The sequence below is a fragment of the Venustampulla echinocandica genome, assembly GCF_003357145.1.
Source record: "Venustampulla echinocandica strain BP 5553 chromosome Unknown scaffold_18, whole genome shotgun sequence".
Classification (NCBI taxonomy): Eukaryota; Fungi; Ascomycota; class Leotiomycetes; order Helotiales; family Pleuroascaceae; genus Venustampulla; species Venustampulla echinocandica.
The window spans coordinates 29,405-99,012 of NW_022474223.1; the positions used below are offsets into that span (position 1 = coordinate 29,405).

General features: G+C 47.5%; 16 protein-coding genes across 16 annotated transcripts in view; 8 read left to right on the forward strand and 8 right to left on the reverse strand.

Moving 5' to 3' along the window:
* Window positions 1–7,478: 7,478 nt before the first annotated feature.
* BP5553_10686 (uncharacterized protein) lies at window positions 7,479–10,538 on the forward strand (the record flags this gene model as incomplete). Its single annotated transcript, XM_032019309.1, has 3 exons — window positions 7,479–7,648; window positions 8,253–8,794; window positions 8,839–10,538. The coding sequence occupies 3 exons, from the start codon at window positions 7,479–7,481 to the stop codon at window positions 10,536–10,538; spliced, it is 2,412 nt and encodes an 803-aa protein (XP_031864521.1).
* A 749-nt stretch (window positions 10,539–11,287) lies between these two features.
* BP5553_10687 (uncharacterized protein) lies at window positions 11,288–11,620 on the reverse strand (the record flags this gene model as incomplete). Its single annotated transcript, XM_032019310.1, has 1 exon — window positions 11,288–11,620. The coding sequence occupies one exon, from the start codon at window positions 11,618–11,620 to the stop codon at window positions 11,288–11,290; it is 333 nt and encodes a 110-aa protein (XP_031864522.1).
* Window positions 11,621–12,726: 1,106 nt separating this feature from the next.
* Window positions 12,727–14,682, reverse strand: BP5553_10688 (Uncharacterized protein; the record flags this gene model as incomplete). Its single annotated transcript, XM_032019311.1, has 5 exons — window positions 12,727–13,308; window positions 13,359–13,656; window positions 13,738–14,095; window positions 14,151–14,332; window positions 14,396–14,682. The coding sequence occupies 5 exons, from the start codon at window positions 14,680–14,682 to the stop codon at window positions 12,727–12,729; spliced, it is 1,707 nt and encodes a 568-aa protein (XP_031864523.1).
* An 830-nt stretch (window positions 14,683–15,512) lies between these two features.
* On the forward strand, window positions 15,513–17,181 carry BP5553_10689 (Uncharacterized protein; the record flags this gene model as incomplete). The annotated part of the gene is made up of 2 exons (XM_032019312.1): window positions 15,513–16,064; window positions 16,120–17,181. 2 exons carry the CDS (start codon window positions 15,513–15,515, stop codon window positions 17,179–17,181), a joined length of 1,614 nt encoding a protein of 537 aa, XP_031864524.1.
* Window positions 17,182–17,927: 746 nt separating this feature from the next.
* On the forward strand, window positions 17,928–20,182 carry BP5553_10690 (Uncharacterized protein; the record flags this gene model as incomplete). The annotated part of the gene is made up of 2 exons (XM_032019313.1): window positions 17,928–18,451; window positions 18,526–20,182. 2 exons carry the CDS (start codon window positions 17,928–17,930, stop codon window positions 20,180–20,182), a joined length of 2,181 nt encoding a protein of 726 aa, XP_031864525.1.
* Window positions 20,183–20,579: 397 nt separating this feature from the next.
* On the reverse strand, window positions 20,580–22,547 carry BP5553_10691 (Uncharacterized protein; the record flags this gene model as incomplete). The annotated part of the gene is made up of 3 exons (XM_032019314.1): window positions 20,580–21,075; window positions 21,137–22,231; window positions 22,288–22,547. 3 exons carry the CDS (start codon window positions 22,545–22,547, stop codon window positions 20,580–20,582), a joined length of 1,851 nt encoding a protein of 616 aa, XP_031864526.1.
* A 950-nt stretch (window positions 22,548–23,497) lies between these two features.
* On the forward strand, window positions 23,498–25,402 carry BP5553_10692 (uncharacterized protein; the record flags this gene model as incomplete). The annotated part of the gene is made up of 1 exon (XM_032019315.1): window positions 23,498–25,402. The coding sequence occupies one exon, from the start codon at window positions 23,498–23,500 to the stop codon at window positions 25,400–25,402; it is 1,905 nt and encodes a 634-aa protein (XP_031864527.1).
* A 1,201-nt stretch (window positions 25,403–26,603) lies between these two features.
* Window positions 26,604–29,053, reverse strand: BP5553_10693 (Uncharacterized protein; the record flags this gene model as incomplete). The annotated part of the gene is made up of 5 exons (XM_032019316.1): window positions 26,604–26,874; window positions 26,927–27,585; window positions 27,635–27,856; window positions 27,906–28,549; window positions 28,597–29,053. The coding sequence occupies 5 exons, from the start codon at window positions 29,051–29,053 to the stop codon at window positions 26,604–26,606; spliced, it is 2,253 nt and encodes a 750-aa protein (XP_031864528.1).
* Window positions 29,054–29,940: 887 nt separating this feature from the next.
* Window positions 29,941–31,503, forward strand: BP5553_10694 (putative CDS1-CDP-diacylglycerol synthase; the record flags this gene model as incomplete). Its single annotated transcript, XM_032019317.1, has 5 exons — window positions 29,941–30,096; window positions 30,160–30,526; window positions 30,579–30,925; window positions 30,972–31,418; window positions 31,465–31,503. The coding sequence occupies 5 exons, from the start codon at window positions 29,941–29,943 to the stop codon at window positions 31,501–31,503; spliced, it is 1,356 nt and encodes a 451-aa protein (XP_031864529.1).
* A 614-nt stretch (window positions 31,504–32,117) lies between these two features.
* Window positions 32,118–34,758, forward strand: BP5553_10695 (uncharacterized protein; the record flags this gene model as incomplete). The annotated part of the gene is made up of 5 exons (XM_032019318.1): window positions 32,118–32,664; window positions 32,804–33,575; window positions 33,625–33,818; window positions 33,891–34,246; window positions 34,342–34,758. The coding sequence occupies 5 exons, from the start codon at window positions 32,118–32,120 to the stop codon at window positions 34,756–34,758; spliced, it is 2,286 nt and encodes a 761-aa protein (XP_031864530.1).
* A 467-nt stretch (window positions 34,759–35,225) lies between these two features.
* On the reverse strand, window positions 35,226–37,115 carry BP5553_10696 (Cytochrome P450; the record flags this gene model as incomplete). The annotated part of the gene is made up of 3 exons (XM_032019319.1): window positions 35,226–35,996; window positions 36,072–36,834; window positions 36,901–37,115. The coding sequence occupies 3 exons, from the start codon at window positions 37,113–37,115 to the stop codon at window positions 35,226–35,228; spliced, it is 1,749 nt and encodes a 582-aa protein (XP_031864531.1).
* A 9,299-nt stretch (window positions 37,116–46,414) lies between these two features.
* Window positions 46,415–47,172, forward strand: BP5553_10697 (uncharacterized protein; the record flags this gene model as incomplete). Its single annotated transcript, XM_032019320.1, has 2 exons — window positions 46,415–46,459; window positions 46,513–47,172. The coding sequence occupies 2 exons, from the start codon at window positions 46,415–46,417 to the stop codon at window positions 47,170–47,172; spliced, it is 705 nt and encodes a 234-aa protein (XP_031864532.1).
* Window positions 47,173–52,231: 5,059 nt separating this feature from the next.
* Window positions 52,232–52,939, reverse strand: BP5553_10698 (uncharacterized protein; the record flags this gene model as incomplete). The annotated part of the gene is made up of 1 exon (XM_032019321.1): window positions 52,232–52,939. One exon carries the CDS (start codon window positions 52,937–52,939, stop codon window positions 52,232–52,234), a length of 708 nt encoding a protein of 235 aa, XP_031864533.1.
* Window positions 52,940–53,412: 473 nt separating this feature from the next.
* BP5553_10699 (Cyclin) lies at window positions 53,413–54,874 on the reverse strand (the record flags this gene model as incomplete). Its single annotated transcript, XM_032019322.1, has 6 exons — window positions 53,413–53,513; window positions 53,566–53,853; window positions 53,909–54,292; window positions 54,342–54,463; window positions 54,514–54,716; window positions 54,830–54,874. The coding sequence occupies 6 exons, from the start codon at window positions 54,872–54,874 to the stop codon at window positions 53,413–53,415; spliced, it is 1,143 nt and encodes a 380-aa protein (XP_031864534.1).
* Window positions 54,875–61,786: 6,912 nt separating this feature from the next.
* On the forward strand, window positions 61,787–64,192 carry BP5553_10700 (Zn2 DNA-binding protein; the record flags this gene model as incomplete). Its single annotated transcript, XM_032019323.1, has 3 exons — window positions 61,787–61,932; window positions 62,027–63,149; window positions 63,200–64,192. The coding sequence occupies 3 exons, from the start codon at window positions 61,787–61,789 to the stop codon at window positions 64,190–64,192; spliced, it is 2,262 nt and encodes a 753-aa protein (XP_031864535.1).
* Window positions 64,193–68,872: 4,680 nt separating this feature from the next.
* The window catches only part of BP5553_10701 (NEDD8-activating enzyme E1 regulatory subunit), a gene marked incomplete at both ends in the record, with an annotated part of 1,925 nt that continues 1,189 nt past the window's right edge, over window positions 68,873–69,608 (reverse strand). The window contains 3 exons of the mRNA XM_032019324.1: window positions 68,873–68,988; window positions 69,029–69,343; window positions 69,397–69,608. The exon at window positions 69,397–69,608 is cut by the window's right edge and continues 719 nt beyond it. Coding sequence (XP_031864536.1) covers window positions 68,873–68,988; window positions 69,029–69,343; window positions 69,397–69,608 — 643 coding nt within the window. The remainder of the gene's footprint in view (window positions 68,989–69,028; window positions 69,344–69,396) is intronic.

The following is a 69,608-nucleotide window of genomic DNA, read 5'->3' on the forward strand; positions in this document are numbered from 1 at the left end:
TTGTACTAAGTTGATTAGTCTAGAAATCTCCTAGTACTCTTTGTATTCGATCTGATAGTCGAAGTACTATAAACGTAATAGTTCTATCTCATTAGCTGAGAGTTTGCTAGATGAGTCAACTTCAGAGTTGATACTTTTGAAAGTAAACTTAGTTAGCTTTTGACGTTTTTCAAGAGTAGTTTGTTACGAACGCCAACTTTATAGCTTGAAACTCGGGTAATATACTATATTACTACAGAGAACTATGAAGGTATATGACGAAGTCACGTGACAGTAGAAATCATATAACGAGATCACGTGAAGAGGATCTAGAGAGATCCAGATCTGTTCAGACCTTGGATCTGAATAGATCTAGATCTAGCTAGATCTAGGAACAGGAAAGTTCTATATAAGTAATGTAATTTCCTTACTAGATAAGAGCTTCGTACTCAACTTGATTCTTGAATATCAATTATAACATTTTACTTTGATTACACTTGATTCCCTCTGTAATTCACTCACTTTAATATTACTTACAGATTATTAAAAGAGATCACTATATTACTTCGCTACGTAAACGAAACAGAATACTTCCAATATAACTCCTTGCCGGAGGAACTATTAGAACTATTACACTTTGAGCACTTCTTTGCCGAAGTAAACAAATCACTATAGCTCCAACTACTTTACTAACTGCGAAGCTACTTGCTGCGAAGTAGCCAGCTGTCGCCAACCCGAGTACTAGTCAGGTAAACCTCACACCGTCGACTAGTAGACTCTAGGAGGACATCGAAATGTCCGACTTACTTTATAAATTCAAAGTCGAAGCTAATAAATCAATTCGTATTACTTTCCCTGACAAATATAATAGTAACCGAAAAGACTTCGAGACTTTCATCTTTCAAATAGAAATCTACTTCAATTTCAACTACGAGAAGTTCGAAGTTAACTACAATTAACAAAGTTTTTAGATAACTTTTTACTTACAAAGACTAGCTTTGGAATAAGTCCAACTATTTCTTGAAAACTTCTTCAGAAATAAATCGGAAGACAGAAAGATAACAGTTACTAAAACTATCTTCAAATCATAGAACAGGATGAAAAAAGAAATACGACGAATATTTGGAGATATCGATACTACTCAAGTAGTAGTACGAAAGATGTTGGATCTTCGCCAAACTAGGACAGCTTTTGTTTATATAACAGAGTTCTAGAGATATAGTACTAAGACAGGATAAGATAGCTTTACTTTGATAGAATTGTTCTATCGAAGATTGAAAGAATATATCTGTAAAGAAATAGTACGACAAAACATAGTCTACAACGACATTATTAGTATAATTGAAAGTATTATCTAGTTAGATAATCGCCTATAAGAATTCAAGAAGAGCTACACTCTACAAGAAAGCTAAAAAGGAAACTACTAGTCCGGACAAAAATACTAGTAGAAGAAAACTAGAACAATTAGTATAATTCAACATAGAGGAAAGAAATTCGTCTCGAACGAGGAACGAGATAAATGTCGGGAGAAAAGTTTATACTTTGAGTATAGACTTCTAGGATATCAAGCTTCCTCTTACTATAAAAGAAAGCTTCAAAAGAATAAATAAGCTTAGAAAGGAAAGTCTCGACAAGTCAATACTACTAGCTACTGACAAGTGAATATAACTGGACGAAGGAATTTAACCGAAGAAGACTTTGAGTCTATAAATATTCACAGCCAACTTAGAGCTATAGAAGCTCAGTAAGCTAGTAACTTCCTACTATACTAGACAGTAGAAAACTTAGTACTACGAGTAAAAACTACTAGTCTAGAGGATTTAACTTTACCCGACTCTCAAGAAGAACCCGAGGAACTTAGCAGATAGATAACACTTGACGTGAACGCGGAAATGGGAATAATACTACAAGAAGAAGAAGAGTAGTTACTGTTGGAGATCACTGAACATAGTAATATATAAGGAAAGGAAAACAGTAGTGAAGTTTTCATATTCTCAAGAATAACTATAAACGACAAACTAATGAAATATTACATCTACTTAGTCATTTATATCGATATAGAGAAAGTCGCTTTCAAAGAAACTAGGACAGAAAGAGTTACTATCGAAAGTATTAACCCGAGAGACGAACTACCCGACTTAGTAGATCTCTTGGAACCCGGAGATATATAGGAAATCCTGATAGCCAGACTTCATAAGAGAATTTGGAGGAAAGTAGTGTTTATACTAGAAGGACGTTACTAATACGTTTAGTAAGAACTCTACTAACACACAACTAATACATTCAAGCTCAATATACTATATCGACTACTCGCGTAGGAGAACAACTACCGAATATAGAACGACTAGTTCAGGAATACCGAAGTATATGAACTAATAAAGAACTCCCCCGAGTTGAACGTAGCCGGAAGATAGGGATATATGAACGTCGAAGTAACGTTTAGAGGAAAGAAACTCAGAGTAATGATTGACTCTAGAGCTAACAGTAACTATATTTCTCTTGCGACTATCGCTAAACTCAATATTCCAATTATAAGAATACTACTTTATGAATTAACAGTAGTAGACAGCTTGTAAATAGATTATAACAACAGAGTAATCAGCTAAAGAACTGTCTTTTCAAGATTGACAACGAAGGACGGACATATAGCAGATATATAGTTTTATATTATACTAATCGGAAGATACTAAGCTATTTTAAGAATACTTTGGATCTGAGAGTACAATTCTGAGATCGACTAAGTCACAGAGACTATCACATTTAGTCGATACTATTATGAGAGTTCACAATAACTAGAAAGCCAGAAAGAAGTTAACGTTACTTCTTCTAATATACTAAGACGCTTAGCCGAAAGTCTTCTACAGGATACTAGTAAAAGTAGTAAGAAGATCCCCGTATAGTATAAAGAATTTGAGAAATTGTTCGAGAACCCGGAAGATATACGTACTCTACTCGAACATCAACTATAGAACTACGAAATCAATCTGAAAGAAGAGTAATAGTTGCTTTCTGAGAGATTACGACGATATCGCTACGACACTACTAAGATGTTAGAGGAATATGTTATAGTAGCACTAAAGAAAAGATAGATTCGACTATCTAAGTCACTAGTAGTATCGAATATATTGATCGCTAGTAAACTAGGGGATCCGAAGAGGAGACTTTGTAGCGATTTTCGAAAGCTAAATGACGTTATAATATAAGACTAATACTTATTGCCCAACGCCTAGTATCTGCGGGATAGACTAGCTAAAGTAAAGATATTTACAAAGATTGATCAACAGAACGCTTTTAACCTGATCAGAATCAAAGAGAGACACAAGTAGAAAACAGCTTTCCTCGTACTTTCAGGACTATACGAATATACAGTTATGTTGTTTAAGTTGACTAATACGCTAACAATATATTAACACTAGAACGACAATATTCTACGAGAATACTTGGATAAGTTTGTTATCTATTACTTGGACGATATCTTAATCTATTCCGAGAATATCTAGGAATATGAGAAACATGTCCGATTAGTACTAGAAGCTCTTGCAAGAGTTGACTTTAGACTAAAACTGGAAAAATGCGAATTCGGAGTTACAGAAACTTTGTTTTTAGGATACGTGATCTGACTAAGAGAAATGAATATTAATCTAGGGAAAGTCCAACGAATTAAGGATTAGCTTGAACTTCAGAACGTTAAAGACATCCAATTATTCTTAGGATTTAGGAACTTCTCAAGATAATTTATCAGAGATTACTCAAATATCTCTGTACTATTTATACGTTTTACGAAGAAAGACGTACTATTCATTATAGGAAACGAAGAGAGAGCGGCTATATAGGAACTTAAAGATGAGTACACCAAAGAACTTGTCATATCGAGCTTTCACGAGGATCGGCCAAGTATTGTCGAAACTGACATTTCAGATACAGCTGTAGACGTTGTACACTTTCAGCTAGACGAGAACGGAAAACTACACTCTGTAACTTACTATTCTGAGAAATACTCGTTAGCTGAGTAGAACTACGATATTTACAAGAAAGAACTTATAACTATAGTCAAAGCTTTGAAGTACTAGAAGATATACTTCTAAAGTATAAAGTTTCCGATCACTATACGAACCGACTACGCGAATCTCAGAACTTTTATAACTACTAAAGTCCTAGATAATCGACGAATAGTACGATAAGTAGAAGAATTCTCTCAGTTTGATTTGAAGATCAAATATGTCAAAGGGATTGACAACTCCAGGGCCGACGTACTAAGCAGGTAGTTTAAGTACGAAGGAGACAAAGTCTACAAGAAAGTAGCGATCTTTCGAGAAGATAAAGACAGGAACCTCGTTCCTAATACGAAGGAGATCGCCGCCTTTAACAGAACTAAAAGACTATAGGACGATGAGATCATCTAAGCCCAAGGGAAAAGTTTGGAACGCGTAGACTACACTAATAGGAAGCTGTGAGTCCTAGATGCGTTCGCAAAGGAATTTATCTTCAAATACTATATAGTACTAGTTCATGGACATTAAAGAATCAGCAGGACTTTTTGGCGAATCAGACAACACTATCATATTAACAAGATTAACACCTTAGTCAAGTAAGTAGTAGAAGAGTGTAATATTTATATTCGCAACAAGAGTATACAATATATACTATACAGAAAGATAGGAACTACTTCTATTCCGGAACAATTATAGAAATCGATCTAATAGAACTTTATTGTTAAACTCCCGCTTTCCAAAGATCTAATAATAGGAGTGATTTACAACTCAATCCTAGTTATTATTGAACAATTTACGAAGTATATAATCGTTATTCTATATCTGGAATCTAGTACAACTGAAGAACTTGTATTCGCTTTCTTGCGAGAAGTTGTAGCAAGATATAAGATACTAGAAGAAATTATATCCGATTAGGATAAACTCTTTATATCTAAGTTTTAGATTACTTTAACTGTTTATTTAAGAGTTAAAAGAAAACTATCGACTACTTTCTATATACAAATAAACAGTAGAACAGAAAGAATGAATCAGACAATCGAAGTATACTTACACTATTATATCAACTATAAATAGGACAATTAAGTATTGTTACTCCTACTTGCTGCATTTGTATATAATAGTACAATCACAGACACAACGAAAGTATCGCTATTCTTTGCTAATTACAGTTATAACGTCAGTGTCTATTACAAGGCCTAGATATCAGACATCGATAACTAGTTAGTACAAGTCCAGACAAACGAAATCAAAGACCTACATAAAAAACTAAGTAGCGAACTTCAGTTTATTATAGAAAAAAGCGCTTTATACTACAATTCGAAATATAGTCAAGAACTAACACTACAGAAGAAGGACAGAGTTTACTTATTCAGAAAAAATATTAAAACTAAACGACTAAGCGATAAACTAGACTACAAGAAATTAAGATTATTCAAAATTAAGAAGTTCAAAGGACGTCTGAATTATAAACTTACTTTACTAAAGACAATGAACATCTTTCCGGTTTTCTATATTTCTCTCTTTGAACTAGTACTACTAAACGTACTACTAACGCTAATAACCGAAATAGAACTAATCAACTCAAACGCCGAATACGAAGTCGAACAGATATTAGACTATAGACGAGTCAAAAGCACAGTCAAATATTTAATCAAATAGTTAGACTACTTATATTCGGAAAACATATAGGAACCTAGGACTCATCTCAACTACTACTAGATATTTGAGAAGTTCTACTACTAAAATCAAAAGTTGCCTAGATCAGGTCATTAGGACTTAGCAGAGGACTAAAGTCGAAAGAAAAGTCGCTGCTAAAACTACTAGTTGTAGCAGCTAGCTGTCTCGATTCTACTTCACGACAAGCTTCCGTTTCCTTTTCTTCCTTTTCTCTTTCCTTTACTTCATCTAGCTCGTCTAAATCACGGAGCCCCTAAACGACTATATTAGAAATCCGACACTTGAGAAGCTCTTGCTACTTCTTCAGACACTCGGCACAAGCAAAGCCTTCTATCGCTGCTGCCAGAGCTGCTTCACGTTCAAAGTGAAACTTCTCCTAAATATGCTGAAAGGACTCGAAGCTGTTGATTGCGACACTTTTGACGTCGTATTTCGAACTTCGACGAACACATTCACTACACTTCTTCGACTTTTCATTCAGGACCACGCAGGTCCGACCATACTTTTCACAACTTGAGCAGAGTATTATTTCGTCACTTTTAGAATTTATAAAATCAGTAAACAGTCTATAGTTCTTAAACTTGTCGTAATTTGAAGTTATATTGAAAAAAGAAGAAAGTTATACTTGACGTCCGATATTTTCGATATAACTTTTAAACTAAGAGACTACGCTAAGTTATATAGAGGATAGTGTTACAAACGCCAACTTTATAGCTTGAAGCTCGGGTAATATACTACATTACTACAGAGAATTATAAAAGTATATAACGAGGTCACGTGACAGCAGAAAATCATGTGACGAGATTACGTGAAAAGGATCTGGGGGGATCTAGATCCGTTCAGACTTTGGATCTGAATAGATCTAGATCTAGCTAGATCTAGGAGTAGGAAAGTTCTATATAAATAATGTAATTTCCTTACTAGATAGGAGCTTCGTGTTCAACTTGATTCTTGAATATCAATTATAACATTTTACTTTGATTACATTTGATTCCCTCCGTGATTCACTCACCCTGATATTACTTACAGATCATTAAAAGAGATCACTATATTACTTCGCTACGTAAACGAAATAGAACACCTCCAATACGACTCCCCGCCAGAGGAACTATTGGAACTGTTATATAGTTTCCGAATTAGGATTAATATATTCCTAGGCGTACTGGTCTTCTCCTGAAACTATTGATCTAACTGTCTCAAGCTAAGGTTCCTAGTCTCTGGGCCTATCAAGAACTAGGGGTAGTCTAGATATAGTTGGAGTTGAATACTCTGTCGATATATTAGTAGATATGAAAAGTATAAAGTAGTAAGAAGTGTAGATTGCAAGGGATTTGAAAGTATTGAAGAATTGGTAGTAGAATTAATAGGATTCTAAATAAATATGAAGAATACTCAAACAATTTGTTTACTACGTGATACTTTAGTAGCCCGGGCTCATAACTGTTGATTAATAGGACCCAAATTGGTATACTTAATACAAGTAATTGATTAGTCAGAATAGGTTATAGAATAGGATAATTGAATTGATTCCAAAGTTTAATACTATAGGGTGAAAGCTTCACATATATAGGCAAATGAATGTATAGAGTCAAGTGATCAATCAGGTAACTCAAGGAAATAATACCGATAGTATCCGAATAACTTCCCAGGGCCTCCATCATCATGTGCTATACTAATTAGTATGGGATACGATGATATCCGTGTATTCGGCTCATCGCGAGTATACATATCTCATTTCTCCTTTGTAGTGGAGAAGTGCCAAGTGGGGTGCCTAAGTGGCTTGACCAGCCGGCCAGGGGAACTCCCATAACTCCCATATTCTAACAGCTAATGATCACCCAAGACTTATTCGATATCGATCGCAATCTTACATCGGAAACGTTGGAAAAGAGGTTGCAAAAAGCATGGGACGAATGCGGTACTGTTAAACCCACACGCGCTCCCACCAAGGTCTTTCGAAGACCGCAGTCATCGCTTTCCAGTGGGCATCTCTCTGCTCGGTCAGTAGTCTTAGGACAAACGATATCGGGATCTCCAGGACCTCGCCGGCCGGAACTGCCAAGGTGGCGGACTAGATCCATAGCAAGTTCACTATCGTTGTCTTCTCCCCCTGGCTAGATGTGGACACCTGTGGCCTTCCTGTAGATCTGGGTCATTAGATTCACCTGCTGGTTACGCTCAGAGACTCTGCATCGTTCCGCAGGAACGCAACCACCAAGTCACTACTCGAGTACTCCCGGCAGATCCTCGGGCCCGCTAAGACCTTCGTCGAGGTTCGACTATTAATAAAGTACGTGCTATAGACGTGTGTTTTATTACCATAGTAGAAGCTAAAGTAGTTCGACTGCTGATATTAGAATTCGTTATACTATAAATTTTATCATATGGAGTATTTATACTTTAAGCCCGAGTACTCTTAGTTATAATATTATTAAGGCTACTTCGGTCTAAAGTACGAATAAGGGCCGATGAAAGCCGAAGCCGTGTCTTAAATACTCGGCTGTAGCTGGCCTTCTAACGTATTAGAATTTAAATAATCCTGTTGCCTAGAGCACCGATAGCCTTATTTTAAGCAGAAAAACTTCTAAGCTTCTTAACCCTCAGACTTAACCGTGTATTCAAGTTGCGACCTTTTATTCAAGAAACAACTATTTCGCAGCCAGGTAACCGAATCATGTCTCTTGACGTTTACTCTTTAGCAGAGAATGGTACTATAGTCCGTATGTCTCGTAAACCTTCAGGCACAATGGTTCCAACTCGGCAATCTCGAATTGCATCATGCAACACTTGCTTCGACCTTAACCCAGACTGCATACCGCCAGAAATGGACGAGTTTTCTGATAACGATGTACGAAGAATCAATGGACAGCGACGAATCTGGACCTCGGCAGACTCCTTACAGTTTTCTGCGACAAACGGATGTCCCTCTTGCTCGATATTACTAGAGGGCATTTCAAGAAGCTGCTCCGAATTGGTGTATGAAAGCCGTCTTATATGGCAAAGTCCGGCTGCTTCGGATAGTATCGGCCTACAATTTCATCCTGGTCTTGGGTTGGAGGTCTTGGTGGAGGGTGATGTACCACAAGACGAGGACTCTTGGGTTTCCTCAGAAGGACATGTTTCCTTCGAGTTTTATACAAACTCGAGTTCGTAGATCTATCATCTTATTGGTCAAGGCTAAAATCGATAGATAACGAGCCAGCTTGGCCAGCATTTGGACGTTTAAGAGATATCCCTAAGACACTCGACCTTGAAATTTGCCTCAATATCTTGAGGCCATGGTTAAGAGACTGTTCCATAAACCACCGGGACTGTTTACCTGCCAATCTGTCTCAAATGCCTTCACGGATCCTAGATGTCAGTGGATCTAGAAATGAATGTATTGCTCTCGTGGAATCTACAACATTGCAATACGAGAATTACATTGCACTAAGTCATTGTTGGGGCAAAACCCAAATGATAATGACCGTTAAGTCAAATTTCGAGGATCATCTCGGCGGAATTCAATTCGACCAACTCCCAAAAACCTTTCAAGAAGCTGTAATGATAACACGCCAGCTTGAAATAAGGTACCTTTGGATTGATTCACTGTGTATCATTCAAGATGACCCAGTAGACTGGGAGACGGAAGCCTCTCAGATGGCCATGGTATACACTTCATCATATCTTACGCTTGCTATCCTCCACTCACCCAACAATCATGGTGGTTGCTTCTCTGATAGACACACCAGCAATGTTGGTGATTTGCCTTTGTGCATTCCCACGGGATCTATAGCTATACCATATCGTGTTAAAGATCTCACAACTACGGTCATGACTCGTCTCATGCCCAGAGATGCGCATGCTCATTTCCTAGGAGACCAGATTGATGACACACCACTAGGAATTCGCGCCTGGGCATTACAAGAACGCCTTCTTTCACCGCGAACTTTATACTTCCACCCCGGGGAGCTGGTCTGGGAATGCAAGACGAGTCTTGCATGCGAATGCCAAAAACTTGAAATTCTTAGGCCAGATGGATGTAACGAATTTGAGAATTTGTTTGAAAATGATCGCTTGAAGTCCGGCATAAATTTTCCCCAGGATATTACCATGGGCGAAGCAGGAATCAACTGGTTTCGAATTATTACGGTCTATTCAAGATTAAAGCTCACAAAGCAAAGCGACATACTCCCTGCTTTATCAGGATTGGCAGGCCATTTTTCTAATGTCATGAAATGTGACTATCTAGCTGGCATATGGAGTGCTGATCTTGAAAGATCACTATCATGGAAGAGAATCCCTCAATATCCACATGGAGGTCCCGCCGCTAGGCAACAGAGAAATAACGCCCCATCTTGGTCCTGGAGTGCCATAGCATTGGGCCTTCTATCGGATGATTCGTCGATATCTTATGAAATACCACTGAATAGAGGATTCAACCAAGATGCGCACTTAAATTGTCTATCATATACCACTACCATCTCTGGTATAAATCCCTATGGTGCATGTACAGAAGGAAAGTTACGCCTTTCCGGGTCTATGATCGCAACAGAATTCTTTGAAGTTTTCGACATTATCGGAAAGCGGCCGAGACAACTTGTCTACTTCCACGGCTTCGCATCTGCCATCTCACCAGATATACGCCTAACTGAGCCTGGCCCGTATCAAACCCTTGATGGCGATGTGTTGCACTGTCTACTTATTGGGAGTACCAGCTTCCCTATATATCGGAAAATCCATAATATAGGTACATTTCCAGGTAATTGTGACGATATAGCACAGATTGCACTGGTTCTAAGAGCAGAAGACGCCCAGGCTGGAGTGTATACACGGGTTGGTTTGCTAGAAGTTAGAAGCAGCCAGAAGTGGTTTGAAGGCGCAGAAGTGGTCACACTTGAAATTATTTGACTGATATACTGCTACTATCATCAATATAAAAACACTATCAAAGAGAGCTAACTGACTCTTTGTTTTCTATCCGTTTGGCTGCCACTAGGATTACGCCTCGCCGGCCAATTATCAAGCCATTTTAATTTCTAAATAAAGCGCGAAACAATTACGACAATGCCAAATCCTCTCATTGAAAAACAACTAAGCTTCTAAATTGAAAATATTAGCAATCTGTTTGGAATTTTATAAAGGCTTAGCAAATTCATATAAGGCAGGGAGGAAGTTTTGATGTTCCTTGCATTACCCCTGATGGCAGCCGAACGGATAATACGGAATATTACAACCGCAGAGCTAGAGGCGTTGAACTTCAGTTGAGTTGTGCTAAAAGAATAAGATCTCAGACATACGCCATATATTAATTGGAATTTGTCTCGGGTTTTGAGTGGAAAAAGAATAGGCAAGGTGACGTGAGGGCGGAAGATAGTTAATTCAATTAGGGTAAAACGAAACCTCTCAGAAAACAGAGGTCAAGCCCTCAAGTTTCCGAGTTGTTTTATTCGGTATCAATCGACTTATCAACAAATTGCATCAATCCACCAGAAGGTCGGGCGAAGCTCTCCGTCAGCTTGGGAGATATTTTGAAGGGTTCATGTGTGTCTTAAGGCGGCCCAGATATTTTGAATTTTGAGTTACTGGAAACTGATGGCCATCGATTATAATGGAGCGACTGTTATCAGGATTGCCCCATGTTTAAGAGGTGTCTTGAACTATGTAATCGCTACAGACGATCGGCTTGCGGGATCCTTCAAAGAGTTGCTGTTAAGACTTGCACGTAGTAGCTCACAATTGATCGGATCTTGATCATCCGAGCTGCTGTACACGACGAGGATCCTGATTTCGGTGACAGCCGAGTCTAGTGGTCGGTATTCGTAGCGGCCCGCCCTGGCCTCAAACGAGGGCCTCTTAAACGCTGGTATAGCGATTTCTTCGTTAGCTGAAGGCGATGGGGGGCGTCTGAGGGTTTTGCTGAGAATATCCTCGATTTTGCTGACACTTTTCTCGAGGCCATCTATGCGCTGTTCTAGAGGTTCTAGATACATACCGCTGTAGTCGGTCGGCAAAGTTTGCCATTCTAATCCCTAGAATCTTGATACGGATTGAGAATAGAGTATGAAGTTTACATTCGAGACATTAACGGCCCATGCGAATTACGTTAGAAAATAGCGGAGGATAAATACGAATATATGCGAGTCGTTAGAGTACTCAGGCAGTTATATAATAGGTCTGTAGCCAGGTGCTTTGGGGGTGACCCACCTGGTGTGATTATATCCCCACACGCGTAATAGACTGTATTAATTCATTCATCCAAGGGCGTTTACAACCAATTATATTGTCCACTAGTCCTAAGTTATCATCACTACCAGACCTAATTCATCATCTAATTGTTATCGTCGGGTACATCTCGCTTCACAATGTCAAGCCCTTTTACACACCATTTGAGGCAAGGTCCACAACATTAAGAATAGTAGTCCCATTATACTTGCCCACTTCTACGCGGCGGTATTTTTCCTCTCTCATCGTTTTATCTCCGTTCGGAGGTTAGTAAGGGTAGGAAAAATTGGGCAGGAGAAACCGTGGAATTAATGCTAATACTACGCCATCACATAAATATTTTGTTTTCTAAACTAACTTACTTCTTCCTAAATATAATAGGGTGAGGAAGTGTGAAAACTTAACTTATCCTCGTGCTCACAACTAAGGTACGTATGTATACCTGGCAGCCTTCTCGGCCTTAGCCGGCTTGAGTCACCACCGGGTCAAGGCAGTCTCAACATGCGCAATGGACTAATAAAGACAGACACCGCAGCCATGATGTTGCTAAGATGCATTGTTATAAGTTGCAGTGCAGCTATTCAGTGATGATTGTTGGCTGCTTCCTTAATATAGTAACATGGGATATAATTACCCTCTAAGTCGCTGACATCTGCGGGACACAAGTAAAGATGGGGCGTCGGATACTGTAAGATACTTTTCGAATATATCTCAGGCTTTTATTTGTCTACGGCTTAGTAGACGTCTAGTTAAACTCGGCTGGAATATATTGACCCAGACTAGGAAGTATAACCATCATAGGTGTGCTAGACAAGCTGATTATTTATTGATTTATTAAAAATACGCTATATATAGATAGATAACTTTAGGAAAGTTAGACAGACGCATATTTCACGGATAAGCCTGTCTCCTCCAGGCCACTTTCCTTCTCCGTCGGCGTCGCCAGCCCATCGTTGTAAACCTCCACGCCGTTCACAATGGTGACCTCATCGCGGATAGTGGTCTCGATTAGGGTCTCGGTTGCAGGCCAGAAACGGCTGAGTACACAGTAGATGACAAACGCGCTGGTGAATCCCCACAAGATGTTTACATCGTAGACGTACTGGATGCCGCCGACTGGGAGGCTTGGATTCACGGCGTGCACCATGCCCGGAAGATTGGGTGAGATAGAAATGATGAGGGCGGCAGCGGCGCGCCAGTTGACTCCCCCGTGGTACCGGTAACGGCCTCGGCGGCGGTACAGGGACGGGATGTCGATGTTGCGCTTCTTAACCACCCAGTAGTCGGCACCCATGATGGCGGCGATGGGAGCCAGAAAGATGGCAAGCGCCGACATGAATGTCAGGAGGGAAGCGGCCGACGAGATGATCTTCCAGGGAACCATGACCCAGCCTCCGATAAGGGTGGTAATGATGGCACCGCGGCGGATACTGATATATTTAGGGAAGAGGGTTGCCTATGCATGATTAGCTGAGATAGGTATTGGATAGGAGGCGGTGCACTCACCATGTCGTTCGAGCAGGAAATGACATTTGCGGAAACGTTGGTTCCAATCTGTGCTACGACCCAGCAGAGGCCAACGAAGAACGCCCCACAACGACCACTAGGACCGTCCCAATGAGAGGCAAGTTCAACGGGATCCCATATATAGGTACCATACAGAATCTTCCCCGCGCTAGCCGCAATGATGCCGAAGATGCCGATCAAAGATGCAATGAAAGGCATGAAGAGCGCTTGCCAGTAGACCCCACGAGATTTCTTTAGGTAGCGGGTGAAGTCGGGAATGTTGGTCCCCATCGTCATCCTATTTACAAGAACGGTTATTAGCTTAGGTGCTCAGCCAAGAGGTCTGTGGAGGTGAATGTGTAGGGAGGCTTATACGCACCATGAACCGGTTATGCTCGACATGGACGATAGGATCAACCAGTTTCTTGTCGACCCTGAGACGGTGGCCTCCTGATCCCAGATGTCACCCGCACCTCCCGCTTGGATGCATAGGGCGATGACGACTGCGACCGAAGTCACTACCACGACCACCGCCTTAAACACGAAGAACCAGCGGAGCTTGTGGGGCGGGATAAGGAGGAAGGGGAACTGAAGACTCCAGAAGAGAACGTGAGAGCACATCTGGTGCGTTGTGATACCGACCGATTCAGGGATCGTGTTAGCGATATTGAGGTACGAGGGCCAGATAGAACGGATGATCTGCGTCATCGCAGTCGACCCAGTGTAGGTCTGGATGGCTTGATGGGGGTGTAAGCGGGGGGGATCAATAGTACGAGGCCAGACTTGACATACCATGCCAGAATAGTGCCGTAATCATCCTGATCACGACTGCCACCCGCGAGAGGTAGAAGCCAAACGAAGCACGTGAAGCCACAGCGAAGTTGACGTGGAGATGGGCGCCCAGGGCTCCGTTGAGCACCAGGGGGATGATGACCATGGTGTATCCGAGGATGAGACAGTAAAGCGCCTCCCTCCTGTATACAGGGCGTAAGCATGGGAAACCGGATCAAGGAGAAGCATGATTTAGCTGTACTGACCATGTGAGCCCGACGGCGATAATCGAGGCGGCGCCCATCCAACCCTGGGCATTGAGGCCGTCGCTGAACCAGAAACCCAGGATAGTCCATGTGGACCAAGTGCGGCGGTCCAGAGGGGTCACATCGGAGTCGGCGTTGGACCAGCTGCCCTCATCGGCGAATGTCGAGGGCTGTTTGGGGAGCACCCAGCCCGAGAGCGACTTCTTCTGCATGGCATGCTCATTGATGCGTTCCGTCCGCCGGCGCAGGAACGAGGTGGCGTTGGACGTTGCGGTTGCAAAGGCCATGGTGTGCGGGTGAGGGCGACGGTCTCAACCGAGGAAGATGATATTGAAATAGATATTGAGATGCCGGAAACGAGGATCGTACGGAGGTATAAATATGGTAGCCATGATGGATAGCTATCAACGACAATGTACTGCGATGCGTGGTGAGATCCAAGATCTAGGGAAAGTACCCCGATAAGATACGAAGCGAATGATACTGTATACACATGACAAGTGGGGGCTGTTGGAGAGATACGATAGGGGCTGAGATACTGTATTAGCGGTGGAGAGGTTGTGGGAGATAGGGGTAGCGAGACTGCGAAGTAGATGCTTCACGTAAAGGGACGGCGTATACAGTACGTACTGTAGAACGATTAGGGGACCTTTCGGTAGTATCCGGGTCGGGTAAACCTCGGTAGCAACTATCGCTCGCTAAGCTAAAATGGCTAGTGGCTTTGCGATTATCGCACCCCGTAGTTTTACTTCTTCTCATTACATCCCTCTTTTTCCCGAGCTACAGTATCCTCTTATCTCGCCTTCAGGTCTGGCAGGTTCGCCGATGGGCCTTCGGCGCGGCGACGCCGCCGGCTGGGCTAAGAAGCTGGGGTACAGTACAGTACAGTATTACCTTATCAGATATACACATCGAGTGCTACCAAGGTCCCTGCATATACTTCGTACTAACAAGGCTATAGACTGTACAAACAAGTGCCGTATTTTTGTATTAGATAAAGGCCGAGTTGATATAACAATATGCCAAATTATTTCTCTCTTCATTAAGATTCCTCCCTCTCAACTCTGATCTGATCTCTACGACGCGGCCTCTAAGACGCGGCCTCTTCCATCTCAGCATGACGACTCCGGACTGGCAAGCCCAGGCACAGATTTGCAGAGACATCCTCGATCAATCCATCCAGAAGCAATGGCTCCTCCCCGCCGACCGCCTGCCCCCGCCGGAGCGCACCAACGTGCTCGGCGTCCCCCAGGAGTCAGGCACGCTGACCGCGAGAGAGCTCGAGATCACCGAGACCGATGCGACGGGCCTGGTGGCTTCCATGGCAGCGGGGACCTGGACCGCCGAGGAGGTCGCGGTGGCATTCTTAAAGAGGGCGACTCTCGGGCATCAGCTGCTCAACTTTGCCACCGAGTTCATGGCCGAAGAAGCCCTCGCCCAGGCCCGCGCGCTCGATGACCACTTCCGGAGCACGGGCACGCTGGTCGGTCCCTTGCACGGCGTCCCCATTTCCGCTAAGGAGATGGTGTCGTTTGAGGGCCGCATCGTGCACACGAGCTACGTCTCCCGGGTGTCGAATGTGGCATCGCAGGACGCCTTGATTGTCCGGGTGTTGCGGAAGGCGGGGGCGGTATTTCACGTGCGGACGAATTTGCCGCAGACATGTATGGTATGTGTGATTTCCCGATCATGATCTCGAGATATGCTAACCTAACCGTCTCAAGCATCTGGATTGTGACAACAACATCACGGGCCGCACACTCAACCCTCACAATATCCGCCTCTCCCCTGGCGGATCCTCGGGAGGGGAGGCCGCTGCGGTTGGCTTCCGTGGCGCCGCCATCGGGATCGCAAGTGACATTGGCGGCTCTATCCGCCTCCCGGCCGCCTTCTGCGGCAGCTACGGCATACGGCCCACGACCCTCCGGACCCCGTGGAGCGGGATCGCGCTCGCGGGCGAAGGACAGGAGGCTATCCGCTGCACCCTGGGCCCGATCACCAATTCCCTGCGCGACCTGGATCTGTTTATGAAGGCCGTCACGGACGGGAAGCCGTGGGAGGAGGAGACGGCCCTGGTGCCACTGCCATGGCACGAGGAGCCCCGGCCGTCACCGGGGGATTTCACCGTCGGCGTGCTCTGGGATGACGGCATCGTTCATCCACACCCGCCGATGCAGCGCGCGATGAGGAGCGCCGTGGAGAAGCTCAGGGCGGCCGGGATCCGGACGGTGGACTGGGAGCCGTACAAGCATCAGCATGGCATGCGCATCATCAACGACCTGTTCTACCCGGACGGCGCCGCGACCCAAATCGCGGCTCTCGAGGAGTCGGGGGAGCCCTGGCTCCCCCTCACCAAGGAGGCCTTCACCCTCGCGCGCAACATGACCATCCCCGAGACGTGGGCAGTGAACCTCGAACGCGAGGCGTACCGCACCGAGCACCGGATGCTGATGAAGGAGCGCGGCATCGACGTGATCCTCTGCCCCGCGTACGTAGGCGTCGCCGCGGAGCCGCACGAGGCCCGGTACTCGGCCTACACGGCCATCTGGAACATCCTGGACATGCCGGGCGTCGTGTTCCCAACCGGTCTCCGCGTCGATCAGGAGCTGGATGCGGTTGAGGCCGGGTACCAGCCGCGCGGCGCGCAGGACGAGGCCGAGTACAAGTCGTATTCGCCGGAGAAATTCGTGGATGCTCCGATTGCTCTCCAGCTGGTAGGCAATCGATTCTGTGACGAAGCAACCGTTGCTGCGGCCAAGGTACTGGAGGATATTATCTGCGTGTGAGTATATAATCATATTAAAGGCGCCGAGGAGTCGGGAATCCAGAATTGGGCTGGTTGTTTTATAGACGGATCTATCCATATGAGGTGGTTGACGGCGAGTAGGTGCATATATAGTTATATAGTTATTTATGAGTAAATGACTAGGATAGTGTTTATTATATTTAATCCAATATTTCGGATTTATCTCCAGCTCAAGAAATTCTTCTCGACAGTTGCTACGAACTCGGATTTTGAATCTAGCCTACCTTATTCCCCTGAATTTGGGTAGGATCACGTGCTACTGCTTATCCCCACGTCTGGCAGCCTAGTGTATGTACGTACTAGTAGGAATTGCAAGGATAACACTCTTATGTAAACGTCTTACCGTAATCTTGCACGGTTAATTGATAAGGTGCCTTACCTAAGGTAAGTTACTAGCCCAAGATAAGTAGACCCGTAGGTAAATAGGCGCCGGAATGCATCTGGATAAGCTAAGCTTATCGCCGTATCTTTCCATGTCCTCAGCGCGCCGACGCGCCGCGGGGTCGCTGGTGCTGATCGAAGATTATTTCTTGAATAATATATCTACAATAAACGCGGGAGGTATCGGAGAAGGAGGCTGGCTATTATTCATGGCGATGATGGGGTTGCTGCTCTCGTTTCGTTGAGGCTCATAAGAATCTTTTCTGTTCCTTCTTTCTTTCTTTCTTCTTTCCTTTCTTATTCCATTTCATCTCATCCTACGAAACAATACAACACAACACAAACATGGCCCCAATAACCAACATGTCCCTGCCAAATGCCCGGCCCTATGCCTTCAACTTCCCCCCCGAAACCACGGCATTTCTCATCATCGACATGCAACGGGACTTTGTCGACCCGGGCGGGTTTGGTTCGGTCCAGTGCGGGAACCCCGACATCTTCTCGTCCGTCCGCAGCATTGTCCCGACCGTGCAGCGAGTCCTGGAGGTGTCCCGCGAGATGGGGATGCATGTTATTCATACGAGGGAGGGCCATCGACCGGACCTCTCCGACCTGCCCGCGGCAAAGCGGCTGCGGCAGATCAGTGCGCCGAGTGGCCACCATACGATGGGCATCGGCGATCAGGGCCCCATGGGAAGACTGCTGGTGAGAGGAGAGTTCGGCCACGATATCATTGACGAGCTCAGGCCGGTCCCGGGAGAGCCGATCGTCGACAAGCCGGGCAAGGGGAGCTACTGGGGGACCGGACTGCATAGGATATTACTCGCTCGAGGCATTACGCATCTGATTTTCGCGGGTGTGACAACAGAGTCAGTATATACTATATTCCTTGTTAGACAGGCGGCTGTTGCGTGGTGCATGGCATGGCTAACGGAGAAAAAAGGTGCTGTGTCACTACGACTTTGCGAGAATGCAATGATCGAGGGTACGAATGCTGCATTCTATCGGACTGCACTGGCGGCTTCGATCAGCAGCAGGTTACCACGTCGCTGGATATGATATGCAGCCAGGATGGCCTGTTTGGCTATATCGGGCACAGCTCCGACTTCTTTGCGCAGGCAGACAGGCTCGCAGGGACGGCTGTGGCTGCTCCGCCGGCGGCTTCAAAGGACCATGATACGAGTACGCTGCCATCAATTGCCGCGCTCCAACGGCAGTACAAGAGCAGCCTTGCAGATCCCCAGGTGATTGTCAACGCTGTCTTTGATCGTATAGAGAAGTACGAAGCCATCGACCCGGCTGTCTGGATCTCCAAACAGTCCCGGGACGACGTGCTTGCTGCAGCCGGAGCACTCTCTGCTAAGTACGCGGGGAAGCCGCTCCCTCCACTCTTTGGAGTGCCGTTCGCCGTCAAGGATAGCATCGACGTGGGAGGCTGCGTCACCACGCTGGCCTGCGAGAGCTTTGCGTACACGGCGGATTCTACTGCCCCGGCCGTTCAACACCTGCTTGACGCCGGTGCTTTGTACATTGGCAAGGTCAACCTGGACCAGCTGGCCACGGGTCTCACGGGATGCCGTTCACCCTATGGCACCCCGCACAGCTTCTACAGCCAAGATCACATATCGGGCGGCTCATCATCTGGATCAGCCGTCGCCGTTGTAGCGGGCCTGGTCTCGTTCGCCGTCTCGACCGATACCGCGGGCAGCACCCGCATCCCCGCCGCTTTCAACGGCATCGTTGGCTTCAAACCCACCAAGGGAACCATCTCGGCCCGGGGATTGGTACCTGCGTGCAAGAGCCTCGATTGTGTTACAGTCATTGCGCCCTCCCTGGCAGATGCTCGCGCCGCCTGGTACATCATGGATCAGCACGATTCCCTAGATCCATATGCCAAACTACCGAGCAGCCTCGCGACCTGGAAGACGGATTTCCGTGGGCCGAGGGAAGGGGGCTTCACATTCGGCGTGCCTCCGGCTTCCCTGCTGGAGGAGACCTGCTCCGAAGCATACCAAGAACTGTTCCAGGCTTCGATACAGACGCTGGTATCATGCGGTGGCCGGCTGGTCGAGATCGATTACTCCCCGTTCGCCAAGGCCTGCGACCTCCTCTACAACGCGTCCCTGGTTCACGAGCGCCTGGCTTCCATCGGCCACGAATTCATCGTGAAAAACGTCGACTCCTTCCACCCGGTTACCAAATCCATCTATCGGTCAACACTCGATTCGGATCTAAAAGCCTGGCAGGTGTTCCGGGATCAGGCGTTGCAAACACAGTATATCGCGCAGGCACGCAAGGTTTTCAACACCCTCGAAGGCGGGGTCGACGTCTTGGTCGTGCCGAGCGCGCCGTGCCATCCCACCATCGCGGAGATCCGAGCAGACCCCATCGGTCTGAATTCCAAGCTGGGCGTGTTCGCACACGCGGGCAACGTGCTGGATCTGTGTGGCGTCAGTGTCAACGCTGGATGGGTCGAGGGCGGAGCAGCAGAGGAGGGCAAGAAGTTACCCTTTGGAGTCACGTTTCTGGGCGGGAGCGGGTACGATGGCAAGATCCTCGATCTCGCTGCGGTCTTGGAAGATGCTATCAAGAAAGAATGAAGGGCGCTGATATGATCCATCCCCCGGTTTCTGAAATATTTAACGCGGTAGGCACATGCTATTTAGGACAGATTAGAACTTTAATTATTTCGACCAGAGGTCAAAAAGTTTACAAATCGCACCGTTAATGAACGGCATAGCGTCCCTTAGCTTCCATCAATCAACCATCTAAGATAATACTCAAACCAGTTTTAAGAACTCGGATAGGGTGGGCATCATTAGTACCACAAATCGTTATCGTTTCTGAGTCTGTAGCCTAGGATCTCGGGTTGTGTCTCGGTGCTACTAACACCTAAGTAAGTAGGGGGGGAGGCGCTGCTCTCTGAATGTCGGCCTGTGGTGTATTGCGTGCGGAGTGTCAAATGAAAACTGCCCATGGCGAGTTTGAAGTCTCTAGCTAAACTTCTTCGGCCGGTCTAGCTACTTTGGCCTCTAAAAGTAACATATTGGCATCGAGTAAAGCCATCGCGGGCTTCATATATCGCGCCCCATTTTCGGTGTTGATCTTCAGTATCCACCTATATTCCCTCAGCTTCGTCCGGTAAAAGTCTGCCTCCCCAGGGCTTGTAGCCGTGGATAGCAGGAGGGTACCAAAGACGGCGATAAGAGCAAAGTTTTGAGGTGATGCAAAGTACCAGAAGCTTGACAGGTGTTGTGGCTTGAGGGATTGGAGGAAGTCCATGGCAAACATGAAACGCTCGTGGGCGACGGAGCGGCATATCTGGAAGAGTTGTGGGTTTGTAGAAGGGCCGAGCGCAAGAATAATGCGGCGGTGAAGGGTGATCTCGGTGGCTACATAGGCTAGCCTTAAATATCCAACCGAGTTGAGCTTCATTACCTCTGTAGCTTCCATAGATAGGCAATCAGGGAGGTTGGAGAACCACTCCTTCAGCCTGACAGTAAATGTCAGTCACGGGCGCGCTATAGTAACATATAAGAATCAAGACCGCTCACCTTAGCTGTACCGGCTTTACCTTCTCCAGGAGAATCGAAAGACCGCTCGACCCGGCAGCAGCAATCTCCCGAGTCGCCTGGAGTGTAAATACGGATTCGAGGAGATCAGCTAGTATTACCGACAAAGTAACCATGTAGGTGAACAGGATTCGACCCCTTTCAACCTCCGAGCTCCCTTCCTGGCTGTCCTCATGAGACGCGTTCTCGGGAAAATCTGCCATCGTCACCGGCTGGAGTGCCCAGTTTGCCGAGTGGACCAGGGGTACTCGGCCGCTCCCGAGGCTGCTCCATTTGTCCTGCATGAACAGGGCCCAGCCCAGCCTTTTCCGCAATCCCTTTTCCCATTCGGGAATGTTCCAATCCGAGGCATCCAAGTGCAGACCTAATCCGTGCCCAACACTGACGAGCTGCGCAGTCAGCTCTGCCGAGTCCGTATCGGTATGCTGCAGCAACAAAAGGCCGGCTTGAACTGTCGAAACCTTCGGTCGATGCATGGCATCCTGGAGGGCCTTTCGGGTGATCCTTTCGAGCCTTATCATATCTGGTTTGGCTGACTTACTAAGCTCCTCGTCGTACGACCAGTAATGAAGTGCGAGAAGATACACACTCGCCAGGAGCGGCGGGGCGAATTCTCGATATGAGCGGTTGTATTTCTCGAGGTAGACCTCCTTGTGGAGTACTGGAAAGCTCGGAAACACGATGCGGAAATACATGGCCACCAATGCATGGCCGTGGGGTTTTACAATTGCCTCAATAGCATCCACGTCTTCGAGTTCATCAGCGTAGCCTTGTGTCCCGTTATCTGGGAGCAGCAAGAATGCGTTGGCCGAGCTGACTCTTCGTAGGGTACGTCCATCAGTCAGGTGCACCACATGATTCTTACCAATCTCGAGCGGGCCTAGGAGGGATGGTTCGATTCCTCTTGTTGCCCCGACGTATTGACTGTGGTACTTATTCTGCAAACCTAGTGTCCTTTTCAGAAGACTCGGTCCTTCCATGTCGTCATATTCTTCCACTCCAGTCCCACTGGTGGTCTGAATGATGCGAGTTTGCGTCTCTGGAGACCTCTCAACTCGTCCAGAGGAAACGGAGCGCCTAGGTCCGCTGTCAGCTGCGAGCACGTGGTTGGAGGGTGGGGTGTCAAGGCAAACCGTCTAGAGGAGGTATCGTCTCCATGTTGGGTGAGTTTGCGTTTTCGCGAATGGGGATCCTCTAGAAAGGTGCATTCCTGGCTGTGAAACCTGCACAAGACACAGATGGTGGAGTCATCTTCCAGCACACATCGGCTCTTTCGCTTCCTCTGCGCCAAATCAGCGCTGCTGTACCGTAGTCTCGGGTTGGGCCTGGGGTAACTTACACATGCATCACAGGGCCTACTCTTTCGTCTAGCTGGCGGGTGGAGCGATGCCATTATTCTCATGCATCGTGGAGAGATAGGCAGGTGGTCGTTATAAAGTTACCGCTATTATCGATAGAGACTATCGTCGTTCTTGCCTCACCGCCTTTATAAAGAGTGGCGGCGGCAGAAGAAGCTCAATCGAGCATAAGAGGTATTACTAAGACGTATTACTAATGCTAGATCCATGCCTCCTGAACTAGAACCCTGTTAGCCACGTGGGAAAATTGCTTAGCTAATGTGTCCAGGATAGGGGCGTCAATCGCAAGTGGTGGAACGATACGCAGCAATATAATCGATAGGGTTAAACACCAAGGAATCGATGTGTGTGTGTATTGAACTCAGTGAGCCTCCCACTAATATATACAGCAAAAGGGGGCTGTCCTGCCACGTACAATCACATTGCATAACCCTAAGCAATTTGACAAAGGAGTTAACCGAGCCCGACGAGAGAGGGACCATCTTGTATCGTTACTACATGTATTGTATGTACAGTAAGTATTGTATAGAAATCCACTATATGTGAACTCGGATTAGGCTCAAGCATGAATCAATCATTCCTCGGTGCTTAATCGGCTAACGTACTTCTCTAATACTATATTGTACTTGCAACTAATAACCTAAGATAACCCTGATGATAGCCGGCGGCACCAATGCCGACGGCGCCCTGGCCGCCGGCCATATCTGTTCGATTACATTCACAACATTCCTAGGTAGTTTTTCCTGCCACCAACGTTAATACAGCCTAGTGTGGATATGTGACTTATTCGACTACAGTAATAAATTCTTGATCAACTGCCCACAACATTAAAAATATATTTCTGGGCCTTCTACATAGGACGAGCGATTCTAAAACCAAAATACTGCCATGACATTAATACAGTGCGGTAAGCCCTCTTGCTATAATCTCTTTATACATTGCGACACGACGTCCTCTCTCTTCCTGCTGCTGATATTGTTTATTCATGACCACAGAATATGCCCCGGCGAGTCACCCGCTTACAATACTCGACTGGAAGCTCGCCCAGAAAACCGGCGATCCCCTTTCCCGGCTGCTGAGTGTCCACGAGTCTCTAGACCCAGCAGATCCAGCATGGATATCGCTGTCTTCGGCCGACCATATCCGCCAGCAATGGCATCGAGTCCTGCAGTTACAAGCTAAAGGTCACGCCCTCCCTCTATTTGGAGTTCCATTTGCGGTCAAGGACAACATCGATGCTACCGGGCTGGCCACTACCGCCGCGTGTCCAGATTTCTCGTATAGCCCCGCGGAGGATGCCTCTGTCGTCCGGATAATCAAGGCAGCGGGAGCCGTCCTTATGGGAAAAACCAATCTCGATGCCTTCGCCACAGGGCTGGTTGGGGTTCGATCTCCCTATGGTGCCGTTCCAAACACCTTCAACGACAAATACGTTTCTGGCGGCTCAAGCTCTGGCTCAGCATCAGTGGTCGCACGCGGACTCGTGCCATTCTCTCTTGGTACCGATACTGCCGGGTCAGGGAGGGTGCCTGCGGGTTTCAACAATATCGTGGGCTTGAAACCTACCCGTGGTGCACTTAGTACGACAGGTGTTGTGCCTGCTTGCCGAACCCTTGACTGTGTATCCATTTTTGCATTGGTGGTGGAAGATGCGAAGTTGGTCTTTGATATAGCAGCCAAGTATGATCCAGACGATAGCTTTTCGAGGCCGGTTATCAGAAACCCACCAATGTCAATTCCCAGCCGTCCAAGGATTGCAATCTGTGACAGCCCGCCTTGGTTCGGTGGAGATAGACAACACCACGATTCCTATCACCAGGCTCTCGAGGGAGCAACTGCCCTGGGCTGGGATATCCAACCCAATGACTTTTCCCTTCTCTTCAAACTGTCGAGCTTTCTCTACGAAGGTCCATGGGTTGCGGAGCGCCTTGCTGCCATCAAAACCTTCATCCAAAGGCCCGATGCCGGAATCGACCCGACCGTCCGTGGTATAATCAAAGATGCCTCCAAATTCAGCGCGGTTGACTTTTTTACTGCTGAATATTCCCGGAGAGATCTAGCCCTTGCAGTGGAGAACCAGTTCCAACATTATGACGCCATCTTAGTGCCGACAACACCGACATTTCCCACGATTGAACAGGTTCACCAGGAGCCGCTTCTAGAAAATTCAAGGTTGGGAACCTTCACCAATTTTGTAAACCTCCTTGACTGGTCCGCAATCTCCGTTCCAGCGGGTTTGAGGTCAGACGGCCTGCCATTTGGACTTACGATTATCTCGACTCGATGGCAAGAGGAAAAGCTGTGCCAACTCGGCGCTCAGTTTTCTGCTTCAATGCCACGAAAACTCGGGGCCACAAACTGCAAATCCCAAGATTTGCCCATGTCCAGCCTCGTGGAAACTGAAACCTCACCTAGCACCTCGCAACTAGTAATTGTTGGTGCTCACTTGTCTGGATTTCCTCTGAACTACCAGCTAAAGGATTCCGGTGCAACGTTCAATCGCACAGCCAAAACTTCCCCCTTGTATCGTCTTTATGAACTTTCCAGCCCTGCGCATGCTATCAGGAAACCGGGCCTGAAGAGAATCGCCGGCGGGTCGACGATGCTCGGCTCTTCTATCGACGTGGAGATTTGGGACATACCCAGCGAAACCCTTGGGAAATTCATGGCCTTTATTCCACCACCTCTGGCCATAGGATCTGTGGAGATGTCCGATGGTAGTTGGGTAAAAGGGTTTGTTTGCGAACCATGGGGACTAGATGATGCAATGGATATCACAGCATCAGGTGGTTGGAGAGCGCACATGGCTACTGAGGCTGGTAAGAAGAATAAGATATCCCCGCAAAAGACAAACGGACATCAGTTACACGAGATCCTTGTTGAAGCATAGTACAGAATAGATAAAATAGCTATCTATAAGGAAAGAGAGAGATTCCTGAGGAAGCCTCTGATTTAAGTTAATTATTGTTATTACGCAAGCGCTTAATTACAGCGCTTGGCTCTAGGCTATGCTCATATGACCGGTCATCCGAGCTTCGATTATAGCGAATTATTAGAAGGATTTGGTGCTAAACTGTTTCTGCCTATATTGTTACTCGTAGGCATGACGGTCATTACCTAGATATGATTACGGCATCGCCCTCCCATACTACTTTCTATACAATCTAGATAGCCTACGTATAGGGTACTATCATTATTTAATCCTATTCTATTCGGTCGCAAAGTGAAGCTATTAGTAGTCGCCCATCGCCCTTTCCAGCCTAGCTATCTCGCTCAGCGGCGTGGGTACTCAAAGTAGGATAGGGGCTACGCCTTCTACCCAGCCCTTCTCTCCAGGCCTTCAGGCCCTTACTTACTGTAGGGGGTTCATTCAGGTCTCCCTTCAGGCCTCCCTTCAGGTCTTAGTAGTCCTGAAACTAACTACAGCATATTACTATAGGGCCTGCTATAGGCCTCGGTACACGGTAACTTAGGCCTCGGTACACGGTAGCTTAGGCCTCGGGACACGGTGGCTTAGGCCTGGGGAGCTGCAGCTGCCTGACTCGGCGGTACGGTCACCCGGCGCTCGCCCTACAGAGTACTCTGTAGGCCTTTCTACCTTGTAGCTTAGGCCAAACACCTACTATAGCGCACCCCTATAAAGTACCTTTATAAGATCTCCTTTTAAAGCTATATATCCCTATAGCGGGATATATATACTAATAAAGAGTATATAGAGTATATAGAGTAACGGTGCGAAAACGACTCGAGTAACCACCAGCGAATATCTGCTGTTTGGTTTTTTTTCTCTTTAGACATATATTCTAGACATATTATGAAGTAGTCTGGTGCGGTGCCTTCTGCTTTGTCTTGTCATCTAGATGTGGGGCAAGGATTCACTAAGAGGAATAGAGCTCTCACCCACTCGTTATGTCTTATCATCAAGAAAATGCGGGATTAGAATCGAAAGATTCAAATTATCATACTATGCCTATACTGATAACAAAAAACCGTACCGCCACACATGCAATGCTTCCGAATCCAAACTCCGGCAATGCCCAATTTAACGCCACCCCGAGCACCCCATATATCCACAGTGCATCATATATATTTTAAGAAGTTGAGAATGCCGAATGTATGGCATCTCCTTCCTCAGGCGTAACGACGCGCTCAAGCATCTCTAACGCATAAGCCGCGACATCTGGATCAATCCCCGATTCCAGCAACAGGTCATCCTCCGTGAAATTCAACCGGGAAAGAGATAGGAGGTATTTCTGCGAACCACCGCGGATTACGGCGAGTTTCTTTTGTATGTCGATATCGTCGCCGAATCTTGTGACGATGTGATATAATAATCGTGTTGCTAGACTGATAATTCGGGCACTGGTGGGCTGTTAGTGTTTGATATGGCGGATGAGGACATGATGGGAAATACCTTTCCTCGTGACGAGCTTTGTAGTCGTACAAATCATCCAGCTCGTCGCTGATGAGGCTAACAAGCCTACCTATCGTAAGGGGATGCATTGCCATGGCCCGACTTGCGAAAGATGATCGAGTCATACTGGTCATGAGCTGTAAAACATTAAGGCGAAGTTTGGATAGGGCACCCAGTTCCATTTTCTCCGAACTTCCCGGCAAGGGTGGAATTTCGAAGAGGGTATATGTGAGCCTTTCCAAAATATTGTCGACGACTTGTAGTTCCGGTATGCCCTCGACCGTGATGGCACCAAAACTGTCTCTGAACACACTAGTCGAAAGTAGGGGTAGCATCATCTCAAAATCCGGAGTCGGGTGGTTAGGACTAAGCATAACGAGAACAAAATCGTAACGCATGAACTTCCAGAATCGGGTGATATGTTCTTGCTCGGGCATGCATCCAAGCGCCACAAGGTGAAGCAGAGCTAGGCACGATGATACGTTCACGCTTTTATCGTAGGCCTCTGTCGAATGTCCCTTGAAGCGCGGTATAACCACAAGATCTGCAGTAAGCTGGGCGAGCGGAACAATTGAATCCGTAATATGAGGAGCAACCGAAGTGGTCTTCAGCTCCAAGGCGAAAGTCAACAGATCGATAAGGAGGTAGATTGGTGCGAGCTGGGTCCATTGTCAGAATATCTGGATTAAAGCAGAGGGGGGACTTTACATATTTCTCCTTCATGCAACTTGACCACATTGATATCAAAAGTTCGCAAAAGTCGATCGGAAGAGCTTTCTGAGACTTCTTGAGCCCCAGTACGGGTATCTTTCCCAACAAGACGGACTGAAAGGATTCCTTTGGAGTGGACGGCAGCGCATATTTATCCAGCTCTTGCACCGTTCGAAGATGGTCGGGATTGAGTCGGTGGTCTAGCATAGTTCCAAGGAACTAGTATATCAGTTGCCGGTTTGGAAATACTCGGAGTCTTTAATCTTACATCAAATCGATCATCCTGCCTACTCAAGCTATCTATGATCGATTCATCAAACACTAAGTTCTTGGCCTCAGGCTTTTCCGTAGGTTCGTCATCCACCTGCACTTCCAATGCAGCAATTGGGCTTTCGACAGTCTTCCGTCTCCGCTTACTGCCTACCCGAGATGGAGAGCCCGCTACCTTCTTTTGGAATTTTGAAGGGGAGAGTTTGGACGGAGAGAGGAACTCAATTTCATCGTCATCAAACCCATCCCTGTGCGGAAGCGCCTTCTTCTTCTTCGGGGTGGTCAGAAGAGCTCCTTTTGTCTCCGCTTCCTTAATTTTACTCATCCTTCGGACTTTTTCGGTCTCCTCTGCCAAATCCCGCCTAATGAATTCTCGTTCAGTTGCAGCATTCTTCTCCGCTATTCGGGCAGCCTCGAGAGCCTTTTCTTGTTTCGCTAATTTGTCCTCGTTGAGTTTTCGAAGAGCAGCCATCTCACGCTCATATTGCTTCGCGGCCTTCTCTTGCTTGCTCCGAACAATGGCAATCTCGCCCGCCTTTGCATTGAGGCCCGATTTTAAAGCATCTCGTTCTTTTAGCAGCTTCAATATGTTAGTATATTTCGTGTGTGGTAGTTGCAGGGTCTTGCCTCCTGGATCTGGATCTGCAATGCCTCAACGCCACTATCCGACTCGAGTGAGGGCTGGCTACCCTGTTCGACGACCATTGACTCATTCTGTGGGATAGAAATCCGCGAGGTGGTCGGATTTGGCAGATTGAAGAGCGGTGGGGGGCCGACATTATTTCTTTGTGGGTACGTTATGGTAGAATGAGGGTTGCTGATCGTTCCATATCGTTGCTGGGGCAAGGCTTGCCTCTGGGCTAACTGGCCTGGGATATTTCGTTGCAGAGCTGGGATAATAGCTCTGGCTGGGGTGCTTCTTGACTCGTCAATAACCACGGCATCGTCAAGGTCCTCGTCATCAATATCATCGCCGTAGTCTGAAGAAGGAGGCACCCTTATGGCCGCGGGCTTCGAGATGCCGGCTTGGGTCTGCGCCTGGGTGAACTGAATTGCATTGGTCTCCAACTCGTCGAGATAGTGGTTTGGCAGATTGTCCAACTCATCATCGGAGAAGAAATCGTCGCCACCATTGTGAGCCGGCATCATGTAAAGCCGGCATTGGATAGGTGAGCAGACAGAGTTCGCATTATTGAAATTATTATTGTTGTTGTGTACTGAGCACTTGGGAGACGCGATTCTGCCGCTGCCCACCGCCTAACGATGAGTCGTTGCTGGTATTTCTCCAGCGACCAAAAACATTAATTACCGTTATGATTATAATAATAACAGCGGCGTACTTTTTAGGCACGGAGAAAGCGCCACTTAGAGATAGTGCGAGCTTTATAAAGTTTATCTAGCTCAAGTAGGTAGGTAGGGAAATTCCTGCTCTGTTTGCAGCCCTTACCAGCAGTCCAGGAGACTTTCACAAGCCAACGAAGAAATTGGCAGGGCCTGGCATACATACGCTTGCAGAGAAACGAGGCCCCTAGGCACGTATAGCTAACTGCATTGCACCTAGGCGGCTATAGGCTATATGTAGCTTACCTTACCTATACCTACCTGATATCACGCAGTACTCCGTCCAGCGCATTATTAACTGGGACTCGAACACCGGCAAGGCTACTCCTATACGTCAGCGGAAACACCAGCGCCAGCCAAGACTTATCAAGCTTTGCGCCGCACAAATTGGGCCTCAACCACGTCCGCAAGACTCAACCGCTTCTCTTCCCCTTCAGTCACCCCCATTCTCTTGCCTTCGTCCTCAAAGTGCGCATATTCACCGTCCGTCGCGTCTCTTCTATCTATCCTGATGCCGGCGCGCTGAGGGGTACTCGTATATACGCATACGCAGTACTCGTACTGTAAGCAGCCTGGGCTCTTTCCCCGTTTCCAAAAGCCTCCAAGTACAAGTGATCGGCACCAACACTGGACACGAAGGGATTCCCACGCTTTTGTCCCGGTCGCATACAGAGAACTGGAAAACCGTTGCAATGGCGAAACCCCGGCGCGGAGTCAAATTCAATCACCGGAATGGTTCAAGTACGAGCCTAGACGGCGGCCGGCGGAGCAGCTTCTCAGACATCAGTGAAGCCGCATCAGAACCAGGCTCTCCGCGGCTAGGAAAGCAGAATGGCTCTGCGGCAGAAGTACGTCCGAAAACCAAGGTTCATATTTCGAGTTCAGGAGTTTTGCTAACTTGTTGCGCCCAGGCTCGAAATCAACCCTCCGAGTACGAGAAGAAGAAGCAGACCTTCATGACACGAATGCTATGGACCTTTGTTATGATCGGCGGTTTTTTCGCGGCCATGTTTATGGGACACATCTACATCATCATTATCGTTACCGCCATACAGATCATATCCTTCAAGGAGGTGATTGCGATAGCCAATGTGCCCAGTCGTGCCCGAAGATTACGGTTTACCAAGTCCCTGAATTGGTACTTTTTGGCAACAACCATGTACTTCCTCTACGGCGAGAGCGTCATTTATTATTTCAAGCACATTGTGTTGGTTGACAAGGTGCTTTCGCCATTTGCGACCCACCACCGGTTTCTCAGCTTTATGCTGTATGTCATTGGTAAGGCCGCGTTGTCCATTACGGAACATATCAGAGTGCTAACTAGTGACAGGCTTTGTGTTCTTCGTTGCATCCTTACAAGCAGGGCATTACCGTTTCCAATTTACGCAATTCGCATGGACCCACATGGCCCTATACCTCATTGTTGTCCAGGCCCATTTTATTATGAACAATGTGTTTGAGGGCATGATCTGGTTCTTCCTCCCAGTCTGCCTCGTTGTCTCCAACGACATATTCGCCTACATTGTTGGTATAACGTTCGGGAAAACACAACTAATAAAGCTGTCCCCGAAAAAGACCGTGGAAGGGTTCTTTGGTGCATGGATTTTTACGCTTATATTCGGGTTCGGCTTGACCAATATTCTGATGCGGTACAAGTACTTCATTTGCCCCGTCAATGTAAGCAGCTTCTTCCCTCATTAACAACTCGTGCTGATTTTGTCAGGATCTTGGTGCGAATATCTTCACTGGTCTAGAGTGTACACCGAACCCCGTTTTCGTGCCCCACACGTATCAGCTACCGATATGGTTCCCATTTATCAAATCATTCGAAATGGCGCCCATGCAATTCCATATTTTCATGTTCGCTACCTTCGCCTCCCTCATCGCGCCATTTGGCGGCTTCTTTGCCTCTGGCCTCAAGCGAACTTTCAAGATCAAGGATTTCGGAGACTCCATTCCCGGCCATGGTGGCATCACCGACCGCATGGATTGCCAGTTCATTATGGGCCTCTTCGCATATATGTACTATCATAGCTTCATTGCCATGCATAAAGTCTCTCTTGGAGGCGTCATCGAGACGGCTATCACGGGACTTACCCCAGAAGAGCAAATGGAATTAGTCAAGGGCATCAGCAAACATCTTGTCAACCAAGGTGCAATTGCCGAAAAGGTATGTTATAAAATGATACTTTGCAGCGTCATGCTAACTATTACAGGTGCTGAGTTGTCTGGATGTTGCCGTTCGAAGGAGATGAGAAAAAGCGCGCTCTTCAAGAGTTTTATGAGTGAAATGATCTTTCAAAAGTGAATAGCTTCTCGTGTATAATACCGCACTGTTCTCCGTTCATATCTACGGCTGCACTTGGATTATCCTTCATGTATTGAGGGTTTGGTGAATAGATTGGAGACGGATTCGGACTTACTAAGGGGTTCTCATAGCAGTAGCACCTTAGGATTGTTAATATGCAAGGCTAATCTGGGGGGAAGGGGGGAATAAAACAAAAATAACATAAAAAGCAATCAACCCCATGCTCGTTCAACGTGAAGAACCACGTGCATATTGATTGAATCGGGAACGGCGAGTGCCGTTCCGACATCTTGAACCAAATGAAGAAGCTGGGTTATAATTATCGAGCTCCAACAGATGTAAACATCAACTCGAAACACAAAAGTCCGATCACTAGAATGGATGCGTTCGCATCTGAGCTTACCTTTTGAAAGCTGTTTTCACTTCAAGATCTCTTTTTTCTAACGGAACAAATTTCCTTATCCCAACTCCGGTACTCCTCATTTCATTCCAGTCGCAGCAGCATATCTCTTCCTCCCAAACAATCAATTTGATTTTCAGCTCCAGTTATATTCCCAAACCATGTCCAAAACACAAATCCTCCTATCCTCGAACTGGGAATGCAAGCTCTCAAACCCCGACCGCTGCAAATCCATTCCCGCGGACTCGTCTCTAACCAGCTGGTCACCAGCCTATCACTTCCCCTCAGTAATCCATCTCGAACTCCTCACCACCAGCAAAATTCCGGATCCCAACATCGGCGAAAATGAACGGCTCGTGCAATGGGTGGGGGAATGTGATTGGGAATATCGATGTCGATTCCCCACTCCCGGAATGAAATATTCGAGGGAGGAATCAAAGGTTATGGAAATGGTATTTGAAGGCCTCGATACCTTTGCCACGGTGATGTTGAATGGAACCGTTATTTTGAAGAATGAGGATATGTTTTTACCCCAGCGGGTGGACGTTAAGCATATTTTGAATCCCGCTAGGGAAACTCTCCAGAATGAAATGACAATATTGTTTGAGAGCGCGTTGAAGAAAGGGACAGAATTGGAAATCAAGCATGGAGTTAAAGAGAGTTTGATGAGGGATCCGAGGAGGATGTATGTCCGGAAGGCTCAGGTAGGTAATTCCTCACGTACCGGTTTGAAGCCGATGCTAACTGGAGTGCAAGTATCACTGGGGTTGAGATTGGGGGCCTAATATGGTTACATGTGGCCCTTATCTTCCAATATTTTTGGAACATTATAATGTCCGCATTGAAGATCTCCACGTCACCACAACACTGGCTGAAGATCATGCCTCAGCTGAGATTTGCGTTGTGACAAACCTATCTACATCTTTGCAATCAGGAATGAGACTTGAGGTCGGAATTGTTGATACCGTGGGAAAGATTGTTGCCAAACATCAACTAGAAATGAGACATTCATCAACTTCAGAATGCAAAATCTCAATTCAAAATCCAAACCCAGGGTGGCCCAACGGCCTCGGCCTTCAAAGCCTATATACAGCGAATGTCACCCTCCTCAACACCACCAACTCTCAAACACTAGACAATAAATCCACCAAATTCGGAATCCGCACCATAGCTCTAATCCAGCGCCCCCTAGCCTCTGCTCCAGGTACAACATTTCTATTCTCCATCAACAACCACTCCACCTTCATCCAAGGCGCAAACTGGGTGCCCGCCGACAATTTTCTCCCCCGACTAACACGCTCCCGCTACTTCTCCATCCTCCGCATGGCAAAACGGGCAAATCTCAACATGATCCGCGTCTGGGGCGGCGGCATCTACGAATCGGAAGACTTCTTCGATGCTTGTGATGAACTTGGCTTGCTGGTCTGGCATGATTATGCTTTCGCCTGCGGAGATTTCCCCGTGCACGAGGGGTTCCTGGAGAATGTGCGGAAGGAGGTTAGGGCCCAGACGGTGAGGGTGAGGAATAGAGCAAGCTTGGCCGTGATTTGTGGGGGGAATGAAGATTTTATGTTGGCGGATGAGGATGGGGAGGCTTTGCCGGGGTTGTGGATGAAAAAGTTGGTTTTAGTTCGGTCAAACGAAGAGGGCGGTGCTAATGCACGATAGGAAACACTACGATCATACTGATACTGTAGGACCATTTGAGGATACTGATTTTCCTCAAAGGAAGATATATCTTGATATCATCCCAAAGATGGTCGAAGAACTTTGTCCTGATATTCAATATTGGCCGAACTCACCCTGGGGCGGCAAAGAAAAGGCAAATGATCCAACAGTGGGAGATATCCATCAATGGGACGGTAAGGGCACCCTTCTTCTTCCTCAATATTTCATCCTCTCCTTTGGTTCTTTCTAATCCCATATGCCCATAGTATGGCATGGCAAATCACGATCCTACCAAGATTACGCCTCCCTCTCAGGGCGCTTGGTCTCCGAGTTTGGCATGCATGGCTTTCCCGATATGCGAACCATCAACCACTTCGCTCCAGACCAACGCGACCGCCATCCACAGTCCAAAGTCATAGATTGCCATAATAAAGGCCACGGCTCGGAAACGCGCATTGTAAGGTACCTAGCGGAGAATTTCAGGTATAGCATGGACTTAGAGGTTTTTGCATATGTGAGTCAGCTGATGCAAAGTGAAGCACTTGGGTATGCATTGAGTGGCTGGAAGAGGTTGTTTGGAGGTAAAGGGATGGAGGAGTGCGCAGGATTGATTATCTGGCAGGTAGGTTCATCCATTTCTCCCTTTTAAACCTGCATCTTAGATCCAAAAATAGAACATGGACGAAAGAAAGAGACTAATCGAACCCGCCAAAATAGCTGAATGATGTATACCCGTGCACCTCATGGTCCATCATCGACTACTTCCTCCGTCCCAAGCCCTCCTTCTATACGATCCGCCGCTGCTTTCTTCCTTACAGCATTGGTATCCAACGGTCTCCCCCCTCACGTTGGGTGGACGATGATAGGCCACGCGATACGTACATCCCTAGTTTTGACATCTTTGCGCACAATTCTACGGTGAAGGAAGTGAAATTTGTGTTGAGGATTAGAGCGTATGACATGTTCACACGCGAATATTTAGACTATCCTCAGGAGAATCAAGAGGTGCTGTTAGGAGCGAACCGCAATACAGAGCTAGGGCGAATCGAGAATCCTGGCAGCGTGACAGAAGATAGTCTCATTGTTCTGTGTGCTAGTTTGCTTGATCCCCATTACGGGGCAGGTGGAGGCTAGGATCGTGAATTGGCCGGAACCATTTCGATATTTGACTTGGAGAAAGGATACGAGAGTTGATATTGAAGTACAGGAACTACGCGATGGTGCGTCTGAGTGGGATACATTTGTCAAGCTGGGAGCGAATTATCCAGTGGAGGGGGTAGTGTTATATATCGCGTATGACGATGGGGAGGATGCGGTTTGGGAGGATAACTGTTTGGATCTGATGCCCGGGGAGGAGATGTTTGTCAGGGCTAGGGGATTGGAGGGGCGGGAGGTGAAAAGTAGGTGGTTGGGGCATTGGGAGGTAAGGTCTTGATGATGATCGAGATAACCCTTGAGGCGGGAATACAACTCGTAAGGTATGAATATATAACTCTAGAGATGGTGTCATTATCAGGGTCTCATCCAAGTACAATTATATACGGCGCAAAATACTATTAATCCCTCCTCTCCAACCCTTCAATTTCCAATGGTAGGAGAGTTCATCGTTCCCTCCTTCTCATCCTAACCATCAAGCCCCTATCGGGGAACAAGCCGCCCTGCTTCGAAAGATCCGGCTCAGGCACACCCCTCTTTGCAAGTTCCTTCTCATCAACCTCAATTTCCAACTTCAACATCAGTGCTGCCAATCCCCCCATAATCTCGTTCGTAGCAAAATGCCTTCCGGGGCAAAGCGTGGTGCCGCCACCAAATGGCCTTAGAGCCAACATCCGTTTCTGCATATCCTTAGATTTCGGCCCTGAAACAGGCTCCACGGCTTTATTCTTGGATAGACGAGTGGGCCTTGGAGTGGGGTGTGTGATTACGTCGGCGGCATAATTAGTTTCCGCTTCGGCGTTCTCTTCTACACGGAGAGCTTCGCTTTTATCATCACCTCCGTCGTCTAGAAATCGCTCGGCCCAGAATTTCGAGGGGTGAGATTCGGGTTTTCCTTCGACGAGCCAGGCTTCTTCGTCCGTTTGGAGCGTGCGTGAATGGACGATTGCCATATTACCTTTTTTGAGAAGGTATGGCCCGAGCTGGACATCTTCCCGGACAACACGTGGAGAGGGAGATGCGGTTGCCCAGCGGAGTGCTTCGAGATATACTGATTTGAATCGTGGTGATGTGGTAACCTTTCTAATATCGAGATTCCCTAGAGTTGGATCTTTAACGCAGGATGACACTTCGGTGACTAGGGTCTTAAGAAGAGTTGGCGAGAGAACAGCTTGTATCATGACTTGCATTACGATGGGGATGGCGTTTGCGTTTAGCTGGGATCTTGTCAGTATACATACATCATCTCATCTGGTGGAGAAGGGAAGTGACGAAATGGAGGGAAGTCTTACTCCCCAAATAAAAACAACATGGTTCCCAGCGCGGAGCTTGGTCTCAAGCCCATCCCTCCTCAGCAGTTCATTTCGCAAGCGCACAAATCGCAGTCCCCAATAAGGATCCCAATCAGGATCTCCCTCAATCTTTCCGTCCTTCTCGGCTTGCAACGCGTCAGCCTCCCACTTCTCACTCAGCTCCTGGCCCCTGTCTAACAAAGCATACGCCTTTGGAATCACAAATCTCGGCATCTGAGTAAAGAGAGACTGGAAATGCTTGTCGAATTCCCAGAGCCATGTATCGATATCAGGCCAAATTTCGTAAATATGGGTTCCAAACAGGGCAGTGATAGATGCATGTGACCAGACTTGTTTGATATACTCACACAAGTCCAGAGTCTGCCACTCAAAGCTAGATTCTTGATCGGCCGGGAATTTCTTATCAATATCATCATTAAGGATATCCATGAACATCGTAGTTAGCTTGTCTAGCGAATCTCCACTGAGATATTGGGGTGTCATTTTGTGCAGGTCATGAATCACACGTCTCCCGTCATCTTTGGCGTTAGTCTTTTTAGACACAACTTGAGCGCCCATTTCCAGGATTTCCATATCGTTCTTTGAAGCTCCCAGAATACCCGAGGTTTGTAGGAAGAATGGATCAAAGATGAACGTTTGCGAGCGCCGGTAAATTTGACTGGCGAGCTTGCTGTCGAAGATTAAGTATAGATGCTGGCCGGCTATTTGGACAGTGGCTGCTGGGCTTGAGGGGTGTATTGTCCTTGGTTTCAATCAGCATTTTATTGTATAATTTGATAGTTACTAAGAAAAAGCATAGGTAGCTCACCTGACCCATTCCGTGAAGCCATTGATATCTTTCATAAACGATAACCCGTGACCTAACCAAGGAATTCTATATGGCACAAGTGGAGGCTCGCCATCTGCGATCCTCCACCGGTAATCTACCCACCACCAAGTAGCAAATAATGGAATCGCGAGTAACAGGGCCCATGGCACCAGTCCTTCGACCGAAGAGAGAGACTGCAGATTCATGAAACCCATGACCGAAAGCGTCACGGGACTTGTATAGTATATGACTGAGCCAACTCCGAACCCAAGTAGATGATTGATGCAAACCAGATCAGTAACGCTATTCTGGATGTTCCTTGAACTAGCTCGAGCAGCGTTAGATCAATCAAGAGCGCGTGAGGCTGCCCAGCAGCTGTGGCCAACTCCGTCAAGGGCTGGGTAAATCGCTTATATTGTAAAACCAATACCAACAAGGTGATCTGAAAATAATGGGTGCCTGTTTGTATGTTAGACCAAATGCCATAAATTAATATTAACTGCTTGATGAAGCCAGCAATTTTTAGTTGGAGGACAGAGAGAACCTTGATGTGAAACTCGTAGTGTCCGAGGGTGCCTGGTTACCTAATGTACAGGGGCAGGACTAATGGCGCAACGCTCGGGACGGAACAACTGAGTTCCGAGTCCAGGGGGCCACCAGCCACAAATATGGGGGTTGACAGAGATCAAAACAAACAAACTAATCTTAGAGTAGATATAGTAGAGGGACAACTTGCAAACTTCATAATAAACCTTGCGAAGGAGAAGGATACCTCTGTGCAAGAATCCGAGAGATGCTATATAGTGTCATTTGCAAGACTGCTGTCATTCCAAGAAGTGTTTTGAATTGCGATATTGTTGTTATTGTTAATTTGATTGTTGGCAGGCAGTCCCGCCATTCTTTCTTCTCGATGTTTCAGATGAAGTTGAAGAGATCGACGTACTATGAAAGCGTTGGTCAGTCGGGAGCTGGGCAATTGAAGTCTATCTCAACGTTGCCACGCCAGTCATCTGCAGCTAGCTTGAGTAGTCCATCAAGAATAGCTGTTGATTAATGGGACCCAAATTGGTACACTTAATACAGGTAATTGATTGGTCAGAATGGGTCATGGAATGGGGTAATTGAATTGATTAAAAATCCTAATACTATGGGGTGAAAGCCTCACATATATAGGCAAATGAATGTATGGGGTCAGGTGATCAATCAGGTGACTCAAGGAAATAATACCGATGGTATCCGAATGGCTTCCCAGGGCCTCCGTCATCATGTGCCATACTAATTAGTATGGGATGCGATGATATCCGTGTATTCGGCTCATCGCGAGTACACATATCTCATTTCTCCTTTGTGGTGGAGAAATGCCAAGTGGGGTGCCTAAGTGGCTTGACCAGCCGGCCAGGGGAACTCCCATAACTCCCATATTCTAACAATAGCGCATGTGGGAACGTAGGACGAGAAATCACTGTAGGCCAGTTCGTCGAGGTCGGGCACCTCCTGATCGTGTATTTGACCATGGAGTTTTAACATGAAACGTATCTTGGCCCAGTGCCCACTCACGATGTGTTCCCAAGCCCGGGTGGAAATCGTAATTGGAGATGGTTCCTTGGTCCCCCAAAACCAACCCCTTGGATTGAGCTTCTCGACATGTTGTTACCGGAACATATCTTTGGCTTTTCAGTATCTATGTAGTGTGTCTTGCTCAGCGTTGAGTTTGAGTGGTGCTGAAGTTGGAAATCGAACTCGAAGCTCAATATTCTCTGGTTAAAAATACAATAATCCGATGCCTCATTCTCTCGCTGGAAGGAGAGGACGAGGGTGGGAACCGAGTACATATAAGCAACCCAATACACCGAAAGCATGGGCAAGGGCTTCGAAGCTAATATAATAGTCATGACTCACGACCCAGCCTATAGACATGCTGGCAGTGAGTAAAGGACATGACGTGCATGGCAGCTGCAACGCATGGGTAAACTCGACGACCTTAATAATGAAGTAGGCAATCCCGATCCGTTAACCACCACATATATGGTTCGTATTAGATATAAATATATAGAGAATTAGTTGATCGGTTGTAATAATAAGAAAGGCAGAGAGATATTGACCATCGCGAAGCGAGGCCATAAGCTAGAGGGGAAGTGCGGTGTTTTAGATAGTGGTCCTGCGATACGATATGGACTTTTTGGTTGGTTGACAATCCTCAGGGTTGGCGGACGGTAAACCTCATTCAATCTCCCTTTCCACTATATGTGCAAGACAGCCTTCGACTATGATCTAATTCCATAAGGTCCAGGCTTGAATTAGTCGTTGCTGGCGTGACTTCCCCTCACATTCATCGTTCGTATGAGTACCCCGATCAAAACCTGCCAACAATGTTACATGCATGCAACAGATTTTATGCTGCCAGGCAGGATCGGCCCAACTCAACCGTAGTTCTCTTCCGATGTGGTAAGGATGATAAACCTTGATGACTTTCATCGAATTTGGGGCGAATCAAACTCAAGAGTACGGTGTGGACACTACACGGTACCTTAGCGGGTATGTATAGCAGCATATAGGTCCCGATAACCTAGCTAGAAGAAAATTCCGTCACATATAGATTCCTTCTTGAAGATTCCATCAACTATGACACCGCAGCGCAGCGAACGACACCGCCATCGTTCATATGAAGTATTTCGTATCAGATGAGTTATTCATTAATATTCAATTTATAAATGCAGAATGAGATGCTTCGCTTGAGCAGTTTGTAGAGACTTTTGGAGGATGGAAGCTCGTAATGGCAGAATCATATTCGAAACAAGAAAGAAAGAAGTCCACCTCAGGCAGGTAGAACGCGAGGCAAACTATAACTGACGTTTGCCTCTATCCGGGATAAGGGGATGCGCAGAAATCCAAACCACTCGGTTGATCACCATTCCCTGAGCACCCGCATACATTCTGAGCGAGTGCGGGCTGAAATAAGCTCAAAATGCAAATTTGGAGCTGGTTGCCTAGTAGTAAGCCCATCAATCTTATTCCCAGACCTCTGTTCCCCATCACTACTTGGTGTTTGGCGGGCTTCATTCTTCAAGGGAATAAAAGCGCTTTTGATAGGCCCTTCTGGCAAATATATAATCAAAAGAAATTTCAAATATTCGAAGAAAAGTATAAATCTTACCATCAAGCTACCTATGTTCCCAGCTATGGAGCCCAAACCCTTGACTTCATGATCATTCCAAATATGCCTATTCAAATTGTCTTTCTCTTGGACACCATTTGGCAATAGCGCATATATGTGATCCGAAAATGAACCGATTAATATGGTAGCCCTCAGTGTTAGGCATCGTATGTTGTTGCATAGTCGTAGGAGTAAAGATATTATACACCGGGGTATTTAGGTAGCGGTTTGATTCCATTAGGGGGTTGCAAGAGTTTGTATTGTAGTCGGTTTTGTGGTTTTCGAAAGAAGAGCTTGAAATGCTAGGAGTTTGTAAAGGGGGGTTGGAATTTTAGGTCCTACTCTTTATTGACTTACAATATGCTGTATCCTACTTATTCGTTAATGTTGTCCGTCCATAAGAAAGTATGATGGGATCGTTTGCATCTTGCGTGTCCGCCATTGAAGCCGCCAGCTTCCATGACGTACTTGGGGCGATACTCACCGCTACTATTTAGATATCGTTCGGCCGCCTTTTGCTGATGAAATCAATAATTCCCCTGGTCGTATTCGGGTGTGAAGGGGGGGAAGAACTCTCCCGGATGATGACCATGCCTACTACATCGCTTCATTCCACCTGGTGCATACTCAGAGCTTGGTGAGGATAGTAGTTCGGATGTGTGGGATAAGTCCAGTCGACGCTTCGTCTCCGAAGATGTCAGAGCTAGTGGCACCTTGAGACGGGCGTCTTAGTGTGATGCAGCAGTGTCACTAGACCCCTCGGATATCGCGCGTTGCGGGAATTTTCAAATATGAAAAGTGTACTTGTGGGTAAATTACGAGCTACCCTAACTGCCGACACAACAAGGCAGTGTCATGCTCTTTGTTGCCTTGTTTCGCCTTACGCAATACAGGCCCAATGGTTGCCTCGGGACCTGGGTAAATACGGAGTTAACCGCTCTAGCACAAGATGCTCAGCTATCTTGATCCTCGTAGATAACTAGAAAATTTGTAGCCAATAGTGTGAGATCTAAACCATGAATCGATAGAATCCTGCATTTGAATGCAATACATAAACAAGTCCACAGCTGAAAGGGCCGTTAGAATTAATATAGGGGAACCTTGTCCAGCGTATATTTCTGCCTGGATGATAAGAAAGCCTGGTATGCCAAGAAAAAAAGAAAACTTAGGGGAGAGCATATTCGCCCCCGTAGGGCTAGCACGATGCTTCCATGGGGCACAACTTGGCAAAGGGGCTGATCCGGGCCACGTGGAAGTGGAGATTGAAATGTTGTGCAGCGCTGACCACCCGTTCGGGTTTCTGTCCCGTCCTCGGGGATACCTCCTGTCACAGACCTTCCCTTCCCTTATGTGGAAGGTGAAATCTCCATCGCACAAGAGTGCTGCAATACCCTGGCGGTCCAACTTCGACAAACTTGTCCCCTGATCCTTTCCAATAAATCTTGTAGTTGCCTAACTGCTAACAGCATAGAATAACAAGGGGATTTGGCTACCAGACCGCATCTAGCCAAGTGCCAAAGAGGCAGATGCAAGAGTACCAGCCATTGAACCTCAGATAAAGCGCTACAAGGAGGAACCGGAGACGCACGCGAAATTAGCATATCGACCGAGAATGGTGTCAACGCTTTCCGGCGATCTTTCTTAATTGTTGATTCAAACCCCTAGCAGAAGCATAGAACTCCGGACGTGCAGTCGCGGCGGCCTGCTGTGACAGTCTGTCGGTAGGTAAGCCCACCCGGTAACACGACTGAGCAATCTTGACAGCAGGGCTGAGAAGAGAGGGAATCTGCAAGGAAGTACGGGGCACAAGGCGAGGATTGTTTGTTTCAAGCTACAGTGGAGTTCTTGCCATTCAATTCAATCTGATAGTCCCGGTGTAGCTAGCCCGGGGTTTGTGGTCGCTCCAGGTGTCTCCACAAGATACTCTCTTGAAATGGCATGTGTGTTAACTCACCGTCTTGCCTAGGGCGATGAATATCCCTGCGGGGCTGGCGGGGGTTTCAGAATGGCTTTATTCTTCCTGAAACTTGGACAAATCGAGAACAGCCTTTGACCGACAGATTTGTGAATCTCGTCCCGCGGCAAACTGGTCATCATCTATTGCGAGGGGATTGGGCGGAATTGTGCCCAAACGAACGTCGTGCATCCCATTATCAATATTTCAGTGGTATTGGAAGAAAGTATCTGAAACAGCATGGGCGATGTCTGCCGTTCTGGAATGCCGTGCAACGTAGTATTGGGGGCCTCGGCGGCCACTTGATGTGGCCTTTTCAACAGAACGAAGAAATTTTCTCCAGTTGCTCTAGCCTTCTTTAGCAGTGAGTAGCAAGGCTTCGCGATGGAGCCATTATTATGCGGATAAACCGGCGAAGGCAGATTGAAAAGTCCACTGTGTTCAAGGCTGGCTTCGCGTTGCGTGGACGTAGTAGACACCTTGAGAGACAGAAGACCCCTTCGGGAAATAATATGCAAAATTCCGGGGATGTATACCCATTTCTGGAGCACGTCTAAACTCTAATATACTGAGTCGCACGAACGGATTTAGGCCAAAATCGGCAATATGTAAGAGTTGGCGGCTCCGCAATAACGTGATGCTTCCAAGTCGGCACATCAACAGATCCGCAAACTAAAAGCAGCAGTCTAGGCGAAATAGCCTATCCGCCCAAAATTGAGTGCACAATATCGGGCACCTGGGTGGGCATCTGCGAAATGTTCTATCAACCTCAAGCTGACTCCTACGCAAAGTGGTAGTAGCCGCTAAACACGGAGTGTCATGTTCGATGTGTTGGCATGGCCCGCAGATATGGCCGCCTGAGCAGCCATCAGATTGGGATTTTATTCCACAAAGACGAGGGGCTTTATCAAGCCTGTTCCATCCAAGACGAGCAGATGACGTGAGATCCCAATGTACCAAAATGCCGTGTCACAACCGAAGCCTGAGTAAACGCACTTGATTTCACTGTGGTGCGGCGAGCACTTACAGCGTTCTAGAAGCATCCCAGAGGACAAGAAGACGCGGACTTCGTACAGCAGAAGGAGCTTGAAACATCAATTTTGATTGAGCTCATTTCCGGCCAGCGGCGAGCATTGGTGATCATAACTGATGATGTGGACCAGGAGGCTCATGTAACCCTAGTTGGGCACTTTCGATGGCGTCCATTATCACGGCCGAGCTGGAGGTATACACCCCTAATCGACGACTTTTTCAAGTAACAGAACAGGACACAGAGGCTATCTTCATTAGACCATTGCTGTTCCTGGGGCAGCTGAAATGACATGTGCGCATGATCTGAAGCTACTCTCAAACGAGATTTCATCGACACCACTTCCAATGGTGCCTGGGAATGCTCTTCCGAATCATGGCCCCTCGCCTGCTGAATACACGGGGCTAACGTTCCTTACACCCATGTTGTTGCTTAACAGACTGATGAAAGTTCAAAATGACTCTTGAGATTAACACGAAGTCCTGATCCTCCGTGGAGCAGAATGATATGGCCTGAATTGCCCAATAGCCCCTGCAGAATGATGAAATTATCAATCCATGACGCCGCCAGACACGCATATTGATGGCCAGCTTTGAGTCCATTGGTACCTTACATGAAGATACCTTGTTGCAGAGACTTCTTGCCGAGAACAAATTTGTCGATTATATGACAATCGCGACCAGCTTCCCCGTCCCAACGCCTTTGACAGCGCATCTTCCCAGGATAGTTCCGCCTGGTGAGGAGCCAAGCGCTGCAGGCTTCTCTTAGTGGAAAGAGCGTGTCAATTCCGGATCCCGGAATCCAACTGTTGGAAACAGCTACAACACGGATTCTAAGACAGCACTGGTCGTATGTGATAGATCAGATTTGGGAGAAGGTTCTTTCCACAAGCATGGATGCCGCGAATACTCGGGTAGAGATTAAATGCGGCAGAAATGAATTGATTTTCTTCATCGGGCCACCCCAAGGTGACAGCCGGTATCGTGCCCTCAAACGGCTTTGAGCAGATACTTACGGGCGCCTATGTGAAAAACGCGTCTTGAAACTTCTTACATGTCGTTCAGGCGACAGGCGCTGTTCGGGGGTTGATCATCGATACAGCTGCAAATTTCAAGGGGGGGGGGACTAGTTCTCTCTGGGATATTAGGGGGAGGCGTGTTCTCCTTAGGATCTCGAAGTGTACTAGGCCGCCTCATGCGTTGCCCAGGGCCCATAGCCCCCAGGTAGCCAATATCATATTTCAGACTCCGTTCGAGAACCCAAGATGTTTCTATTTCTAATGGAGCAGATGCTGCATGGATGGACGGCTGATGCCCCGATCACTGAATCCGAACTTAGCACCGCAACCCAATAACCCGTCCGTTCGCACGTGGTACAGGTCCGGTGTATAGATCTCAGGGAGAGCCACATTGCAGAGCCTGTCGGCGTGCTACCAGTGAGCTGCAAGCCCAGATGCAGGAGCAGGGTACGGCATCATCTGCTGTCGTGCGCCTTGGATCTCGGTTTCCGCGCCCTATACTTCGTATTGAAGGGGGATTCTAATGGCCAAGGCGTATTGGCGAGCGCGAGCGCGAGCGCGAGGAAGGGTGAGGCAGAGTTGTGTTGTTATTATTATGTGTTGTTTTAGAGGTAAAGCTAGACGAAGAGTTGGGGGCCGATGAGACCCAAGGCAACCTATTCGTATAGTTCAGGCGCAGCAGCATAGTAGGCGGTGCCTACGCCCTACATAGGTACGTATAGCGCAGTAACAATAACAATATCGAGGCAGAGTTGACTGAAATGCTTTGCAAGGCGCAGAGCCAATTGTAAGGGAACAGATGCCATAGCTGAGATAATGAGATGAGGATTTCGGCGACGATCCATGATTGCGCAATTTTGCATTGTCCGCTAGCGACCCCTGGGGTCCTCGTACGTACGCTATACCGCATATTGATTACGAACTATATCCTCCCGTCACCATCAACGTCAATGTCAACGTCGACGTCGCCCTCCTCCTCGCCCACCAGTTCCACGGCTCACCTCGGCCGCCATCCATGGCCTGCTGCATTCACAAAGCCCCGGTACAGAATCCCGCAGATCTTGCCTGGCCGCGCGTGGAAGGCGCCAGAACATCCGGGTCTGCAAGCGGACGTCATTGTCATTCAGCTAGCACCAGTTGATGTACTGCCCAAAGGGTGCGTAGCACAAGTACGAGTCTAATATCCGGGCTCCAAATACAAACTGGCCCGCAAAAGCGCCTCCCAAATGCGGCTCGTTTTGAACCGTTTCACATTTAAGCCTAGAGCCCAGTGACCTGGTTTAGCATCACCGTCGCTGCACATCGCCTGGGCATGCTGATCGAGTCTCGGCCGGGCGTTGCGCCATGGGGTGAGTCGTTTGCCGCCCAGTTTCGACGCCGTATGTCGCCGGCAGGTCTTGAAGCATTGACCTTGACATTGATTGCTCTTGTCTCCCGCGTGGAAGCTCGGTGGAATTTGCTCTATTGGGGGCTGAACTCCTTTACTCTGCATACCGACAAGCACGTAGTCGGATTGTCCTTTTCATTTGGAATTTTTTGTTTGTCGAGGGGTTTCCGCTCTCTGAAACGTCCCAGAAACCATGGCCAAAGTGGGTCGAGTAGAACAAGAGATGTCAGGTTGTGTGACTGCGGGAGTGCGGAGATGCCCCTATCTTAAGACGAACCCCCAAGATTCTAGTGGCATCGCGGACGAGGAGGGGCTAGGGGCAATGCTATCAGTAACAGCGCTCCGACAGGTGGTAGCAGCTTTTTAATAGCAAGTACAGTGGCTCCGCCCAGTACCTAGCGGACTAGGTCCCTTGTTTCAACTGCCCAGAACAACGCAATGTTTAATTTTTGATGGCACGGGAACACAAGAACGGAATTGTGATTTACAACTAGTCTGGTTGCCTTGTTAGCCTTATCGGTGGAAGATTGGGCGTACTTCATCCCCAGTGGGCGATACCGTATAAAAGCCTCCTTTGACCGCTACTATGAGCTGGTCATAGAATCGGTCCTCATCTCCAGCACTTGCCGCCCCAGGACTTCTTCATTGGCGTTGAATATATATCTACGATAGCCCAGCGCCATTTTAAAAAACCCTATCCGCTTCCCATTGACACACTTCAACTCGCTTTCACTCACACTATTGGTCACAACTCTCGCTGTGAAATCGTTACCGCTAAAATATTACTATATATCCACGCCAACTCCGCACATACCATATTCCAGGAACTAGATACTTTAGCACTTTAGCCCTACCTTCGTCCATTCAAACCACCACATTATTATTACCCATCCCATATGCGATACGCAGCACGGAACCAAAACAATTCGAAGTCAACCTTAGTTAGACATATCTCACCACGCGATCTCATCATGTCTAATAATTCTAATAACTCCACTCCCTCGACAGAAGCCCAGGTTGGTTCTATAAACCGGTATTGAACCTCCATTTTCAATCATCGACGATTCAGTTACTCAGATTGCTTACAAGTGCTTCCAGTAGCAGTCCTAGTAGTGTGCACCAAGCCGAATCCGCTTCCCAACACATATCTACTCGCAGTTCACCGACTCGAGCTGATCGACAGCATGGAAATAGACGGTCCAGGCGCCATCCAAATTCTGATCCTACCAACCCCCGTGAACAGGCTTACGAGGGCGAATCTCACGGTACCGCTGAGTCTGACGCTTCGGGGCGTGAAACCCGTACTGGAACTTACCCCACCGACCCGAGCTACTACCCACCGTCAACCTTTGACTTTGCACAAAATGCAGTCGCGGATGAGCTCGAGCCCACCATTGAAGAAAACAGCAATGGTGTCTCACCCTCAGCTGCGTTGTACCAAAACGGCAATTATACCAGCCAGCCGGCTTCGAACGGATACCACGGTACCCCACACAATGTCCAAACCCTCAATGGCATAAATGGCGTAATTCAGCAAACTATGGCCGGACAAAATCACTTGATCCAGATGACCCAGGATGCGGGTTTCGAAGAATCCCCAATTGGACGATATTCCATGGACTTCGCTTGCCATGAGCTTATACCTCTTGGAATTCCGTCGCCCCGCATTGGAGAGTACCACCAGGGCCGATATGTCTACAATCAGAATGCCACTGGTGCTCGCCACTGAATATCGCTTGGCAATGTCGAGGTGTCGGTCGCGGCACAAGAGTATGCCGACATGCCAGGTCCAAAATCGCGCTGTCAACGAACAGATATTAGATATGGTTATATGTTTATGATTTGGAAGACTTGGGGCTTACACCTTGGTTTCAGTCTGGGAATTTTCTGGGTACTGTCTGTAGGATCGTACGAGGGTGAAGATTCATAGGTTGCATTACTGTCTTATATTTATCTTTCTCCAAGTTGGCCCCACCTATACACCTGCTACAACAACAGCACCCACACGCTGCGGCCTCTCTCTTTTATTATAGAATACGGGCCATGTTAAAGTCCCCGTCGTTCGCACACAAAGACACAAAAACAGACCGAGCTTTCAGCCACCTATTTAATTATGTACTTCCTAAAATGTAGATCTCTTATCTACCAACTCTTTACAGATAGTTAAAAGCTCCAAATCTCAGACTGCAGGCCAGATATTTTCGTACTAAATCTATTCCCATTAACCCTCTCGATGGCAATAGGTGATTCTCTTGACTTCACAAACAACGATGCCGCCTGAACTTCGAAAAGTCTACCACAGTATACACGTCCTCTAACTCCGTCAGATCGGACATCGCCGACAGATTCCAGAGCCTCATCCGCGGATGCACTTTAGCAGCACCTATGATACACACCCCCACCACACCACCACACCGTCTCCAAATTTCCCCTTTAGGCTTCACCGCTCAGCGGAGTATACACCGAGTACAAACACCAATTCCCGCCATGGTGGATACCAATGAGCGCGCGCGAAAATTTCTCCACTGAGACTTTTGGGACGATTATCCGTTGTGCGCATTGAATTATAAACGATCTTTATATGATGTCTTCCTTGAATTGGCCACATTCTGGTGCCTAGCAGGCTAGTACCCCAGGAATTGGCGATATACAGTGCTACCACAGCAAATAGACCGGACTTCCCGAGTCGGCACATCTTGGCCCTCCTTCCTTCTTTTAGAACGAGTATTTATAAATCAAATAGTCAAATATTACCAACTTAGTGTTAGTCTTTCATTTCCAGTATCATATAGACTTGCAAGTAGTACGTATATCCCTATCCCTGTGCGGTTGTCCCATGCCGATCCACCAGTACCACACCGGTTAGTTTACCGCCCTACTAAGCCTTACCCGCTTTGCCGGGTGGACCGGTGCGGGTTGCAACGGGTAAGCCGGGATCATGGGACTAGTGCGAGTATCTTCCGCGGATAGAACAGGAACAACACCATACGAAGGGAAGCATCAGGAGGTTTTTGGATTTAGTCAATAGTAAACGCAGCGCGATACAAATGTAACTAGAAATCTTGGGGACCGGACATATACCGAAGGGACTAGCCTCTCTACTTCACTTTTAGGAAGTGTAGTAACCATAAAACACATTTTCCATAGGCGGAGCTGTTAAAACAAATCATATCACGTCCCTCCTCTTATATTCAACTAGCTTGGCCTGGTCCCACAAATATTCGCGGGGGAAAAAAGCAAGTGGGTTTAAACAAAAGCAAAGCAATTATATAAAATAAATTTCAGAAGGCCAAAAAGGCAAAAGAGTTCATTGCCCACAGCCAATTAATCTCTGCCGTTTCTATTTTGTCGCTAGACCTAGTTATATTTCTCTTCGATATGAGGTGTCGTGTGACACTTGTGGGGAGTGTCTTAAAGAGCTAGATTGTCGTTAAATGCTTTTTGCTTATTTGGATATATATAGCCTTTCGATGGTGGCGAGGTTGCGCCGAGCGAGCGGTGAAAACTGGCAGATGTGGGTGGTAGAGCTTTTGCTAGTCTTGACTAGCTACCCGATATGAGAGGATATACAGATTACCTTCAATGAAATGTGTGGCTAAATTCCAAGCTGTTCAAACATATATATTTCGATATTGAGGTGTATACTTTGCCAGTTCCTCGTTTTCGACGCATATGTTCATATTATTATGTTTTTCGTTGGGCGCATTCCTTCGCCGTTCGGCCAAATAAGCTAATCGCAATGAGAAATCAAATAAAAATTACTTGGAAGGAAGCCTAGATATACATTTCACAAGTTTATAACTATAACTTAGGGCTTTTCGCTGTAGATAATAGCATACTCATTTTTATTATTGAGAAGCCGAAAGATAATAATAAATCCTTTAATCCTCCTCTGCAAGATTACAATAATCTAAGTTACTGGCCAAAATAGGAGTTGTTTTTTAATCCGACATTTATTATTCAGTTTATAATACTGTTAGTAGTTCTGGATCACAGGGAACTGTATAAATTTATGCTTAGTACTATAAACGTTGCCACTGTTATATACCACTTCGAGGCGTATATGAGCGGATTTATCAAGATCGCCAAAAATAAAACATGATTAGTGTAGTATGAAATTTGGAATAAGTGTAAAATTGTAAAATATCTCTAGTATAAACTCTATAATCAACTTTAGTAGATATAGTATTTACATACGTTCTAAAACAAGTAAATATATAAAATAAATTTACTTAAATAGCGAGTATAGAGTATATATATACCCTTCGTATATCCTTCTATAACGTCTAATTGAAAATAACAAAATAGTAGTAAAAACTCGTAGACTTTACTTCTAATCCTTCTACTTTAGTTACTTTCCTGTCTGTTGTTGTAAATTAAGCGCTGATATTCCTAATCTAAAGATCTATATCTGCAACAGCTTCCAAGCTTAACATCCTTCTCTAGGTGACGAGAACCCGACTGTGCTGAGAAAAATTTAATATTCGGGGATCTCATGCCTCTCCCTCGCGAATATACAATTCTTTACCAAAGCTGAGACTGAGGTTAGCTAGTTTGGGCACTATCTTGTAGAGTCCTTAGCGAAACTGGCTTCCTATCAATCGCAGTTGCGACAGTAGTTTGTGCTACACTACGAGTAGGGAGTACGATGCCCCATTAGATAGATATACTGTAGCATAGCATTAACGTATCAGCACACGTATCAGCACACGTCCAGTCTACTCACCTCGTCCAATTAGCAACAGCCACATGCCAAAGTTTGGCTAGTCTACTTGGTCGTCCACATGCTGACTGACCGTGGTGAGCCACGGGGCTGTCGTCAGTATCACGAGCGCTGGCCTGACTTCAAGAGCATCATTCTATCTCTACTTGCTATGTCAAACTCCTCAGTAGTATCTTCGTGCGCATTGCCGCATGGCGCTCGCTCGTTAGTCGGAGCATCGCCGCATGGGACGATCTCACTGCAGACGGCCGAACCATTCACAAAAAGATTCCCACGTCCATGTTGCAGAAATGCCGTTCCTTGGACGAATTCCTTGCTCGAGGTGGGAAGCCTATAATGCTCTGGTTTTTCCAAAGACGCGATGCCTTCATATCGCAGAAGCGCATGGAAAAGTGGTCGAGCGATAAATTGGACGACTATATCCTCCTACCTGCCACCCAGGGCTGCGTTCTGCGGCGCGATTGCTTTTTCGTCAGCCATTTCTGGGACACGCAGGACCACCCCGACCCCAACGGAGAGTATCTGCGCCTTCATTAGGCTCAACTCGAACCGCAAACATGGTTGTACATTTGGGTAGACTGATCGTGCATGCCTCAGAGTCCACGATCAGTGCCGGAGGAAACGTATTTCCATCGCTCTTTGCAGACCATATCCGGCATCATCCGTAATTGTGGCTTCATGTACTTCTACCCTCCTTTCCAACCGCGCTTGTGGATATTATATGAGATAACTGAGTTTGTACTCACATGCACCGGAGACTTCGAAAAAAAAACACCAGACCTCGTACAGTTTCTGCAGCATATCGATGAGATGCTTGACACAAGCGTGCAAGCTACGTTAGCAAAGCACGGCTATCGCTGCTCTTACGATCGCGATAGGCAGTATCTGACATCTTGGCTGGAACTACTTGTCCTCCTCAAACGATTAATATCCAGCCTTGACAGAATTCGCACTATAATGGACCATTTGACCTGGATTAATACCGCTAAAACTCTACGGTATTATGGATCAGGAGTGCAGTTGAACAGATTTGAAGGGACATTGGTTATCAATGGGGAAATGCATACGTTTACTCCATTTCCGCAATGGGTCAGTACAAGATCTCATGACGTTATTTGGTGCCTGCTTACGGAAACCATTAGGAAGATGGGAAGTACTCATAAAAGTATTCACTTAAGTATATGTGCTATGTGATAATGTGTGTGCATATGCGGTAGTGATGCTTAATAGGCACCTGCCAAGTGCTTCGGCGTTCAATGCTAGAGCCGATGCCAACACTGGAAGCCTTGGAGTCAATCTTTTCGTGCGTTGAGTGCCTTCGCTGGTGGTACAGAATGGGCCAGTTTAATGTAGATCTGTCCTTTTACGGCATGCTGTGTGTTTTCCTAGGATTTGAGTCATACATAGGGACCCACACCCCTAATAGCATAACTGTATCGTTACAGAAGGACAAGTAGCTTGAACCCGCTAGTAGCGTATACTGGCAGAACCAGCATTGACCTGTCAGGGTGATGCCAGAATCAACCTGACTCACTCACGACTTCGGTCAAATAGATTCATGATTATTAGGTGATATTCGAGATTATAATCTCCGTTTGCTCAAAATTGTTCAAAGTGTTCAGGGAGGAGGACACCAATTTGGCTCCTAGCTGTACCCCTGGGTGTTCAGGACTGGTCACAGAACACGACTTACATGAAAGTATAAGAGAGTTTGAGAGTTTGAGCTGCTCAAAGCCGAAGTACATGTTGTTTTCCGCGGCATAGTGGGTTTCACACCCCCCAGGGAGGGACGTTAGTATGGTCATTTAGCAAGTCCAGCTCTAGGTAAAAAAGTAATATCTAAAGCGCTCTAGCTCTGCACAGAGTTTGTTCCATCATTACCATCCCCACTATTAAACCTCTAGTTTGTCACGTCATGTTGAAGCTATGTTGTCCCTTAATATTCTCTCAACGCCACCTGCATAGCTTGCATGTCAAGTTAAATATAAAAAATCGATTGTGATGAAAAGTATCTACTCGACCACTCACTAAATCTACTCATAACAAATTAGTCGTTCCTCTACTGTCACTCTGAAGGGTGTTTCGCCCAATCACGCGTATCCACTCCACTTCTATTCCCACGTAAGGGCTGAGGGGAGGAAGCGATGCGCCGTGGTGGCTCGAAATCGGGTGGTACCGGATTGGAGCTCAGCGGAATGGTTGGAGTGCGTTTTCGGGGTGGTGGAACCGTAGTGTGGCTTGTAGCCACTATAAGTTCGACTGACCAAAACGAATTTGCATTATTAGCAAGTTGAGTAGCCGGGCGAGGCGGTAGAGGCGGGGCGTTCTGTCCCTTATCCTCCGGCGCATTCTTCTTGCTCTTATCCAAGGGAAATTTCGCCTTCATGGACTTCCAACACCCACGTGCCGCTTTTCCCCAATTGTATGGACGGTGACCTTTATTTCCTACGTTAGAGGATGAAGGTCTTCGCTCATCTCGTTCCGTTAGCTGAGTGTTATCAGTCATGAGTGGTGCGCCACTATGAGCTGAGCCATCCTTTGAAATATCCTGTGGACCGCCCTTTGGACCAGCCGTTGATCTATCACTTGAACTATGAGATGGCTCATTAATCGAATAGCCACTTGAATAATGCGTTGGCTCCTCAGGAATATCTTCGGGGGACGCCGCTAGTTGCGTCTTATATTCGCCGTGCGGTCTAGACTTAATACTGGGCAACGTAGCATTAATATTGTGTCCTGGGGTGAACATAGTGGGTTGATTTCCTCGGTCCATATGGTCTTCTGGATTGAATTTCGTAATGCGATGTAAAGTGTGGTGAGATTCTAGGTGGAATAAGCGGTACTAACTGCTCACTGACGAAAGCGGAAAGTATTTTGGGAGGTTAGGTAAATGAATTCAGGAAAAATTGGTGCTCCAAAGTATTATAGAGGAGTACTAGTCTATCTGTATTTATAGAGAACAAAGAACCACGGAAATATAACATTGTTTAGTCATCAAGAGGACAATCAACAAAGAGAAGATACAGCTTCGCCGCCTTAAGAAACCAGGCCGGTCATTGCATAACTTTATCTTTTTATGTCACTAGATAAGGGCAATGAACAAAGGAACTATACTATTGCTTTGCGGAACTTTTGCCACGCCGCCCGCACATCAAATTCAGCTGTCGGAGGCTATTTATCGAATAGAGCAGTCAGAAAAGTTAGTACTGTGTAGCAATGTGTAGCAATCGTGTAGGAACTTTAGGATTAATAGAAGTCGGATGCGGTTGAGAACATATTCGGGGTTGGCGAGGGGCCAAACGCTGCTTGCCTGCGTGGCGGAAAACCAGAAGCTGAGCGGTGAGCCGCTAGGCATATCAGCGGCGTAAATTGAATATAAGCCCGCCAATAATAACTTACCCCTTGAACGCATCAAAGGCCTACCGGCGCTGGTTCCAGATATGCCAGCCGGATTACTAACCTTGAGACCAGCACTCATACCATAACCAGCAAAAGGCGATCCACTACCAACATTCGTATTAATATTGCCTAGCGGCTGTCGAGGTGATGGCCTTCGTTGAGATATCTGGGCACTGGAGCTGCTACCATTCGGCGGAAAATTGGCGATACCTCCTCTTGGTGTAGGCTGCTGGCCGCTTGGCCCGAGTCGGTGTCGATGGGTTGAGAGTTCTTGGTCAGATTGGTGTGCTCAAAATCAAGTTAGTTTCACAGCATAATATCTAGATTATCCAGTGATACATACGCTGCATACCCTCCTGGCTGCTGAACAAAGTCCAGTTAGCCTCTCTGTTTCCATCCATCCTATGTTGGGATGCCACATTGTGTGGAATACTTGTAGGACCTGAATACTGCTGGCTGGATGTTTGCTGGGGCGCAAAGAGAGGTGGAGGAGGTGGCCTCTGGTTTGGATTCCCTATTCTGTCAGCATACCGATTCGCAGCAACGGAGGCCTGGATTGTGTCGTCAACAGCGTCGGAGGCTGCATTCTGCACCTGACCAAGCATGGACCGGCGCTTCAGCTTATCGAACATTTCCTGTGTTTGCAGGTGCTTGCGAGTCTTCTCGCGCATAGCCTGGGTGAGATCCTCGTTCTTGCGCCTCACACCGTCCAATTCAACCTGGAGATCTAGGACAGCGATCAGCCTAGGGGATCCAAACTTCCGTGGTGGACCTACTCGAGATCTTGCTACGTAGATTTGAGATCTCAGAATTGGCATCATGAATTATCTTGTCCATCTGGAGATTCAGAGCAGAATATTTCTCTGACAGGTTTTTGGCCAAGTACTCCTGATAGATGCTAAAACCAGTCAACGACTGGTAGAACGTAAGGATGGAAGTTCAGCCCACATCTCTTGGGTTGCCTGATATGCCCACCAACTCAATGCTCGTCCAGCACACTCCATTATAATATTCGGGTTTAGGCCGCTAAGAACGCTGGTCTTATAATCTTCGGTAGGGTTGAGGTTCGTGACGACGACATCGTCTGGATTTTTGAGTTGGCCGTCGCAGGCAGGGCACACAGGACATAGGCCTTCGCGGGCACCAGAGAGCTGGCATCGATTAGAGCAGTCAATACAGAAGACATGGCTGTCCAAATGTTAGCGATGAAAAGGCTCGGTGGCATATGCTCCATTGTTAGGGTGTTGGAAGGTGGGTAAGGTACCTGCAAGTTGTGACTACTGCGTGGCCATTGAGTTCTTTGCGACATTTCAAATTGTTGCATCGCAACGTCACCTCCATATTATCAACAACAGCACGCTCTCACCCGCCAGCTTCCAACCTGTGTCCCGTCTAATGAGGCGGCGGAGGACAAACATGCGGTGATGCTGGTCGAGCATATACGGCGTACCTACCAGATAGGTAAGGTACCTACAGTAGGTACCTTATTAGCTATCTCAGGTAGCTATCCGAAAACAGCATAGCGCCGTTTTACGTGCAACTTGTACCTTCTTCCAACATTTAGTTGTCAGCATCGCTCCCAAACCCTCCCTGCTCAATGCTGACCCGTTGATCGCAGCATATTAGTATCTTCAGCCCAGACTCTCTGGTAACGCCTGACAGTACGGCGGGCCCCTCAAGTGAGAGAACATGCCCGGAAAGGGCATCTAGAACTGCCAAGACGAGGTGTCTAATGCAAGTTATATCGTGCTGGCGAGCCTGCCAACTAACTGCCACAAGCAACAAGAAACGCCATAGCTAGCATGCAAACCTGACTTCAGACATACTTTGAGAGAATCAGCACAATTCGGATCTACAGTATTCAGTTTTGGTTCAATATAGAGTTAGGCCGTCCCTCTATACCTGTCTCTTATACACATCTAGATGTGTATAAGAGACAGGTGTTAGGGCAGAGAAAAGATATATGCACTCCACGGCCCAAAATAAGAATCAAAGAGGCTTCTAGATTTGTTTCGTCCCACTGTTGACTGAATGGCATAGCTTAGATTGTGTTGTATTTCGAATGATCGGGCCAGGTTGTTATTTCTCCACCCGATGAATGTTCAACACAATTTGGAACCTGATAGAATATGAGACGGTTTGCATTAGGATAGTTTCGCTTTCGTTTGGTTGAATTTCGATCAGTCGAGTGAATAATTTCTGCCGCTACTTCATAGAGCAGCCCCAAGCACTTTCCTTCTGAACTCATAAGTCAGTTTTGTCAGCCAGGAATTCTAGTCGATCATGACTCTCTCTATGCTACTAGCCCTTGGATGAATGTCTTCTGTCGCTGTCTGCTAAGTGTTACTTGCCTATTGTGGTTATGTTTTGGGCACTCAAAATGATATTCGCAATCGTTTTACTTCATCTTTAGTCACTTACCTCATTTTGGCCTTCGCTCGTTATGGGATGGGGCTCCAGTTTTAGGGCTGAAATCGTTTTCAAGAACCACAAACGCAAAACTGGATAGTTCTGTCAAACTCTTTTAGATCAACCGCAGGCTTTGTATGCCTCGCCCCTCTTGTGCTGTGCAAAATCTGTATCTGAATATCTGCTGGGCTTGGCTCATACCTGAATTCTCTCCCTTTATATCAGCTTTCCTCTACTGCCTATCAAACTATACGTCTAGTTAGAGACATCAACTCGCTTGGTCTATCTATCTCATTATAGATTTAGGGTGCTAGCCTACGAACTTCTCCTGTTGTTATTCTACCTATCTAAATAAACTAGAAGTTTGATTTTAAAATGCATCGAGTGGTGGCACCGTGATATCGTCTGGGGTGATTTCAAAAGTTTAGTCCCTTGGATCGATAAATGGGAGCTTGATAGTACGGCTTTTCTGTTCACTTTCGCGGATTATTACCAATGGTGTTGGTGTCTGTGTCAGTGCACAAACTATGCAGCCTTGCTAAATCATCGTCCTGGTAACAGGGGAAGGTTGTTGATGAAAAATGTTAACGAAAATGAAACTGTTGAAAGAACTTTGCGGATGATGCTAATCCTATGGTCAGTGGGAACCCTCGATACATGCTTATAGTAGAGAAAATTTATTAGTATTCGCATGCTAGACTCCAATGCTATCTAACTTCCTCGTATCCTCGAACTTGGTCAGTCAAACATGACTCGTTGACCCGGAATAATTTATCCGTCGTTTCAATTCGTTTCAAGTAAGTTCGATGTGTGTTGTTTACGCATACGAGCTCGATACTAAGTTTCCTCTGTCTCAGACTACTTACCCAGCGACTTCTACTATCATAACACAAGGTTTTATTTCCGACACCATGCACAAAGTAAATCATACTTGCTTAGCCTTCGTTTTGAATATATTTGATTTACAATAAATAAATCAATCCCGATTTACAAGCTGGACAGGGCTAACAATGCTTAGTTAAGCCCACGAGCCCAATATGAGGAATGTTTTATCGAGATAATCCCTGGAATCAATATCTTGTTAAACGGCTTCTATCGAGCTCTTGGCCTCAAGATTAAATTCAGCAGTAGACTCGCACGTCGTCCGAGTCTAACATCAGCTCACGGTTCAAGGCCAGAGCCGTCATGACCTATATTTTAATTATCGGCAGCATATTCGCACAGCATACCATGAGTTCTCTGTCAGCAGGACTCATTATCATACGAATCTAGCTCCTGGTGACGGAGATTCTACAACCAAACTACGTTTGGAGTTTGAGGTTGGATATATCAGAAAGTCTCAATAATATAATGGCTTACAGACGGCTATCAGCTACCACAATTTGTAATCCTATCAAGTTCTATCCGAAAGTTCCAGTGCACGAACATCTACGCTCAGTTATAATCGTTATGGTACGGCCTGGGAAAGAGCCTCAGCGGGGTCGAAATTATTATGTTATTGAAGAGGATCCTGTTATGACACAGGAAAATGCAAGTGTTGCGGGGCGTTTACCTTACCACCTGCGTACTGCTCTCGTTTCGAACTCGAAGTTTGAATGGGTCTGCCACTGCGTGGTTATCACATGGAGTCAATGTTGCTTGTAGTTCCCAAACGATCTCGGATGGCCGTCATCCTTACTCGATACCAGAACTACGATAATATGATATCTGACGACGGGAAAACATAATCCTCGTTTGCCCACAATTCGATCCCGATTGCAGTAAAGAGGATAGGGACCTTGTCTCCTCGGTCTTCATACGAGATGCATATTCCGCTAAACATGGTTCTCCACGTCCATCGAGCCAGATACCATTTCCCACCAGGCGTCGACTCCATCAGCAGATTCCCAAGGAGCTTATGACATGACTCTACCTCAACTTCGGGCGAAGCGAGAAGCCAGGAACAAGAAGTTGATGCAGGTCTGCTTATTTTCGGTCATATGGTGAAGCACATATTGAGCGCCAAGCAATTACTGGGCGTCTTACGATAACTGATTCGCCGGATATATTGCTGAGGGCTTCGGATAAGCTGCCTGAATGACCGCCGCGCGGGTAGCACAGAGGCTTAAGATAGACGCATTAAGAGAATGAGGCCAGCTGTGTATGGCCGTGTCTGGTCGTCAACGTTGGGCGAAGTCAGTTTGAATTCTGATCTTGGCCTTTCCCCGCGTTTTGACGGTTTCATTTTTCCTGCGCAAGAAGCTACCACCAGCCGCATCGCGCACCGCGCACCCTGAGCACCGTTGCGTGCCACACTGCTTCACAGCGACAGTGCTTGATATGCAGCCGAGGGTCCTGGAGCTCGTATGACCAGAACGGGAATGGCTGGGCTGATTGGATTTTCGGTGATAATAATGGTCAACGTCGACAAGTCCTGTAGGAAGGACATGTACCGATGCTCGGTACACGGAACGGGGGGTACAAGCAGCTAGTAGCTACTACCTAGGTACATGTACTGTACCTACAGCACCGTTCTTCAGGAGAATCGACGCTACTTCGTACAGAGCGTTTCCCGTGCCTTGAAGCCTTGCTGCTGGTTTTTAGTCGTGGCTAAGATATGCTTCGTATTGGCCGGGACGCCTTGGCGGGACAACAAAAACCGTTTCGGCACTGAGATCGTGAGATTTCTGCGCCGCAGCATTCAACGCCAGCAGACGCCATCTTCTTCCCGCCAGACATCCGCTCGTACCTGAAGAACTTACACCATAACGCCATATGTTCTAGAAGGCGGGGCGGGGCTACCAGTATCAGCCCGGATGCAACGGGCAAGCTACTCGAGAACCAGCTGCTAATCTCTAGAAGCGACGTGCTCATCCCTCATTATTCATGTGCAAGCTCCACTGCTCCCACTTATTACGACGGGAACAGTGTTTAGGTTCGGGGACGGGCAGCGCCAGCAGCATCGTGACGCTCAACGAACTGTACACCGTTAGGCCCTCCCCCTCTAATGCGCACGCTTAGGTTGGTTCCTGCTGGACCACGGATCGCAATTTTTGGGAGAGAATGCGCACTCCAGGACGCAAATACGACGTCCTTTTGCTCGTGCTGGCATTGGGTACATGCAGTCGGATGTTTATTCCTACTTGGCGGGCCAGCTGATACTCCCTAATATAGCACAAGACCCAGAATTGTCGAAGATGAACGCCATTTAATCAATTTCCCAGCCTCCTCTGAGGCTTCAAGGTCAGAAAGCTTATGCGGCGACTGGTCGGCGCGCAAAAGCGGCGGGACGATTTCGCTGGCTGGCTCGGTCGGCAAGCGCCTTTAGCACCCCTTGATAGGGCTTGATGGCCGTCGGTCCATTTGGTCGAGTACGGTGACAAGCTTTCGGTGGAATCGATATTTCGGGGATGGTGAGTGGTGGCGATCCTGGCCTCAAAACGTATAGCTACCATGGTATGATATCAAATTCTCTGCATGACATGACAAAGGGCGGGCGGGTGTCGCGTAGCGAAGTCGCCTTGATGAACTGATCGCTTTCCTCGCAACCCCAACCCGAGCTGAGTGCTCGAGACCGGCCTGGCTTCAAACGTGTGGCTCTGGACGTCAATAGTGTGCACTGTGAAGTCTATATGTTATGATACGAGAGGCAAGTATATTACTCTGGACGCCCAAACGGAGATTGCAGGTCGGCGCACACGTGGCTGTCGACGTGGACGAGGCAACAGAGTTGCTGGAAATAGAGCACTTTGCACTATCGGCGACCCTGAAATATTGTTAAGGTGTCACAGTGTGCTCCGCATCCGCCTGGAGGGTTGGCGGTCTCAAACACAGAGGCCGTGGCCCGCAGCGCTGAAGGGCGGGCCTGGCAGCAGATCCTTCTCCGCCATTGCTCCAACTACAACTCTGCTGGGCCTCATGGTGGTGTACAGTACTTTGGAACGCATGAATTTTCCGAGTGTGGGGAAGTACCTAGGAGGTTGGAAGTTGGAACAGCAGAATTATACGAAGTCCAACAGCCAGCAAGCAGCGCGCACCTTGCAAGCACCTTGCAGCAGTACTTCGTACCTCTCATCAGTCGCCCGCCAGATTATTGCGGGAGAGGGGAGAGATGCGCAAGAGAAGAGAGGGATCATGGATTTACGGAGGCTACAGGGACAGACAGGGAGTCCCCCTCGTCCAAGTACGCATTGACTGGTTCCTCGTCGGGCCATTATGGATTGGCGTCTTATGGGCGGGGATCCCGCCGCCAGCGATCAGATGAGAAAGTGACAAGTGACATGGCCCAGGGGCGGCTTGAGGACGGCTGTCTGGAAGCCCTGAAGAAGGAGCACTAGAATTCTGAGCCGGTGGCGGGCCCAGTGCCGGTCTTTACTTGGTACCGCGGTCACTCGCTATGCACTACGAGCCTGCTATAGTGGCTAGTAGCTGGCAGCTACAGGACAAACTCCAAAGCAGTGGCTACAACTATAGCTATGCCTGGGTTACTGCACGCGGGGCAGTCCTGGGCTGGGCTGCACTCCGCAAAGCTGCATTGTAATTTTTCCAAGTCACGAACACCCCCCCAAGATGGGCCATCAACTCCCCTGCAATCTCCTCTTTTCGCCATACTGTTGCCAGTCGTTGGCCCCCCTTCAAACCTCTTCACGAACTCTGCCGAACACCTTGCTCGGCCACCCTCTTCCCTAGGCAACTTGTTACAGTACAGGGCAAGCAGCGGCAACCCTCCCAGCTTTAGCTCCAGCTCCAGCTCTAGCACCTCTTCCACTATTCCCCAGTTTTGTCAGGCCCGTCCCTCCTTTCCCTTGGATCCCTTCCCCAGCTCTATCCCGCTACCCCTGGCCCCCCACGAACCACGATTGTTCACCGGCATCCACCACCTCATCTGGACAGTCCATCTCACGATGACCCGGTCCCGCACCCGCTGCCTTCTCCGTCCTCTCGACCTGGTAAACTACTGTACTGCCATCTAGTCTCCACAGCTTAGCTCTATATCACCGCTTGTTATCAAGCCTCACCTCACCACCGTTTTGTACCAGGTGTCCATTCAGGGCTAGGCAGAACTATTAAAGTCATCAGGTTGCAACAATCACTTTATTCACAGGCCACTCCTACTTTTGGACTTTATTCATATATATTTGCGGCCGGCCGAACACTTCCAGCGCCCCCTTCTCACCCCCCCCGTGCTGACGCAGTTTCCTCTGGACCCCTCTGTGCCCCCAAAGTACAGTCCAACGATACGAAAGTACGTGACCCGCACATATACTACCTACCGCCGTCGTACCGCATCAACCCAGTCCCAGCCCTGAGACTTCCTTGTCTACAACGAACTTATAATTTCGCTGGCACGGCCGAGTCCGCTACTGGATCCTCCCGCCGCCATAGGAACGGCATTGCGGTAAGCTCTTACAAACCGCCCATCAGGGTCCGTGTATGTAAATCTTCCCTGCAAGATAGTGGTCAATATCGGAGTTCTTGGACTTCCCCCACCTACCACTACCGACGCCTGTCTTACTGCGTCTGGTCAGCGCACATAACTTCTGCTGTTCCTCCCTCCGAGAAGGGTAACTTGCATCGTCGAAACTCCTCTGAATCGGAGAATTAAAGACGGTTTTGTCCACCGGGGACCTCTACCGCTCTCCATGACTCCATTACTTGAATCGTCCAAGATGTTCCATACCTGTAAGTCAGATAGATCCCAGCACTAGTAGTGATTCCGAAGCTGCAAGTTATTTGGATACTGACCGCTGCGTCTATTTGCACTTAGTCCAAGGCCTAGCTCCACCTCGGCCCACCGCGGAACAATCTCAAGAAGCACCAAAACCCACAACTAATGGAGTATCAAAAAGGATCACCACTCCTCATGCGTGTGCAGAATGCAAAAGACGAAAGATTCGGTGTGACGGCCGCCAGCCGTGTGGCCAATGTCTTGGATGTCGATCGCCAAAGCCGTGCTACTATGACAAACATCGTCAACGGGTGATCCCATCTCGCAAGTACGTCTGCGACGGTCCCGATGCGGTAGTGGGGCAATAACGTGTGCTGCATTGCTAACGAGGTGACACCGCAATAGGACTCTTGATGCGCTCTCGCAATCGCTCGAAGAATGTCGAAGCGTTCTTAAAAGATTATATCCTACTCGTGATCCACAGTCATTGCTCCCTTTGTCCCGCCAAGAGTTGATTGTCCTCCTCGATCGCGGCGACCAGCGTGGTAGTGTGCAAGCACAGACATCACCAACTGGCTCTCATAGCACCACATCGCCACTATCCCAGATCTCCCAAGATTTACTCTCACCCATCGCCTCGGTGTCTGAAGAAGATCACCGGACTCTCGCTCATCTCGAGCAAATACCTAGCCAAGATACGGAATGGGATGAAGAGCGACGAAATCGAGACCCAATACCAGCAGAAGCTGACGATGTGAATGCACTATCTCTATCTGTAGATCGGCAGACTTCATATTTGGGGGCTAGTTCGATCAAGGCCGCCTTCCTCGTGATCCTGAAGGTAGCACCAAAGCTACGATCCTTCCTCGCCGCTTCACATAACGGCAACAGCTACAACAAGCAATCAAACGTCGCTAGCAACTACCCTACGCCGCGGCCTGGTGTCCCTGTCAAGAGCTTACTCGCAATTACGTGGTCATCGGAGGGCCAGACTCTAATTGATGCCTACTTCAACCGAGTCCAGATCTTAGTGCCTATGCTCGACGAGCCTTCCTTCAGGGCCGATTATCTGAATGCACGACGCCATGATGCGCCATGGTTGGCCCTTCTCAACATGGTCTTCGCAATGGGTAGCATTGCTGCAAACAAGTCGGACGATCATTCCCATATCACCTACTACCAACGGGCAAAAGAGCACTTAGGACTCGATAGCTTCGGTAGTGGGCACTTGGAGACTTTACAAGCTCTAACTTTGCTGGGCGGTTTCTATCTGCATTACATCAACCGACCCAATATGGCAAATGCTATGATGGGCGCTGCATTGCGAATGGCTTGTGCCATGGGACTTCATAGAGAGGGCCTGGTTGAGCAGGCTAATGCCAGTACAATGCTAATCGAGCAAAGAAGAAGAACATGGTGGAGTTTATTCTGTGTCGACACTTGGGCAGGTACTACGCTTGGTCGGCCTTCTATGGGACGCTGGGGACCGGGCATCACGATACGGTCGCCAGAGGAGACGAATGATTTGGTAAGTCGTATGAGTAAATCGCGATCCATATCAAACTAACATACTTACAGAGGATAATGGGACAGAATGCCGGAAACGCGCTCATGATTGAGAACGTCAAGTTCTGCAAAATATCCACACAAATTCAAGATGCTTTAGCCCAATCACCGCTACTTCGGCCCGAGGACCGGGCCAATCTCGACAATCAACTCGTCGCATGGCAGGAAAATCTCCCGTACATGTTAAGATCGACAGAGCCCTGTCCGGAATCGATCTATACGGCACGCTGTGTCATGAAGTGGCGCTGCCAGAACCTCCGCATTGTTCTACATCGGCCCGTCCTCCTCAATCTCGCTAACGCCGGAAATGAAGTGACAGCAACCCAGGACGAACTTGAGGCAGTCAACAGATGTCGAACCATCGCAAAACAGACGATCGAGGACATCGCGCGCGAATGGACTGCAAACCAGATGCTGGGTTGGAATGGAGTCTGGTTCATGTATCAGGCTTCGATGATCCCACTTATTAGCATGTTTTGGGAGTCCTGGAACACACAACTCGTCCGAGATTGTCAGGCTCAGATTGAGGTCGTTCTAGAGGCTTTTGAAGGCATGACTGATTGGTCGCTGGCTGCAAGGAGGAGTCGGGAGGTGTTAGTGAAGATGTATGAGGCGAGTAAGAGTCCTCTCACACGACAAAACAGCCCGCGGATGGGGCCAACACAGGTGAAGAGCGAAAATGGGGTCAACGGATTGACTCCTCCGTCTTCTATGAATGGCATGAACGGGAATGGAATGACTGGTGTCGATGGGATGAACCATATGATGCATGGGATGAACGGAATGAATGGACACATGCTAGACGGACCAGAGATACCGCATATCGAGATGATGGGCGAGGACGGGATGGTATTGATGGACCACCCCGGCATCTGGGATCTCGACGGGATGCTCTGGGGCAGTCTACCAGACGGGCTAGACATGCCATATGACGGCATGGCGATGGATTTCGAGGACGCCGGCATGGGCCACTACGACGGGAATTACATGATGATGCATCAGTAACCAACACACCCACCTCTTTCGTCTTATGATTTCTTTGGTCTGGGCGGGGTTGGGGATATACGATTGGGAATGATAGTTGACCTTATTTATTGGTGATACCCATAGTGTGCGTTGGGTTTCTTTTTGGGGATGGGTTTATGTTATACACCACAATTTGCTTCAACAATGGGATGCATCTTCACCTGCATCACCTTACGAGTCCGAGACATTCTATTAACATGTTTATATTTGGGAAAGTCGTACACATTATTATACCCCTGTTACATAACGAATTAAGGAAAACTTTGAAAATTGGATGTCTAGGGATGAGGATGACGATGACGATACAAGTACATATACTTCAAAATCATAGAAGCTTCAAGATTATAAAACTTCGAGATTGTAAAACTTCATCACTCTGAAATACCATATTCTCCTATTAACATTTGCTCTGTGCAGAGCCGTAGATGGAACATTCTACGTACAGCGCTACGAAGCCTGGAACATGGCCTTGTGACTAACTGGAGCTCTACCACGCCACCTCCCTAGGAATGACCACCGACGTCGTACTCACCACGCCACCTCCTCCACAACTAGCTGCCTTCACTCATAATCCAGTTTTTCCTTCTTGGCATTCGGCGCCCAACACTTACAAGGGGCGGTAACGTATAATAGAGCCTCAGGTCTATTTCTAACTGCGAGCTACCGCTTCTTAGTCTCTGACCTACACGGCAAAACCTAGAGTCACTTACCACTGCCTAGTGTCCAAAGTTGAAAATAGTAGTTAGGTTGCTACTGGTCTGGTGCCCAAGGTCTTCATCCTCTTCATCCGGCATCATACAGCAAAAATACTGCACACGTAGCTCCCTCACGATACCGACATACGAGAGAAGCAGCACCTTTTGATCCAACGGAAGGCCCGGCGTGCCTGACTCCTAAATCGGCGCGCCCCCCGGTACGCCACGACGCCCACAGCCACATCGGCAACTTCTCTGATTTCCGAAAATGGTCGATTAGGATTGCGCCAATTCCTTGAATTCTTGATGGCTTTTACCTTTCGGTCACCGTGGTCCTTCCCGTCTACGCCTCCTATGCCATTTTGTCGCAGGAGAGTCCGGAGTTTCCCTTGAGATCAGCGCTCTGTTAAGTTGGCTACTATGCGTTTGTGGAGGTTATGCGTGCATGCATGCACCGCACGCAGCCAGCGGTCCAGTGAGGAACAGGACCCTGGCACGGGATATTTTTTAGGTTGTCGTGACATGATTGGGGGCCCATCTTGGTACAGTCAGTGTATGAGGTGACCTGCGTATGCGGCCGCAACGTTGTAACTTTGCCCTGGAGGTACCAGCATACATAGAGTTGGACAAGGGCTGCTCGTACAGCAGTACCGTGCGTGCTGGCTGGACGGCCGAATGAAGACAAGGGTGGTGTCGATCCCCCTTAGAAATTGACTTGGAGGGTATAAATGTCGATTTAACTAATGCACAGTGGTAGTATGTGAAAACCAAGGAGCGGTAAGACACAAAAACTTGGTGTTGTGGACAGAAACCTGATACAGAGGGTTGATGTTGAGCCTCCATGGTGGTGTGGACTGGAGGGCGGGCGGGCGAATAGGGTATTCAGCCTATTCGTAACCCCATCATCATCATCGGATATTTGTTTTTGCTTCTCCTTCTTTCTCTTTGGCTTCTATAGAGAATGATTGGATGGCAATTGTGATGCAGGTTTGTGGAGAAGTTTTAGGTTGTCTTCGGGTCATTCGGTGGCGGGACGGGAGAATCTGGAGAAGAGACAATGAGACATGCAGGGCGGGGGCGTGGATAGTCGGGATCAACGGTACGAGAATTAACAAGCGTCAATTGGGAGAAGCTGTGGGATGATTTGGGTTGGCGATCTAAAGAAATGGAATTCTGGGGCAGGGTAGGATGTAGTGCGCCATTTGCAAATGTAAATAATGGCGTCTGCAGTTGGGATCTGGGCTGCCCGGCACTCCCAGGCAGTAGCATAACGAGGGATGAAAATAGATAAGAGTAGTAGCTACTCTATATTTCGCGCGGTACTCGGGACGCTGGATAATTTTAACCAGTTGGGTGCAATCGGGGTCGGCATAGGAGGAGCTGGATAAAAACGAACTTAGCGAAGCAGACGGGATTATCGGTACGGACCGAGGGTGCCTGTTGAAAATGGTCTTGGGCTATGAGAGGATCGTATGTCACAGTACTCGAGTACTACGTACAGTGTGCAGTACCGCGACACACCGTTGCAGCTGCTGCCATACTACTGTAGGTACGGTACATGCAGCGGTCCACAGCGACCTGGAGGGCGAGAAATCATGCTGCCTAGACATGAGAAGAAAGATCGCAAGCCACCATCGGAAAAAGAGGCAACCAGGGCAAGGCAAAATGATCAGAATGCAGGTCGGGAATGATTTTATGCAGCAGTGCAGCGTAGCGTACTGCATTGCAAGTTTCTTATGCTATTCAGTGGTATTCGTAGTACAGCGAGGAACTGAAACGAGAGGGGACTGCAGAGCTAGCTTTCGTCACTTCTCGCGTTGGCGGTGGCGGTGGACACATACGAGGAATTGAACGAGGAGTTCATGGGTGGAGTCCATGTTGTCGGAGGAGATGTTAGAATAATATTGTTTCCAGAAGCCAAAAGGCGAGACAGCCCGGCATTGTACAACAACAGTCAGTAGGCGAAGTAAGAACTATGGAGATATCCGTAGAGCAAAACGCTTGCGTGCCGGCAAAGGCTATGCGGAGGTTACACCACCGATGTGTGCCGTTAGATAGGTCTCTTGAGGGCGCCTCCTTCTCCCCAATTTTCACCTTTTTGCTTCGTCAATAGCATTCAGTCTACTTCGTAGAGTCAATCTCGACCATCGCTCTGTCTCTTGTTCTCTTGGTAGCGACTGAGACTTCTTCCGCCGGTTAGCAAGCAAAGAACGAGGTCCAGAACCACAAACATTCGATTGACAGTCCTTACCTCGGTCTGCACTGCACGAGGTCCACTTCCGTATGAGGAAAATAGATTCGCTGAGATCTGCTCGTTCCCCTCGTCGTTCTTTCGCCCTCACATCTCTTCATCTTGTTAAAGCATCGACTTTTGGCTTTTCCCAGACCAATCCGATGCCATTCCCAAACTTTCACAAGTTCGGTACCACTTAAATCCGGACGCCTGCAAGCTTGTACGAGTACTTCGTACGTAGCACTCTCGCTTGGTTGCCCCTGTGCTGTTCATCGTCCCCTGTGCACCCTCCACCAGTTCCTCAAAGCTTGGCTGCGTCCTCGCATAACCTTTTCGGCACTCAAGACCGAACATGGCTGGGATGGCCTGGAGAGGGCCTGCGATAGTCTGCGATAGCTCAAGGTTCCCCGGGGATTCCCCACCCTCTGCCCCAGAGAAAGCGATCCCAAGGGTCCTCAGCACTCTCCAGACTCTCCACAGTGTTTGTAGTGACTCCACACCTTTCCCCCTCTATATTTCGCTGTCTTTTCACAATCCATGTCCCTCTCAACCTCCAGCTGGCGCCGCTCGAATGGAATCTGGGCTCTTAAGCCCGAATCCCTACCCTACTAGCAGACCCCTGCAATACCGGATCATCTCGCTGGCCGAAGTAGGGAGATGCATCATCTGGCGCACAGAAGAAAGCGTTAGGGATTCTTCGCAAAAGATCACTCGCATGCATGTGTTGCATCAGAGAAAAGGAGAGGCAAGGTCAGGCAAAGTAAGGCAAGGTACGGCAAGGCAAGGCATGGGCTGCCCGCAATCCCCTGCTTGCCAGAAGGCGTCGCCCCCAAGCCCTAAGATGCCACCCTGCCACCGAGTTTGCCGACGCACGGCTGGCAACAATTCAGGCTATCGCCCTGCGTCACTAAAACCTGGGGAAGAAGCAGAGGATGAGCCAAATCGAACCAAGATAAGCGGACGGGCGTGGAGTGCGGGGCGGGAATTGGGAAAAGAATCGACCTTCGGGATGATTGAACAAGAAACCTCCTGATAGGAGCCGAACCATCGATCATCGACGAGAATTGGCCCGCGCTTTGCGCCCTAAGGTTTCGGACATAAAGATCAAATGGAGAGATACGAGGGCCATGGTTAATTTGGAAAGCGGGCCGATCTGCTTGATTTGTTGCCTCTCTAAGGTAATTGGCGCGACGCAACGAGATCTGAAGAAAAGGGAAGAATGAGGGGATTGGGGACGACGAGAAAGGGGGCAAGGGAGAAGGAGGCATCGAGAGTCTGGTAAAAGGCGGGGACGACGATGAGAGCTCAGAAAGATGGTGTAACTGCGGGGAACAGCGACTGCGTGACGCCGCAAGCAAAAGCAATGTCGGGGATTGTACGAAAGTACTACAGCAATATCGCAGGACACGTGCTTTGGCAGCGCATTACACATGTGACTGGCAGTGGGGATGGCAGCGATTTCCTGTAAATAGCAGCAATTTAGATCTGGTCTTTGTAATCTTGCAGAATAATATTGATTTGTGGCGAATTGGCGGTCATTCAGGTGCGTGACTTGCCTGTAAAACTTCTGGTTGGCGGAGGACCGGAAGGCAAAAATAGATGAGCTCCATGTGATGCGGCCCTTTTTTATATTGATTTTGTGGGTCTGGTGTAAAATATAGAGATACTTCCCATATGACCAGAGGCTGTGAGGCTTAGAGCCCTCGTGTTGATGCCTGAACAATATAAATTCTAAGCCGAGGCCGTTGACCGTAAGATATCAGGACCAGCCACACCGCCGCCAATGTATGATTCTCTTCCTTTCATTTCTAGAATTCGCCTCATCACGGCCTCTAGATCCAGTAACTCTTGGTCACGTTCTCAGCATTTGCGTTCTGCTCAATATACCATCGAACACACACGTGTTGTCGATCGGTATATATTGCTTTGTGATGATTTTAATCACTTCCTGTGCAGCCATGCCACCAGTCAGAGCAGAGATATTGTGCAGTTCCCCACCTTTTGCTCGTGCTACTTCCTCGGCAGCTTGGACAAGGCGTGAGTTGGAAGCCGCATTTGGAATTGATTTGCTGATCGCGGTAAGTATATCGGACGAACTTGCAAAAGCAACATGTGATGTTGCATTTAAGGATATATATATTGGAAATAATGATAGAGGCATCGAGGCCAGCGCCGCATTCTCATCGCTGTCAAATTCCTTGTCTATAATGCACGTCAGCCTACGGTAGTGGATGCCGGCGGCGATATTCACGTACTTGCTATATCTTGTATATTGAGTGGAGCTGTATCTGTGCCGCGGATAACCTTGATAAAAGCAGCGTTCTTGCAAAAGGTCTCGACCTCCGCCTCAGGGATATCTTTGCCACTGGGGTGGGTCCTGACTATTTTCAATACTTCGGCGGCGTCTTGACGAGCTTTGGCCTTGTAGATGTTCTGGAGCTTGACATAGACAGTAGATTGAGCCTTC